Here is a 72,089-nt window from a genome sequence, read left to right as displayed (position 1 = left end):
CTCTCTGCAATCTGATTCACAATTTTATTTAACACTGATGAGTTCTCTTTTGGATATTGCCTCCTCTCTGGGTGTTCATATTACTCTCTTCTGGTTCCTTTCCCCCTTCAACAACCATTCTTTCTCAGTCTCTTTTGCTGATTTCTCATTGATGTCATGCCAATTTGTATGTACTCTAAGGATTCTATATTCACTCTACTCATTTTCTCTTTGTCATCTCATCAACTCTCATGGGTTCAATTTTCACCTCTATGTAGATTACTCAATATGTCAGCAAATTCATATGTTAGCAAATTTGGAAAACTCAATAGTGACCACTGGATTAGAAAAGATCAGTTTCTGTCCCAATCTTAAAGAAAGTCAATACCAAAAAAGTTTGAATTACCAATCAATTGTGCTCATTTCATATACCAATACAGTTATGCGTAGTATCTCCACTTATTTATGGAATGCTTTTTCAGATTATCTCCACAAGAAAACTACAATTTCCTCAAAGCTCTGTTCAAATGTCATCTCCTTCAGGACAGAAACATTTTGTGATCTCTCTACTTACTAGCATGATCTTTTATGCCATGTTGTCAGATGACTTCAACAAGGACAAAATGGAATCAAGGTCAACTAATGCACAATCATCTGTAAGCAAATAGTCATACTTCAGCTCTTCCTCCACTTTAGTCTTGGCTAGTAGGCTTTTCTAGTTAAATAATATACTATCAGTGTCATTCCCATTGTGAGACAGGACAGCTAGCTTAACTAAAACAACAAGGCATCCTCATGGAGAGACATATGCCAATCAAGTCAAACCATCACCACTGTGACCACCACCTCTCCTCATCTGATGCTGATAAGAGATTAGGAATCTGAACCAAGATACTTGGAATTAGTAAGATGACCAGTACTGGTCACAGACATCATATTGGGAAGCATCATTCATGGAAATAAAGCTGGGAAACTGCTTCTGTTGTGTTGCAGTCAGAGCTACTAAAGACCCTCCCCCCTAAAAATAATTAGTGCGGCCAAAATCCCTGGCATAATTGAATCATTCAGTGTTACAAAATTCTGTGATTTTATGAGTGGCAATTACATTATTGGTGATGCATCTTCAAAGATATGATTTGCCACTATTCCCTACAAACTATGGCACTTTAATTTCTGACTTGCAGCTGAAATTCCCATGTGTTGTTTCCTCCATTAGAATATGAATTCCTTGAGAGCAGGGACTATTATACTTTTTTTTTATTTGTATCCCTAGTGATTTTTAAATAAGCAAGTGCTTAATTTTTTTTTATTTCATTCATTCATTTATTGGTTCACTTACAGTGCCTAGCTCATAGTAAGTGCTTACTAAATTCTTGCTGAGTTATAGATTTATTTAGCTCTCTATTTGTACAATTCTATTTTGTTATATCTATTCTATTCCAATTCTATTTTGGTTATCCTTGTGGTTTTTCTAAACCAAACAATACTTTAAAATACCACAATATTTCTTATGCTGTGGTGATTCTTTGATATTGAGAGTATTTTAACAGACTTTAAAAAGGAAAATATTTTGATAATTTCTAATCAAGCATTTATAGTAATATATTATTAAATTTATTATTTTCATTGAAAGCATAAAATGACAACATGATCAAGAAATAACAGTTTTGTGGAATTTCATAGTGGTTGGGCAAAGTCTTTTCATTACAGTTCTTTGGGCAAAATTTTTCAGCCTAGAAATCTTACATATTGAAGAAGAAAGAGAAAAAATGATTATTGCCTTCTTTCATTTTGTGCACATTGAATATTTCCACTGGATAGATATTTTAACACTTCTCCAGAGGACAGACAAGTTACTTAATACAGATTTATCTCTGGGGATTTTTTTTTTTCCTGTAGAGTTTGACATTCAATTCTAATTTTGATTTGCAGGGCAAGTAACTTCACCTCTTATCCATTGATTTTCTCCCTTTCACAAGGTAATGAGAAATGACAGTTGCCTTAGGTAGACACATGAGACTTCATCAATTTGTCTTCATAAACTATTTTAATAAGTGAGTATGAAAAATTCTACCTGGGTTGAATATAGAGAAGACAACTATAATGCGGTTCATAAGCTGCAATTAGAGTCAACATAGTGCAAAGAAAATCATAGATTCTGAAACAGTGGTGTATCCCATGATAGCATGTAAACCTATTTTAAATCAGGGACTCTCATTTAAAAAAAAATCTTTGTTCCCCTAGTGCCAAGTACAGTACTTAGAATATGGCACTCAATTGATTTGCTTATGCAATGAAGCTGAGAATAAGAAGGTAATGCTTATAGCAGTAGTTGCTAGAACATTACGACTAAGATTCCACTGACAGAAGCATAGTTCCAAATCCTGGTTCAGACATTTATTATTTGCTTGCTAATGGGCAAATCACTAATAGGGCCTGGGCAAAACTGAGAAGACTTGGCATATATATAGTGAATATACACTGATTCCTTGACAAATGCAACTGCAGAGATAACTAGTCAATGATCCACAAGTGAGACATAAAGGATGAAAAACTATGTTTGCCAAAAATATTAGTTGGTTGGTTGGTATTAATCACTATTATAAAATATGGCCACCTTTACAAAGTTCAGTTGGAGAAGGAATTCCCTATGAATCTTAAGGCCCTGTTTGCAGGTGATGTGCTTGTTCCTTCAAAACCCAGAGTGCTTTAAGGCCTCCTCTAGAAAGCCCACAAATTTGTGGTTTAGTAAAACACACACACAAATATATACATACATACATATATAAATACATATATATGTGAGAAGAAAAAGAATACTAAGCTAGATAAAGAATACTCATCATGTAGATTATTACAGTTTTCAGAATTATTATGTTCCAGGTGTGGTGCACTCAAGAAACTTACATTCAAACAAGTAGTTTCACTTTTGAAGGGTGAAATTACAGTAAATCAAGAAGCTATATGACTCCTCTACTTTGGCAGGGAAAACTCAGCTGATATTTGAAGTCTTTCCTTACTACAATGTCTTGTCTTAGTACCAGGTTTGTATTGTTTCCCAAATTCTTTATCTAGTTCTGTCTGTTCAGAAAGGTAGTCTTCAGTATACATCGAACACAATGTCACTTGTTCTTTTTTTTTTTTTCCTGCACTGACCTTCAATTGAATGCTCCTAATGTTGCTTTCCCTTTAGTTCCTGGAGTTTTTCAACTGATGATATCTTCTTAATATAATAAACAACCCAACCAACCATCCTTTTTTCTTTTGAATCAGCTATATTCATCCAGAGCCATAGTCCAATTATGGATTTCATGGCACCAAGTATCAGTGATACTGATTGTTTCAAATTTCATAAGATCATGAATCTAGATTTGCAAGGAAATTCAAAAGTCATCTAGCCCAACACCCTCATTTTACAGATGAGGAAACAAAATCTCAGAGGACTAAGCGATTAATTTGTAGTTTGTATTAGGATCTTTAGTGCTTCTTGTATTTTGGGTAAACCCTTAGCATTGATATATACACATGTGATGCCATGGGTTTTACTTTTGGGTGCTTCTTTGGCTTTCATCTCATGTGAACCTCTAGGTGTCTCAACTGCTTTTCTTCTGTTCTCATTGAAGCTACCATCTGTGGTGTCTAATTTAGTTGCTACACATAGCTAGTTTTCTTTGTCCTTCATTTTTTTTTTTTTGGTAGAAAGTCCTTTTGATTAGATTTGCACAAATTTTGGCAAATCTATTCTTATCAGATTTTGATAGTTGTATTCCATCTCTGGGCAGAAATATGTCATCTCTGTAAGTTAAGCCATAGTCTGTAAGTCTAAGAAGCACTCTGAAATATCACATTCATGGCAACTATTCATTTTCCAAATCAATTTAACTTTTGTCCATTCCTTACCTTGAAAGTACGACATCTGAGGAAACACAACCTGCACCCCTCTAGATTTTCAGTTTCTTCAAGATTTTTTAATATTTGGCATTTCTTTTTAGGTTCTTTCTGGTAGAATTATTTGACTTTCTGGAATAATTATATGTTAATCACTAAAAGTGAACAGTCATCTTCTGTTTTGAAAAATCTGGGATTTTATTGTTTCTTGAACATGTGCTACAGAAAGACAAAGGGATTCTCTATTTTCAGTTTGTCAACTGAGCAAAGACTCACCAACTATTATTATTCTAGGCCATCCTATCCCACCCCCCATTTAGTCTATTCTCTCTTTTGACCCTGTCCCTCATCAGAAGTGTTTGCTTCTAATTACCCTCTCCCCCAATCTGCCCTCCCCTCTGTCATCCCCCTGCTCTCTTGTTCCCTTCTCCCCCCCCATTTTCCTGTAGGGTAAGATAGATTTCCATACCCAATTGAGTGTGTATGTTATTCCCTGCTTAAGCCAAATCTAATAAGATTCACTCATTCCCTCTCATCTTCCCCTGTTTCCCCTCCACTGTAAAAGCCTTTTCTTTTCTGTTTTATGTGAGATAATTTACCCCATTCTACCTCTCCCTTTCTCCTCCCAGTATAATTCTCTCTCACCCCTTAATTTTATTCTCCAGATATTACCCCTTCATCTTCAACTCACCCTATGTCCTCGATCTATCTATCTATCTATCTATCTATCTATCTATCTATCTATCTATCTATCTATCTATCTCTCTATTTATCTATCTATAATTTTTACCCTCCAGCTACCCTAATACTGACAAAGGTCTCATGAGTTACAAATATCATCTTTCCATGCAGGAATGTAAACAGTTCAATCTTAAACAGTCTCTTATGATTTCTCTTTCTTGTTTACCTCTTCATGTTTCACTAGAGTCTCGTATTTGAAATTTTTCTATTCAGCTCTTTTCTTTTCATCAAGAATGTTTGAAAATTCCCTATTTCACTGAATGACCATTTTTTCCCCTGTAGAATTATACTCAGTTTTGCTGAGTAGGTGATTCTTGGTTGTAATCCTACCTCCTTTGCCCTCTGGAATATTATATTCCGTGCCCTGCAGTCCCTTAATGTAGAAGCTGCTAAATCTTGTGTTATCCTGATTGTGTGTCCACAATACTTGAATTGTTTCTTTCTGGCTGCTTATAAAATTTTCTCCCTGACCTAGGAACTCTGGAATTTAGCTACAATATTCCTAGGAGTTTTCCTTTGGGGATCTCTTTCAGGAGGTGATCGGTGGATTCTTTCAATTTCTTTTTTTGCCCCCTGGTTCTAAAATATCAGGGCAGTTTTCCTTGATAATTTCTTGAAAGATGATGTCTAGGCTCTTTTTTTGATCATACCTTTCAAATAGTCCAATAATTTTTAAATTATCTCCCCTGGATATATTTTCCAGGTCAGCTGCTTTTCTATTTTTTTCATTGTTTGGGTTTTGTTTTACAGTGTCTTGATTTCTCATACAGGCACAAGCTTCCAATTGCTCCATTTAATTTTTAAGGAAGTATTTTCTTCAGTAATCTTTTGGACTTCCTTTTCCATTTGGCTGATTTTGCTTTTTAGAGCATTCTTTTCTTCATTGGCTTTTTGGACCTCTTTTGCCATTGGGTTAGGCTATTTTTTAAGGTGTTATTTTCTTCTGTATTTTTTGGGTCTCCTTTAGCAAGCTATTGACTTGTTTTTCATGATTTTCTTGCATCACTTTCAGTTTTTATTTTATTTCTCTTACTTGCTTCTCAAAATCCTTTTTGAGCTCTTCCATGGCTTGGGACCAATTCATATTTTTCTTGGAGGCTTTGGATGTAGGAGCTTTGACTTTGTTGTCTTCTTCTGGTTGTATGTTTTGATCTTCTTTGTCACCAAAGTAAAATTCTATGGTCTGACTCTTTTTGCACTGCTTGCTCATGATCTCAACTATTTAATTGAGTTATAAACTCTTTGTTAAGGTAGGGATCTGCTTCCAGTGTGGAGAATGTACTGTCCTAAACTTTGGGGGTTTTGTGCAGCAGTTTTCAGAGATACTTCTAGGGACCTGTAAATTTTCAGTTCTTCCAAGGTGCTATGATCAAGGGTGAGGTGTTTACTCCTATCCTGGTCTGTGCTCTGCTCTCTGAGTGACCAGAAGCACTCTTTTCTGTCTTGTAACTGTGAGGAAGATTTCCTCTCCACTGCTACTACAAGCTCTACCAAGCCAGCACTCCTCCTTGCCCCAGGACCACCACCCAGAACGGTGACCCAGATCCAAACATGGGCAAAGCAAGAGAATCCTGCACCAGCAGAGAGATCCCTGCAATCCCCCTCTGATCAGCCACTTGATTCCCTTTCAGTCTATGGGCTCTGGAAACAGCTACTGCACTGGGACTGCACTCAGGGACTGGGGCTGGGATCCTGTGCTTCTCTCTCATCACAGACACAGAATTTTCCTACTGACCTTCTAAGTTGTCTTTGGCATTCATTGAGAAGTCTGGAAACTGCCACAGCTGCCTGCAATTCAGTCCTCTGAGGCCTGCTCTTATTTTGCTGAGGCCTGCACGACCACGCCAAATTATGCTCCTCTTCCCTGCCTGGTGCAATATACCTTTCCAATCAAACATTCAGACTGTCTTGGGCTGTAAATTTGTTTCACTCTGTCTTTTTGTGGGTTCTGCTGTTTTAGAATTTGTTTAGAGTCATTTTGTATAGGTATTTGGAAGGGTTTGGGGGACAGTTCAAGCAAGTCACTCCTTTTACTCAAAACTGCTTTTCTAGTCAATTCTAGTCATTCAGGGTCAGGATAGGAATTTAATGAATTAATAAAGATCAAATGGTGCTGATATTCATATCTCACCAATCAGTATACTCTATCCTTCTGACTGGAAAGCAGAGCCAAGGGCTCAGCTGAGACAGGAGTGGGGGTGGTAGGAAGTGGAAGTGGGAGGGAATGGGGAGGGAGGTGGGGTAATGGCATGTCCCCACCCAGCTTTTCAGCTTTCTTTTGTGTGTCTTCCCACATTACACTATAAGATCCTTGAGGGCAGGGAGGTGCTTAAGGAAATCATGTTTTTATTTTTATTTGTAATCTCATCACTTAGCATAGTTTCTGGAACATGGTAATGCTTACTAAATATTTATTGACTATTTTATTGATTACTTCAACTAATATTCCCTTCTTCCTCTGACTAGATGACCTTTTTCCTGATAGGTTTTGTGATTTTATTATATCATGTTTTTGGAGGACAAATAGCTTTTTCTTCTTCAGAGCATTAAGCTCCCCAGATCTTCTTCAGAGCATCCAGATCTTTTCAAAAAGATCCTCAAATCTGTTTTTAAATGTATCATTGCCCTCTTTCTTCCTGTTTTCCTCTGTGTAACATTATTCCACTCTCCAACATCACAACAAGAGTTGTCTCCCCTCCACCTTAGGACCTGTTTCTTCCCTTCAATTGAAATATCTCTTCCATCTCCTTAAGGAAAACTTCATTGTTCCTTGCAACCTGGAGATATATTCCTCCTGTCTCTTACCCTTCTCTCTCAAGAATGTGATCAGTTTATAATAGAAACACTTGCCTATGTCATTATATATATATATATATATATATATATACATATATATATATATACATAAATGGTACATGATATAAGTCACTACACACTTTCCTTTATTCTCCTTGCCAGCTAAAATTTTTGGTTTTTATGTTTTTCTTAGCTTTTTTGTATATGTTCACAGCTCAACCCAAGTACTTGGTTAAAACTTTAGTCAATTATTACCCCTTACAAAATAACACAACAATCTCATTAAACTTTGTTTTCTAACTTCCAACAATTCTACAGCTACACCCTACTTTCCTGCCTCCATAGATTTTCCTCTCATTTGTTTCTGAATTTCTTGCAGTCTGGCTTCTTATCCCAAACCTAGACTGAAACTGCTTTCTCCAAAGTCACCAAAGATCTCTTAACTGTTGAATCCAAAGACATTGTCTTATCCTTTTTTGACCTTTTGGTAGCTTATGATACCCTGAACTACTTCATCTTCATGGATATTCTCCCCTCCTTTAGGTTCTGTGGCAATGAGATCTCTCTCTCTCTCTCTCTTTCTACTGTCTGACCTCTTTAGTGTCCTCACCATCACTAAATTTGGGGATCTTCTAAGGCCTTTTTCTGGGACCTCTTTTTTTTCTCTACATAATCTCTCTTGATGAAATTATAAATGTCATTTGTTCAATTATCATCTCTATGAAGATTGCTTCAGAATATCCATATACAACACTTAAATCTCTCCTAAATGCTAGTAATGTATTGCCATCCAATTGAGATATACAGAAAGTTATTCCATAAGCACCTGAAATTCAAGATGTTCAAAATAGATCATTATATTTTTTTTTCCCAAAACCAGTCCACCTCAGAAAAATTCTAATTTTTTGTGGATGACCCTATCATCTTTCCAGTCATCCAGGTTCACAAATTTGGAATTTTCTCTGTCTCCTTCCTCTCCCTCACTGTCATTAGGCAATTAGTTGTGAAGACTTCTTAAGCACTTGTTTTTTCCTTTGTACATCAAGTTCCTTGGATAGTACTTTGCAGGAAGTAAATATTTAATGCTTGTTAAATTTGATTGAATGGCTACTTGTGTTAAGAAATTTGTGTCTTTCCTGGTTTTCATAATCACATATATGCACTTCCTCTAATGAGAATATTCATTCATGCCTCAGAATTTTGGTTCATTTTATTCTCACATCTGATGCTCAAACTTTGATGGGGGAGTTGTTAACTTAAGCTATTCTAATTTTGTCTAAGCTTTATTACTTTTTAAAACTACCATTTAAAAACTAATCTCCTTTTAAAATTATCTGGTTGGAGGAAAAATGGAATTAAATGAAGACTATCTCTTTGATACTTCAAAAATCTGTCATTTCATTGACATATGTTCTCTTTCCATTGGTAAATGTCATAACCCCTCAATGATCTTTGAGAATTGCTATGGATGAACAATTCATCATCTTACAACCAAATTGGTGGTAAGCTTTTCTGACCTTATCTAGGTTGGTCACTAGAGCCTAATTAGAAATGACTCATACTTTTCTGCTTGGTAGAAAATGTTAGCATTTATGTTCTGTTGGCATAACCGCCAAAGATCCAGTATTATGTCTATATCATGGGTATCTATATTTATTATTAGGTAGGACTTTTCAAATATAATACAAATTTATAATATAATCTAAAAAAAGTTGATATTACTTGTAAACATGGCTTGTTCATTTTAGACCAGGCCTATGATATCAATCCCTTGGTGTAAGAAATTCCTGGAGCAGGTAGGTGGCACAGTGGATAGAGCATTGGCCCTGAAATCAGGAGGACCTGAGTTCAAAACTGGACTCAGACACATAACACTCACTAGCTGTGTGACTTTGGGCAAGTCATTTAACCTCAATTGCCACACCAAAAAAAAAATTACTGATAGTGGAACTAGATGTATCAATTCATATGATCACCTGCTCTCCAACTTAAGGGTTTTAGAAACTTTCTTGGGGGAACTGAAAGAAAGGTTCAATAACTTACTCAGGGTCATTCAGCAAGGGTGTATCAGATATGTGACTTCAACACATTTCCCTTACTCTCCATTGCATGTTTTTGTCTCATATAATAATTGTTTTAAAACAATCTACATACTCTTTTTTTCTCCACTCAAGAGTAAAACTAATAAATATGAATTAGCCAATTGTGGAAGAAGATACAACATTTCTATCTCTATAGGTGGTTTGAGAGGTTTTGATAAGTACATATTTATCATTGGGCCACATCATTTCAGTGGGATTCAGAGTTGAGGTTGTAGATGAATTTGGGTAAGTCATGGTTAAGTCACAGAATCATTGCATTTAGATTTGAAACTCTAAAAATGATCTTAAGGATCACTTCATAGATGAACAAACTACATTCCAGAATAATTGTTGCTTCTTTGAAGCTGCATTGCCAGTTGATGACAGAATCAGGACTTAGACCCACCTAAGTGCTCTTTTTGTTATGCCATCCCATGTTTGAAAATATACTGACATTATTAGTTTTCCTCCAAAAGGTTCTTCACATCAAAAAAAATTATTTAAACTTCATTAAAAAGCTTAATATAAGACCCAATAAAGGATTTAAAGTTAAAAGATGGAAGAAAAACTAGCTAGAAAAAAAACTGACAAATTCTGTACAGATTTTTATAACAAACAATTTTCTCTATAAATGAAATTAGGACTGCCACATCTGGACTTTAGGAAAAGAAACAAATGTAGAAATAAAAGCTGGACCATATGAAGTATAAACAGAAGTCATTTATCATACAATGACACAAATATTTTATTTTTAAATGGAAAAGATGCCAAATGATAGGAGAAATAATGTCACAGACATAATTACCTAAAACAGACCATTAAGAAGATATTAATTACTATGAATTCATAGGCCAACTTTCATTTTTCTATGAAACATGAGAATACACACATATCTCTGCCCTACTTGATAAAGGTGGAAAAATGGAACAGGTTTTCTATTATTATATTCTTCAAAAGACCATATATTTATCCAATGTGCAGAGAAAAAAAATATATATATATATCTCACTGTTTGTTAACTATAAAAAATTATTTGGTTGAGTAAAATACCACTTTCAAGGCTCTGCTGCAACGAGGTGTCATATAGATATATATAGATATATATGTATATATTTACTGAGGTATCTATCTATCTATATATACATATATATATATATATATCAGAGGTATATTGCATAATCCTTGAAAGATGCAATGTTAGAGAAAACTTTGCCCAAATATTATCTGATTATCAATATCAAGCAAGTCAGAAACAGGGAGACCTTGCCATAGAGGTATGGTACTGTCAATAGCTCTAATGGTAAAAGTTATTCCCTCTGGGTTAAAATCATTCAAATGTTCCTGTTTAAATCTGACATTAAAGTGATTTAATCAGGTTCCAGATAACATTCTAAATGAGGATGGTAATCACTCAAAAGAGTTCCAAATAACTGTGAATACAAGAAAATAACAGTGATTGGAGACAAACACTTGTCCTGACTATGATACACAGCTGGATCATTAACAGGGATGTGATCCATCAATATTCATCATTATCATCATCATCATCATCATCATCATCATCATCATCATCATTATTTGTATGTAATGGCTACTATGTGCTAGGTACTTTAAAATATTCCCTCATTTGATATTCACAAGAACCCTGCTAGGTAGTTCCTGTTTTTATTTCCATTTAATAGGTGAGGAAACTGAGGCAAACAGAGTTAAGTGACTTGTTCAGGGTCATATAGCTAGTAAATGTTTGAATCTGGATTTGAATTTAGGTTTTCCTGAGTCCAGACCCCATGTTCTATCCATTGTGTCACCTATCTGCCTCCATTAGTGTATCTTGGACAGACACAGCAGATGGACAATGAGCTGAGCATAAAATTACAGAGAAGAAAGTTGGCTAGATTTTACTTGTCAAAAATGTATAGTGCTTACAATGAGCTTCTTCTTGAATTTTTTTCTTTCTTTTTTCTTTTTTCTTTCTTTTTTTTTTCTTAGGCAATTGGGGTTAAGTGACTTGCCTAGGGTCACACAGCTAGTAAGTGTCAAGTATTTGGTCTGAGGCTGGCTTTGAACTCAGGTCCTCCTGACTTCAGGGCTGGTGCTCTATCCACTGTGCCACCTAGCTACCCCCTTGAATTTTTTTAAATGTATTTTTTAAACATTAATATTTTTCCTACCTAAATCATCCATGTTATATTGTTTCTCTAATACTGTTTCTCTCCCGGTGATTCTCAAAACATTCCTTAAGATAGTTTTCTCTACTTTATAAAGTAATGATTTTTTTTTCAAAGTCTATCTTCCGGCAAATATTCTTTCCTTTCTCTCTCCCAACCTCCTAGAAAATGAATCACAGTTTCTGCAAGAACAAATCAAAATACCAATAGATGAAATCCCAATAGTATAACTGGACATAAGGAGTGCATTTGAAGACCTGTAGCTTTCAACTCACATGCTCCCTTTCTAGGGCCTTGGCTCACTTTCTTGCTCTGGTGCCTTATGACCAGTCTGCTTCCTGCCCCTTAGTTCTCAGTCCTCTAGTTTCATGGTACTGTGGAAAGTCACTAGATCAGAGTGGCTTCCATAGTCACCAGTTTGACTCAATAGTCCTTAGTGTCTAGGTGGCAGCAAGCTAGAACAGATAACTTTAAATTCCCAATATTCACTGCTCCCCCATCCTCAAATCTGTTGCTCTCTGACCAGCAACCTCTGCTCACAGCTTGCATCTGTTTGTGTGTATTGGTGGGGCGTGTCCTAGGGATTTTTTCCAAAATTCTTATATTCTTTAATTTTGGCTTTACAGAAGTTTGAGGAAAAGGCTACCTTTTGCTATATGCACATCACACCTACATATAGAACTTTTAGTAAAATTAGAAAAATTTATATACTTTCTCAAAACTGGCAAACAATTTCCCACCCCCATCACCTTCAGTAATCCCAGCACCCACACAAGAATAATGTGACAGTATCACCTTGAATTAGGCAAGATTTTCTTTCCATTTGCAAACTGATGTGACCAGTCTGGCCGTGTGTAGATAGGCATGTTTATCTGAAAATGGATACTAAGCAAATAAACCATAACATATCATGTTGGGTATGTATTAATGGGAAATCTTGAAGGAAAGGACAAATAATTTTGTTTAGCTGAAGAAGTTTAGGTGTTATAAAAGGACATCATGGGGTCACATACAAATTTGCTGCAATAAAAATATTTTAAAATAAAGTTATAAAAGTTGGTTGAGATATAAAAGAATTTGGTAAAAGTTAGTTGGAGCTAACAAAATTAATGTTGCCAATACCTGAACTTAGTAGTTATAGAAATTAGTTTATAAGAATATTCAACACACTTTAAGAAAAAAAACAAGAAAAAATAACATTTAACCTAATAAAAGAATAATAAAAGATAAAACAAAATGAAGTAGCATTTGGAATACTGTATAGCTTATATGTCTTAATCCATAATGAAATATTTTAAAAACTTTTAACAGATTTTTTTTTTTTGCAGTAGGGTGGGGTAAGTGGTGGTAGGAAGAGACAAATCTTTCAGAGAACAAACAATGTAAATATTACATATATCATACAGAACCTTCTTTACTTTGTAGCTGCACCTCTTCATTGCTTTTTAGTAATAGTGGGAGCTTTATCTGTAATGTCTATATCTGTAGCCATATTGTCATATCTATACATACATATATACATAGATATACATAATGTATGTAGTACATACAATACATACTTATATATGTATGTGATGTATGTAGTACATATTACCTTCCCTTCCCAAGCTCCTATAATTGTTTCCTGGAAGCAAGAGTGATGACATTGATTCAGCTTATTTCCTGCTATATAGCAATATGTATCAAATAAAAATTATGTCATGGGATTACAAGCATGCACATTAGTGAAATTATTTTATTTCTTCATGCTAATTTTTGTTCAAAAAACAACAACCTTAACTTCTTGCTCTAGAAAGGCATAATAGATGGTGTCTCATTTTTTTTTACTTGATTCTTGCCTATGTCCTTCCATAGTGGATTTTTTCCCAGTGATTTGGAGACTGTTTTGATTGGTCTTTTAACATTCTGTGGTTGATAGTACAGTCCTTGGACTATCTATCTGTGATCTCTTATTCTCTATATCAATTAATCTCCTTTAATAATAATATATTTCTTTTTCTTGCATATATACCACCATTGATAATGTGCTACAGCTCACAAAGTACCTCCAGCCATTGAGAAGGTAAGCAATATGATACCCATTATACATGTAAAGCCATGAAAACCATATTTCCAAAGTAGCCATGTTGGAAAAAAAAGAAATACTAAAGTGAGAAAAATATGCTTCAATCTGTACTCAGAGTTCATCAGTTCACTTTCTGGAGGTGAATAGCTTTTTTCATCATGAGTCTTTTGGAATTGTCATGGACCATTTTTTATTTATCAGTTTAACAAAATCTTTCATGGTTGATCATCATCATTGTTGTTTAGTTGTTTTAGTTGTGTCCAATTCTTTCTGTTACCATTTGGGTTTTCTTGGTAAAGACACAAAGTGGTTTACCATTTGTTTCTATAGTTCATTTTACTGATGAGGAAACTGAGGCAAACAGGGTTAAGTGACTTCTCAGGGTCCCACAGCTAGTATGTGTCTGAGGCCAGATTTGAACTGAGGAAGATGAGTCTTCCTGAAACTAGGCCCTGCACTCTACCCACTGTACCACTTAACTGTCCTTAATCATTATTACAATATTGCTGTTAGTATGTACAACGTAGAACATCACATCCTATAAGGGAACCTGATTCCATTTAGATTCTTCTCAGGATAGTTTCTGTAAAAGTAATGCATGGTCAGAATATATCTTCTTGCTTTTATGCCTTACTTGATATTTATAATCATGGCATTTTTGAACCAAGTTAATATAGAGGTTATATCTGTCAAGGAATCTTGTATGATCTGAATAAATGCATGAGAGAAACTTTGTCGGAGGAGACTCTATAGCCGTATTTTGCTCCTTAAGTCAAAAACATTTTGTAATCAATAAACCATGTATAAATAGACATAGAGTGAAATGAGCAGAACCAGAGCAATCTATAATATAATATAAATATTCTAAAAAAAAGTTCTGAAAAAACTTAGGAACTGTGATCAACTAAATAACCATGATTCCAAAGTACTGATAAAGAATGCTAATGACAGAGACCTAAGGACATGATGACAGAGAGATGATGAACTAATACGCAGAATAGGAATGAATATTGGGGCATGGTCAACATGAAAATCTGTTTTGCTTGACTGTTTATATGATATATGAGTTCTTTGCTTTTTTCTCCCCTCTCCTTTCCTTCCTTCCTTCTTTCCTCTCTCCCTTCTTTCTTTTTCCCTCTATCCCTTCTTTTCTTTCTCCCTTTGTCTCTTCTTTTTTTACTCTTTTTCTTTCTTCTTTCCAGTGGTTGGAAGTAGTTGGGAAGGATAAAAAATGCTTTAAAAGTGAAAAAAAATTAAAAGCATATTTAAAAATAGTAAACATGGAAGGATTGCACATTCTTTACACCTTTAAATCATTTTTGTGACTGTGAAGATATACTCTATGGTTAATTCAATTAACCACACTACTTCCCTCCTGCATTTTCCAGTGAACTAAGTTTTTAGTTCACATTTGCAGAGGAGCCCATGACAAATCCATACAATATGGATCACTTTCATTAGAATAATAATTCTGGTACCAAATGTTGACCAGGAAAGAAGTCAAAGAAAACAACCAATCAGTTTTCAAGTTTTATTCCTTTAACTCATTTCTTTTTTAATATGATACATTCTGGTAAATAACATCCTAATGTATATTTGGGCCATATCCTAAAGAACTAATGATATCTGCCTTTTATTTAGTATGTTAATATGTAACCATCTAAAATTCTTCTCTAATGGTACTTGCTATTGGAGAATTAAGACATAAGTTCACCATCATCACACCAAGGTAGAAAAGACTTCAAGTATGGGTACAGTAGCAGCCTGTGTACCTAGAACAAATCTAGTCAGAACTTCATCATGAGAAGGCAGACCACAAAGGGATACGTTTTTGTTTTTTTAAGCCAAGTAATTCATGAAAACTATCTCTTAAGGAGGAGAGGAATTGTAATAGGCATGAAAGGAGGAAATGCTTACATGAATATAGTTATGAATTCTTCATGTATTGAAGAAATTTTGTATGCAAAGTAGCTTCCATTTTTCTACTAAAATATTCTCTGCATTAACTATGAGATTATTTTCAAATGGTACATTTGGAGAAATTTAGTTCCTTAGATCTACAACCTAATTATTATCAAATGTTTTGCATTTTATTCGCTTTCTCTCTTTTCTTTTCCTTTCCAACCTCCATCCTTCCCTCCATTGTTCCCTTTCTTCTCTCAATTCCTATTTCTTAATTGAATTACAAAGAAATACTTTTATTTAAATCATATGGCCTTGTTCTATCTTTAGTTATCATGCTATTGTTGTATACCATGTTTCCTTTGCTTAATTTTCACCCTATCCTTCATATAAAATATTGGAACTATATGAAGATATTGATAAGAAAATAATACAGCTGACCATATCTACTCTCATAAAAATTGCTGAGAAAACAAAGCAATAAGTAGTTGATAACCAAAGATGAAAGAAGTATACCAGGAAATTTGAAACAATGAATTCAATAAGAATATAACTATTAAGCCACTAATGGATTGTCACAAATAAATGTTCCTGTACTAATGAATTATCCTTATCCAGCAAATGGAAATATCTAAGTACTTTACAATTCTAGATTTGCTTATTGGTTTATAATGAAACAACTATATTAATACTGTAATGCATTATTCATACTGTTATCCTGATAATAAGGTTTCTCTCTCCTTCTATCTCCCTTTTTAAAATTTCATTACAATAGAGGTAGGTATAGAAGAGTAGACTATGGTCTTTTTCTAAAAGCAACACATAAATAACAAAAGAACTGGGAGTATAACAACATTAAATATGATTGTATTAATTAATCTTCATTCTTGCAATGGGTTCATAGTTAATAATACTTCTTTATTCTGCTATATGTTTGTTCCCTTTAGAGAATAATAGTGAAATTTTTCATCTGTCCTCAATGGATATTAATAGATATTTTATCCAGAGTAGCTTGGGTCACACAACTCATACATGTCTGAAACCAAATCTGAATTCAGGTCTTCCTGATTTAGGCCCAGTTTGCTCATTACTGTAATACTAACTGCTTCAGTTGCCTGAGAATGAAATATAACAGACTACTGCAAATATATATATATATATATGTTTGAATAAAATGGGGTGAAAATGAAAAAAAAACATTATTAAGTGCCTGCTCTATTCAAGACCTGGGCATACAAAAACAAAAATATAATAGTTCCTCCCCTTAATGGATATTTTATTTTAATATGTCAGTACTGGTATGCACCACTAGGGGCTGGCTTTTGAGTAGGCAAAGTAGTCTGATGCTAATTTTATATAATGCACATTAGTGAGAAAAGCATTGAAGTAGGGGTCAGAAAAAATGGATTCTTTCCCTAGCTCTGATGCTAACTAGTTATGTGACCTTAATCATTTAACCTCTCTGAGTCTCAGTGTCCTCATCTGTAAAATGAGAAAGTTGGGCTAGATATTATCTACAATCCTTCTTATATCTATGAATCTATAATCACCTGAGTATTATTACTAATGTCATCATTTTCTTAGCTATTTCTTTAAATTACAATATTAGAAGAGTTTTCTGGTCTTTAAATATTATTTAATGAAATGTAAGTACTAATAGATGATTATGGACAATTAGGTGGCACAGTGGATAGAGTGCTGAATATGAAGGAAGACTCATCTCCCTGAGTTATTTAACCCTGTTTATCTCAGAAATTCATCTGTAAAATTAGTTGGAGAAGAAAATGGCAAACCACTGTAGTATCTTTGCCAAGAAAACCCAAATGGTGTCACAAAGAGTCAAACATGACTGAAACAACTCAACAGCAACAATGACAATGGATGAGTTTATGCCTCAGGTTATTATGAACCAACACCATAACAGAATCATATAAGAAATTGTGGGAGAAGGGAGGAGGAAAGGAATAAGCATTTATATAGTGCCTACTATGTGCTAGATACTGTGCTAAGTATTTTTTTTAATGTTCTTTAATTTGATTCTTGTAACAACCTTGAGTGGTATGTACTATTACTATCTCCACTGTACAGTTGAGGAAATTGAGGCAAACAGAGGTTAAATCTCTTGCCAAAATAGCTTGGGTCACACAGCTCATGCATGGCTGAAGCCAAATCTGAATTCAGGTCTTCCTGACTTTAGGCCCAGCTTGTTCCTTACTGTAAATCCAACTGCTTCAGTTGCCTGAGAATAAAATATGACAGACTACTGCAAAAAAAAACAAACAAACAAACAAACAAAAATTATAAAGAGAATAGAATGGGGTGAAAATGAAATAATAATAAAAAAACAGCATTATTAAGTGTCTGATCTATTCAAGACCTGGGCATACAAAAATAAAAATAAAATAATTCCTGCCCTTAAAGAGTTTAGATAAGAATAAGCTTTGTTTACTTAACAACTATGCCCAGGGTCAACCTTATTCATTAACTCTATGGTTTCTTACCAACAAAATGGAATTAGATTCATGTATACCTGTACTAGCTCATTTGTTGAGGGAAAAAAAAAAGCATGTAATAACTGAAATTATCCTTAATAACTACTTAGAAAGGATTTCACATCCCTCTCCCCCCAAAAAATGTTAATTATTTTTCATTAACCTATTTCTGGAATATCTAAAGGACTCAACAGAAAGATATAGATATATACATATATATGGATCATATGTTCATATATAGTATGTACATATATACATATATATGTCTGTATGTATCATGTTTGTTCAGGGAACAGCAAAGAAGCCTGGATTACAGTGTAAATTGGGGAGATGGTTGTTGTAAAGCATAAGAAGACTTGAAAGGGAGGAGGAAGCAGCTTATGAATGTTTTGTATACCAAACAGAATTCTGTATTTAATCCTGAAAATGAAAATGAGCCATTGTAGTTTATTGGATGTCTGAATTTGGGGGAGAGGGGATGCCAACATGTTGGAAAGCCCTGTAATGTCTTGGAGGAGATACTTTGAGAAGGTGCTATAACCTGATTTTACAAAGTGAAATTTTGTGGAAGTCTATTTTGCCATCATATTTCAGGCGTACTTTTCTATCCCAAGTAGTAGTTCATGAGGATAGGCCATTCATAAAGCAGGATTAACAATGGGGCATTATACTCTAGACTGAAATGCCTTGGACCTTAGAGAATATAAGCTTTAAAGGTTGGGTTTTCTGTGCTCTCAAGTTCAAGCTGTCTGTAGTTTTGGAAAGTGCTTACTAATGCCAAGATAGTTCAGTATTCAGATCACAGTATGTCATTGGGAATTATTAATCCCACCTGTAAAATAAAGTTTGGCTTGCAAAGCATTCTTTTCTGCCTACATAGAGGTTGCAAATGATGTACATATTATGCTGGGCATTGCTTTATAAAGGCATCATTTACTGATGATGATGCCAGGAATAGGGAATATTTAATACTGCTACAAAGATTATGTGGCGCTGCTCACATTTAAATAAATATAAAAAAATGTGTTGTAATTTAGGTATAATTTACAGTGCTATGTGTCCTTTTCAGCACCATTAACCATCTTATAACAGGTAAAATCACACTGAAGAGTTTTCATAAGGTGGCCCTTAGAAAAGATCAAATTATGATTGATGTCTGTAATCTCTTCACCCCAAATGACATTTATCATGTGTCATTTCATGGCATAAATATTTTAATTTTAGCAAGCAAAAATTGGGTTATGCTTTTACCCATGTATAGAAGGTTCATATAGATTCCTCTACTTCAAGCAGTCAATGAAGGGTTACACTCATTTCTACAACTATTTGAGTCCATATTCAGAGCCCAAATTTAAAAAAAAAAGATTAATCTACCCCTCCAGAATTACCATATGATTTTTCTTTTCTGATCTGATGTACAAAACATTAAAGATATCCAAAGCAGGCTCTGACCAAATAGGACAAAAACCTCCTTTGGGGTCTTATCCAAAGTTTAAAAATTTTCTTTCCTGCATTTACAAAACACAGCAAAACACTCAGCAAGACTCAGTAGGCTAAAATAAGAATTAGGATTTAGGAGATGAAATTTTGTTAAAGTACTTGAGTTTCAACTTAAATGTTTATGTAGTTTCTTTTTCCACATTTTTTGAATAACAACATAACTTCCTTGAGAACAGGGACTATATAACCTTATGCATCTTCATTTCTGCCTATTAAACACATTGTTATTTGGGATGAGGTTCCTACATGGGTATGGAGCATAAATTTAGCTGATCCCCAAGGAATGAACTGCTACCTTATTCTTCCTCCAGAATAAGCGCTTTGAAGCTATAAGACATCCTGGCCCTTATGGATTTAAAGAAAGTGAATACTTATTCTGTGGTCAGTCATTACAGGACCTAGAGGATAGATGTCTCCTATCAACTGGTCATTCCCTATTCTATGACAAGCATATTCTCAGGTCTCACTCCCTTATACCATGTCTTGAGGTGAAAATCCTCTTCCTCTTCATCCTCTTGTCCTTAGGCATCTCATTCTTACTCCAACCCAGTTCTTATTATTCACTTCTTCCTTTTTCCATTGTAACATCTGGAATCCTTACTCTATTGTCAAGACCTTCTTCATTCTAGATATTTTCACTACTTACCCTTTCCATCCTGCAATAATTCCATCTAGCATTCTGGATCTCCAATAGTAGGTGCCCCTTCTTTTATGGCCTTGGCATATTGGATCCAGAGGAGTAGGCACACTCCTTGCACACATTTTTCAATTGTCCCTTTGACACTATTACCCAGCAATTTCACTTCCTTTATATTTCATGACATTCAACTTTTACCCAACTAATCCATCCATTTATTGTAGTAATCTACTATTTAGATATCTCTCTTCTATTTAGGATTTTACTACCTTGCTCAGTCTCCCTCTCTATCTTAATATCTGCCTGCATACCTGAAGACTTAAACATGCATTCTGAAGTCCACTCAAACACTCTGACCTCTCAGTTTATCAACTTCATAAACTCCGATGACTCCTTTTCTCTCTGTCTCACCTATACTTATATCCTTCATTTTGCCTTCACTCATAACTCTTCTACCTCCACAATCCAAAACAATGAATTTCCTTTCTCTGACCACAGCCCCCTATCTTAATTTTTCCTATCTCACCCCTCTCAAACCTATTCTTGGTCCTCCCCCATGACCTCTATTTCCTTAACCCTTTTCTCTTCTTCCAGTCTATCACCTCTGTTCTCCCTCTATTTACAATCTTGAACCAATCATTGACACATGCAAAATGAGTTGGTCTTAAATTCTTTCCCCACCTTGGTATGGTCAGCAGTCATTCCTTAACAAACTCCAATTTTGCACAACTTTTATCATTTATCTTTCTCTTCAAATTCACATGCTACTGAATTCCTTGGATTAAGTCTTACAACCATGCCATTTGGGCTCACTACATATTTATGTTATCTAATGTCAATTGGATTTTCATTGCTGCATTGAAATAATTTTATTCTTTCTGTATTAACTCTCATGCTCACTACAGTAACTCTTCCAAATCTTCTCCTCTATCCTCACATTTCTTATAATTCCTTCATTCCCTTCCCTCTCAGCAGAACTTGCTTCCTGCTTGACTGAGAATATAGAATTCATGTATCAGAATTTTCCTTTTCTCCCTAAGTGACTTGTATAAGGTCACACTAGTAAGAGACAGAACTAGAAATTGAACCCAAATCCTCTGAAACATTTCAGCAACTGTTTACTAGGTTCAATGATCATCTCCATGAAGATAGTTCAAATATCAAAATATCATCTCTTTCCTGAATATCAATTCACTATTAAAAACTGTCCTTTAGGCAGGGATATACTGGTAAATGTTTAACAACTGGCTTTCTGTGGGGAAAGTACATGCACAACACATTTTAAAGTTATTTAACTGTCATTTTTATTTTCAGCTATCAATCTTGTAAGTCTAGACAATCACCAAAACAAGAAGTCAAGTCCTGATTTCCAAGACTAAGACTTAAAATTTAACTATCAGATCTCATGAGCTAAAATGACCTATTTCTAGCATATAACTGCCTATAGATATTCCAAATTCAACTGCTCAAAATAGAATTCATTATGTCATCTTTAAACTCACATTTACTCCAAATTGTGTCATTTCTGTTGGTGGTACCACCACCCTTCCTTTCACTTATTTTTGCCGTCTTAGTGTCACCCTTAATGTTTCTTCCTTGATCTCCATATCTAGTCAACTACCAAATATTGTTTATACTACCTCTACAACATCTATGTCATTTGGTTCCTTCTGTATTTTCACACAGCTTCTATCATAGGTTAGTCATTTATCACTTTTCACCAGGACTATTGAAATAGAATCCAGCTTGGTCTCCCTGTCTCTAATCTTTTAACTCTCCAACTCATTCTCTATTCAGTTATGAAACCTATGTTTCTAAAACACATATCAAACAATGTCAACTATCTCTTCTCAAAAAAATGTTGATTTTTCCTTTCTCCCCCATGTTAAAATATAGAATTTTAATTCTGGCATTTAAAGTTTGCAGCAATCTGGCCCCCACCTGTCTTTGCATGTCTACCTGTTTGTTTTAAAACTGGTTTTGTCATTTCATCATCACCTTCTGGTGAGAAAACTTCATCCAGTGATACATCTTAGCACCCACACTACCATATAGAGTCTTAGAGGATTTCCTGGAGGTACTGAAAGTGTATGTTATTTGCTTAGTGTCACATGGCAAGTACCTATGTATTTCTGACTCTGAGGCTAGCTCTCTGTCCTTTACAATGTTATTTAATTCCTCTCCAATCACTTTATATTCCAATCAAACTGGTTTGCCAGTTGTTCTCTTATACCAATAGCCTTAGGCTCAGTGTCTATGCATCTATATTGTCCTATGTCTGGAATGTATTCCCTTCTCACTTCTATGCTACAGAATCCATAGGCTCCTTCAGAACACAGGATAAATGCCACTTCTTCCAGAGCCCTTTTCTCACCCATAGGCATTGCCCCTCAGTTATTAGTAGCCTCTCCTTCTTAAAATGTCTTTGTATTGGTCTATTTTTTTCCTTTGTATTTTCTTATATGCACACATGGCTCTCTGAGCTATATAGACAATAAGTCCATCAATAATGATGATTCATTATAATAATTTCATGGTTATTTATGAATCCTTATGTGTAGCTTTATGAATTACACATAACAGGTGCTAAATAAAACATTTGTTGATAGACTTACTTTTTCCTACTCACAGCCTTTGGTAAACCACTCAAGAAATAACTTTATTGGGGGCAAGTCATGTAAAAGTGTGCTTGGTCTACATTTCTTGATTCATAATTTTTTAGACTTCATCTCTACTTTACCTTATAGAAAGTATTGAGAAGTGATTGTACAGGACTTAGTAAGAAAAACTTGGCCAATCATCATAAAATAACTTCATATATATACATATATATGTATGTATGTATGTATGTATATGTATATGTATAGCCACATATTGTGTCTAAACTGACTCAATTTTCCTAATGCAGTAATGGCCAGGATAAACTATGATTCCTCCTAAGTCACTTAACCCATATATTCATCAGTACTTACTTAAACAACAACAGTTCACATTTTTGGAACAGTTTCTGGTTTACAAAGAGGTTCCCTTCCTACCTCCCCAGCAATCCTATAAGGTAGACAGTACAAGTATTAATAGGTGCATTAGTGACTTGCACATGGATCCATATTTATAAAGCTATAGATTCAAGACTTTCCCAGGCCTTCAAACTCATAGACCAGTACTCAATTCTGTAGTTCCACCACTGTTATTCTGATGAGAAATTGATTTTTATTCTAGAATGTACTCATGTCCAGAATATTTAGGTTCATTTGAGGATAAATGTATGCATTGTGCTCCCTTTAAAGGACCTGGCAAAGTCAAAAGTTAAATGTGCAGAAGATTATATAAAGAAGATTAATAAGGTAGGTCATTGCAAGTCTCCTTATGCATGTGCTAAAAATTGTTCCATTGTATTTGGAATACTTGGACTTTATTTTAAATTTGAAAAAAATGGTCTTCAAAGGTACCATCTGACCATAGTTAAATTACCTTAGAGACATGGGTATTGTACCATGGACAGCTATCAGTAAGCTATTATGTGTTTAGGAAAAAAAAGAAGGATTTCAAAAATGAAATTAACTGCTTGGAAAGAATCATTCCACAACAGATTCTTATAAAAGTCAGAGGTGCATTTTAATGAATTTCCCTTGAGCAGGCAGTGCTGGATTGTAAAATACAGTAAAATCTTTCCTAAAGCCCTTTACTCCTCTGAGGAATCTATTTATAGATATGAGAGATTTTACTGATATTTCCTACAAGCTAAATTGAATAACAAATTGAATGCTTGTCATCAAATTGCAGAGTGCAACAGCAATAGTGTTGAACTTAGAGAATGGTGAGTTCAGAGATTCAAATAGAAAGTAATCCAAAATAATTAAGAGGTTAGGGGTTTATTCTCTAGAACAGTGGCATTTGAAGCAGGGGCAGAATACCCCTGGGCTTCTTAAACTTTTTCCACTCATGACCCCTTTTTGGTTTTGGCAGTTTTCACTGGCATTGTGTGGCCTGAGGGCATGTGCAGTGCAAAGTGCGCATGCTTTGTGTTCCAAACCAAGGCTGCAGATGTATGAATTTGCATGAAGCAACACAGTCAAGTGCTGCCAGACACACCTTGGATTCATTACGCATTTGATTTTTAATTAGTTTTTGGTTATTGTGCATTTAGAAACCTTTTACTCTTGCCAAGTTTTTTGTGACTCTTTATGGGGTCATGACCCACAGTTAAGATCCACTGGTCTATATCATGACCTGAAAGGGTAACTAATAAAAGTGTGTGGGAAGATCTATCTCACCCCACTCTCTTCTTGAAAGACAATCATGAATTTATCTCAAATATGACAACACTAGTCTCGTCACACAATATTCCCCCTTTCTGACTACTCTTCATCTGACACGTGACATCTTCCTGATTGCAACAAAAGAGACTGATGGGAAAGAATCTGTGCTCTAGAGGGTGTAGGGGAGGGAGAAATGATTGTGCAGTAAATTTTTCTTCTGCCCTTTTACATTTTCAATCTGACATAGTGAACCACAGAAGATGATCAGATATAGATGAGTTGCAATCTTCATCATAGATACTACATTGTCTTTTCCCCAAACCCACACCCCTTCCAAATTTTCCTATTTTTGTCTAGGGCACAAACATCCTTCCATTTACCAGGTTCTCAAACTCCTTCCACTTGACACTCACTCAACTCAAACTTCTCTCTTCAAAGTTATTCAATCACATTCTTCTTGACCTCCCCACAACATTTGATTGATATGGTTGACCATTCGCTCCTCCTGGATACTTATTGACTCCTCTCTAAGTGGCAGAAAATTATGTGTCACTCATGTATGCATTCTTAAAAAAATCTTAGGAACAATTTTCTAACCTCTTTATAAATCTTCTAAATTAAGAGTTTCAGTGGGGTTTGAATATATTTGTCAAAAATAGAAAAATTCATATATTCTGATTAGTTTGCAAATGCAGACAGATATCAGTAAAAATGGAAATTTACTAGACAAATTTCAATAAAAACATTGCATAAATATTTGGTGGATGGAACTGAAAGACATGCACAATGATTTAGTAAGTGCAGCTCATGATGTAATTCTTTGATTTACATGCTCATACTTTTTGTGAAGCATCTTTCATTGAAACCAACTATAGAAATAAAGTGAACTTTGAATCAGACCCTGCAATCACTGTACAAAAAGTTTTAAACCAGGATTTTCAAATATAATGACATAAATTCAATTACATTGCTAATATTAAACATAAAATAATTAATATTTTAAAGAGAGTAAATGAGATTTTGCTGTTAATATTAAATATTATTTTGACATGTACTTAAAATATAATTTCATCTTTTAACATTTCTATTCCTTTGTAAGTTATATTGTATACATAACTGTTAGTCAAGAGCACATGTATATAATTTATAGATAAATAAAATTTTCATATATTGGGGGTACACACTCAATTTTTCTTTTTACCAATAGGGCATACAATAAAAAAATTTTTAGACAAGTTCCCTGAAAAATGGGTTATTCAGGTCAAAACGTATCATTTTTTTTACCCCACCTTCTCAACTTCAACATTTCCTATTGTTTAAAAGATAGGTCACATGTTACATTTCTGCATTCAATTCAAAATGACACCTATCCAGAGTGTTGGGGAAATCTGCCCCTCCATGCTGGAAGTTCTTACTTTGTGCCCAGGGGAAGAAAGGCAGGATGTATCAACTTCTTGCACTGACTTAATGATAATTTAATTCTATAAAAGGTAAAGGAACCAACCAAGTTAAACTCCATTCTACATCTGGTAATTTCTGTTCTAGAATCAACCTAGTGAGATCAAATATTTAATGTGGAAAAGATTATACACACATAAAGATAAAGCAATCAGTCAACATTTATTAAGGTCCTACTATGTTCCAGGCAGTGTGCTAAACTCTGGGGATACAAAAGGAAGCAAAAGACTATGCCCTCATGGAGCTTACAGTCTAATGGGAATAGAAACATCCAAAAAATGCACACAAAATGAGCTATAAAGCAGATAAATAGGAAATAATTAGCAAAGGGAAGTCACTGGATTTAAGAGGGGCTGGAGAATATTTCCTGGAGAAGGTGGAATTTTAGTTGAAACTTAAAAGAAGCTAGGTAGATCAGTAGGTGGAGCAGAAGTATTAGAGTATTCCAGGCAAAGAAGGCAGCCATAGAAAATTCCTGAATCCTAGAGACTGAGTGTCTTGTTCCACCAGCTGAGAGGAGTATCTTGATTGTGAAAGAGCCAGGAGGCCGGTGGCACTGAATTGAAAAAAGTTCCTGTTGGATATTATGGTATAAGAAAATTGTAAAGGTAGAAGAAGGTCAGGTTATTAATGGCTTTGAATGACAAGCAGAACATTTTGTGTTTCCTCCTGGGGGCAACAGGAAGCCACTGGGTGGGGGTGTGCATGTAACACAATTGGACCCATGCTTTAGAAAAAACAGTTAAGTGTCTGAGTTGAGGATATATTGGAGTGAGGAGAGACTTGAGGCAGGCAGATCTATCAGTAGGTTATTGCACTTTGAGGATAGTGGTGCCCTGTATAGCACAGGGAATGTAGGAAGGTGGAAGGTTTAGGGGGAAAGATAATGAGTTCCATTTGGGACAAAATAGTTTAAGATGCCTACTGGACATCATTTGAGATTTTACAAAGTCAATTGGAAATGTGGGATTGCAGGTAAGCAGAGTGTTTGGGGCAAGATATCTCAATTTGATAATTATAAGCATAGAGTTATTAGTTAAATTCAAGGGGATTGATGAGATCACCAAGTGGAGTATAACAGAGGGAGAAGAGAAAAAGGCCAAGGACAGAAACCTGAGGGACACCTATGGTCATGAGGATATTATCTGGAAGAAGATATAGCAGAGGGAACAGAGAAGGAAGAGTCAGATATGTAGAATGAGAACCAGGAAAGAATAATGTCCAAAAACCTGGAGAGAAGAGATTATCAAGGAGGAGAGAATGATCAACAATGTCAAAGGCTATAGAGAGATCAAGGAGATTGAGGACTGATAAAAAGCCATTGGATTGGGCAATCAGGAAATCATTAGTAACTTTGGGGAAAGGAGTTTTGGCAGAATGATGAGAATGAAGAAATATTGTAAGGAGTTAAGAAAAAAGTGAGAAGAAAGAAAGTGGGGGTACCTAACGTAGAGGGCCTCTTCTAGGGGTTTAGCTACAAGGGGCAAAAGAACTCTATGATGATAGTTGGCAGGGATGGAAGGATCAGTTGAGGATTTTTTTCGTGATAAGGAGACAGAGGTATGTTTGTAGGCAATAGTAAATAAGCCAATCATTAGGGAACAAAGAGTAGGGATGACAAAGGGTGCAATCTGTTGGAGGAGATAGGATGAAATGGGATCACTTGAACAGGTAGAGGGGTTAGCAGAAAGACCACTTCATCATGAAGGATAGGAGTTAAGAAGGAGAAAGTGGTAGAAGACATCTGAATGAAAGGAGATGAAGAAGAAGAAGAGGGGAGAAGAGGGAGCTCAGCAAATGGTCTCATTTATTTTCCCTGTAAAATATACGCCAATTTTCATACATATGGAAAAACTCATTTCTGAAGTTGAAATTATTAAACCCTGAAGAGACATTCATCTTAGTTTCTGATAGAGGAGAATAAATATGATGTGTATTCTTTTGAGTTTGTTTTTTCATTTGTTTTTTTTTTTTTTAGGTAATTGGGGTTAAGTGACTTGCCCAGGGTCACACAGCTAGTGAGTGTCAAGTGTTTGGTCTGAGGCTGGATTTGAACTCAGGTCCTCCCTGACTTCAGGGCTGGTGCTCAATCCACTGCACTACCTAGCTGCCCCTATGATGTGTATTCTTAATTTAGGAAAGTAAGTTTTAAAGGCTGCAGAGGAAAGAGAAGAAATATTTCATGGATGGTTCGGGGAAGTCATCCCAGGATACATGGGAGATGTTCACAGAGGAAGTTTTGAAGGCACAATCAGAAACAATTCTTATCTAGAAGAAAAATGGAATTTGTCCAAAGAGATCTGTGTGGATATAAAGAGAAAATAAGAAGAAGAAAAAAAGGAGGAAGAAGAAAAAAAGGAGGAGGAGAAGGAAAAGGAGAAAAAGAAATAGGAGAAGGAGGAGGAAAACATCATCCAAACTCTAGAGGCTTTTATTTGACCCTATAATTCCAGGATATGTACCTCCATTTCACCTTTTTACTTACAAACAACTTCATTGTGTACTTATACTGGCTAGGAAGTGAAGGAACTGACTGTAGAACTAGAGTATTTCACCTGCATCAAACAAATAAGCTGAGATTCCATGATTCCATGATTTAAAGGTCTGAGACTCAATTCAAGACTTACCAGGGCTGGTCCTTAGTAGAAGTGCATTATCTGTCCACCCCTTTTCTTAAAGAATGAGGCTTTGGTTCTTGGAGAACTGTCTGAGGTGACTGAGGGCTTCTTCCAGACTTAGGAACTCTGTAAGAATTCCAGAAATCAGAGAAGTCTTGATTCTAACACTTCCAGATGGCAAAGTGCAGTAGGGAGTCAATACTAAATTGAAAATGGGGTAAAGGGCAATGAGGTATTTGTTGTTCTCTGAGTCATCCATCATCATAAATATTCTATAAGAACAGAGGAAGATGGTCACCTATGCTTATGACAAAGCAGGAAAAACAATGTGAAATAACATTTTCAACACTTGTCTCTATCACAATAATTCAGTTTAAGATTAATGAGTATGATAATGTAAACTTTATGTGATGTTTATGAGGAACAATTAATTTTAATTGTCAACCCCCCTGGTTTCAAATAAAAAGTGTTGCATACACTGTGTAAATGACACAGAAATATTTCATTACAGATTCTACACTTTACTGTTTTAATGGGATATTTCACACTAGGGATATGTAAAATAAGCATCCTTACAAAGGCCTGGAATTTCATATTTTGGGCTCTACATTAATGCAAATTATCTTTCTTAAAAGATAATTTCTGCTTTTTTTTTAAGTCTGCCCTTGATTCTTGTGTTTGCACTGGTAGCATTTGATGTTTTTTTGTATGATTCAGTTTTAAAAAGCCCACAACTCACATATGTTTGAGAGGTAATATGTTCTACCTTTCTAGAAGGTTTGAAGTAAAATCTGAAAGAACATTTGCTTAGAAAGTTATAAAAGGGATTCTTGCTCAGGTAGCACTTTAAAATAAAAGATACTTGTGATGATAAACCAGGAATACTAGTTTGATTCATATGTTTAAAAATTAAAGGATCATGAATTATTGGAATTTGAAGTGAATTCAATCATCTTTGAGCCTGAATAATACATATTTAGAAATACATTCTACAATGTACCGAGCAAGTGGCCATGCAACCTTTGGAAGGAAACTTCTAGTAAAGAGGAGTCCAATATCTTTCAAGACAACCTTTTCATTTGGATGGCTTTGATTAGGAAGGTCTTAATACCTACCTCCTGCTCCCAACAAAAAGTCTAAACATGTATCTTTATAACAACTTTTTAAATCCTGGAAGATAGCTATCTTTCCCACCCTCCTCCCACTCCCACTCCCACTGTTATATGGTCCTTCATCTTAACAGTCTGTTTTAGCTTTTCTGTAATTATGTCCTTCATAACCATAGAACTTAACATTATATTCCAGATGTGATCTTACTATGGCAAAATATAAGGGGATTACCATCAGTCTTGGACATTCTGCCTCTCTTAAAGGAGCCAATAACAACCTGCTTTTCTGTGGTTGTTGTTTCCATATCATGCTATTGGTTCATATTGAACTTGCAATCAGATCTGAAAGTGAGATTATTTTTTTTTGCAGTAAATTTTTTTGGATGTTGAATATAGCTTAAACATTATCTTCTTTGTAAAGTAGATTTCCCTATGTCATCTTTGTTTGAATGTTTCAAAGTTTTAAGTGTTTCAGTGAGGCTTTATAATAGAGTGCAAATGTCCTTAGACCTGGTGTCAGGAGACAAAGTTCACAACTTGGCTCCAATAGCATGATTTGTGTGACCCTGGAAAAGTCATTTAATCTAACCAAGGTTCAGTTATCCCATGTGCAGAATGGAAATAAACATATGTCTATCAGTTAATCCATAGGTATTTAAAAGATAAGTGATTTGAAAAATTCGAAGCAATACAGAAATATGAGGCACAAAACCTGAACAATGGATAGCCTGCTTTTTGTCCTCTAAAGAATGTTTGGTAAACACCTAGAATAATAAATAGATAAAACTTAGAAATGATCTAATCCAATAATTTAATTTTATAGAGGAGGAAATTGAAGTAGACAGTGATTCAGTGTTTTGCCTAAATTCTTACAACTAATTAGCCAAACATTTAATAAAAAGTCTTGTTCTCCTAGTCCAGTGTTCTTTATTCAATACAACACATTTCGTCTGGTATTCAGAGTCCTGGATTCATTGAAACACTCACCCAAATGCTTAGAACATGGGGTCATTAAGAACATGCTACTGTTAAGGCAAAGAGAAATAGGGAACATGTATCTCCTCTTCCTACTTAAATGAGTGGCTCCATCTTAGAAACTGGCCTCCATTACATCCAAATTGAGGGAGTTATAGACATCTCTTTTATTTTTGGGCTTAAATTCCAGTGTATCTCAGTCCTTGGTTCTAAGCTAGTAAAGTTCTAAGTTAAACAGCAACAAACTCTACAAAAAGAGTAAACACAGATATGTTTTATGAAATGTTTTGCATGACTACACTATATACTGTATTGAATTGCTTGTCTTCTCAATGAGGGTGGGTGAGGAAGGGAGAGAATTTGGAACTCAAAGTTTTAAAAACAAATGTTAAAAATTGTTTTTACATGCAGCTGGGAAATAAGATATACAGACAACGGGGTATAGAAATCTATCCTGCCCTACAGGAAAATAGAAGGGGAAGGGGAAAAGAGAAGGCAGAGTGGGGAGGGTGATAGAAGGGAAGGCAGATTGGGGGAAGGGGTATTCAGAATGCATGCTGTCTTGAGGTGGGGGAGGGGAGAGATGAGGAGAAAATTTGGAACTCAAAATCTTGTGGAAGTGAATGTTGAAAACTAAAAATAAATTAATTAATTTAAAAAAGGAGTAAATACAGATAGACAAACCTGCACAGTTAATATCAATAGAGACTGATTTTTCAAGCTCCTTTCAAAATAATTTATTTCTTAAAGGTAACTCTTATAGCTGTGTGTCTATGTTTCTATTTCCTGAATAAAAGCTTCCCCTGACTGTCTTCAAGAGTGCAAGCTGTGGTCATTTACCATATCAGTTTTTGATGTGTTGGCTGGGAATTCAAAACATGAGTCAGGGCAGGAAAGATTCACAGACTACTTTCATCAAAGTCCTGAGAACCCATGGAAGACAAGGAGATTCTTGTAAAACTCTATTAGGGTATTCAAGACCTGAATTCCTTCATTTTCCAAAAGTGCTCAGAGAATATTTCTTTCTTCCCTCATTTTTCCTGATACTTCTTTGTGACTGATTTTTATGATAGCTGGTTCCTTGTTAGAACCTAATGCATATTACCTTCTCATTCACAAAGCCAACAACCTAGTTTAAAGCTAACAGCCTAGAGAATCTGAATACATCATTCTCTGATTATGAAGAGGAAGAGTTCACTGAAGCAAGTTCTAGATCTTGCTAATGGAAATCCAATAATTTATATATTTATAAATTATAATTTTATCTCTTTAGACTTGTAAGTTTCTGGAAGAGTGAAACTATTAGACTAGGTTGAGCACTCTAAGTAATACTCTGAGGCAAGCACCTTTGGTTTTAACTTTCACTGGGGCTGTCCTCAATGCCATGGATCTAAAGTAGATTAAAATCAATGTAATTCTATTTTTAATAATTGTTATACATGAGCTTCTAGATATAAAACCAAATCCATGTTCAGGAGTCATATATGCTACCATATATGACTCAATAAAAAGATATTAGAGAAAGATTGTCTCTTTCCCCAGATTGTGCGCATGGCTTCATTTCTAAATCTCCATCAGAAATTAAGCTAGACTGGTAACCATTATGCACTCCCAACCTAATTCCTCAGCTCCACATAAACCCTACATCCCTTTCCTAGCATCACCAGCCACATAACCTTTTTCTCTGATATCCTCACTCAATCCAAAGAATTCCTCTCCTATTTGTAGTGAAAGCTGAGTGAACTAGGAGTTGACTATGAGTTCAAATCCTTCCTCAGATACTTGTTAGCTGTAACCAGGACAAATCACTTCTTTCAGCCTCAGTTTCCTTATCTGTAAAATGTGAATAACTACTCATGGGGTTGTCATAAAGCTCAAATGAGATAAAATTTGTAAAACACATTTCAAACATTTGAGCACTATTTAAGTGCTAGCTTCCCACTTCATTATCATTTTTTTGTCCCAGTTTTCCCCTTTATTTTATCTCCTATCCCAGCCTCAGAGCTGTCATCAAGGGTTTTTTTCTTCTCTTTTTCCCTCATCCTGTACCAAGTCTTAAAGACTATTATTTTCATCTCAAGTATCTTCTAACCCAGGGGTGTCAACTTCAGGTAGAAAGAGGACCACTAAATTGTTCACAAAGATTCTAATAGGCTTCATATTGACTAAGAAAACCACATATTAATATTATATAAGTTCTATTTTATTTTTTAATGATTGATATTTCTAAGTTACACTTAATCTGATTGGGCCAACACTTAGGAAGATTAAGGGCAATGTGTTTTGCACTTATGCTCCAACCTATCCCTTGAATCTTCCTTCATGTCAGGTCCCACTTTTAGAAAGTGATTTCATGACTACCCACATCCCTCAAACTTTTATAATTATGAACTTTTATAATTTCATTCCATGCTTCCCTAAAGTTAGGGAAGATCCAATAATATTTCAAGAAGAGTTAAACTGTTATGGACTATTACAGCATAACTTTGACTAATATTACTTACTTAATGATATCTGTTATACTCAGAAGAATCAACCAATATTTATTTATTGGAATTGATAAAAACTTTGCTTTTTGTATGATCCAAGAAAAAAATGACATAAAACAAATACTTGCATACAAAATTAGGGCAAATTTTGAACATTATTTGGAAAGATAGACAATCTCTTCAATGTCATACAGATATAGAACATCCTATCAAGCAGATACTTCATAATTTAGTTACAGACTTTGTAGATGGAATGAACCTTAAAATAGCACAGAAACTCTGGAATACAATAATAGGCTAGAAATCTAAAATCTTACCAATGTCCTACTGACCCACTTCTTGTTGCTACACAACAGACTAAGGATTCTGCTGGGGCAAAACTGATGGCTCAATAAATTCACAACACCAGACCCTACAATATAGGAATGGACCCCATGATCAAGGGAATAGAAATAAGCCCTAAGGGCACACCTGAGCTATAAATTTACCAGCCTACTTTTATAGTAACTGGTATTATTGTTTTGATATGAAGGACCCTACCTCCCCATATACTTATTTCCCATCCACCATAATCCCTACTGTCCATCTTGCCTATCCACTAACTCCCACTTCCAAATCCAATCCAGTATTTAAAAGAAATGGGATAATTTAGAGAAGTTCTCTCTACTTTTTTCTTTGATCACTCACCCCATCAGTTAAAAAAGCAAGCAAAAATACTTGAATACATACCTTACATATGAGTATGTATATATGTATATGTATATGTATATATATACACATGCATGCACATGCATGATTTATTAATTACATGCATACAAAGTTGTAGTAAATATATAATTCACATTATAAAACATTACATGCATACATTAAAAAGATGAGATGAAATAAATAGCTGTTAAAATGTTTTTAGTTTATTTATTAATGGTACAAAAATCTTTTTGCTTTTGAAAATGTGATCAAATATATCCTGATTTCTTATATATGTACTGCAGGGCTGGGCAGACTTATAGATAATAATTTTCAATAACTATTTATCCATATGATTTGGTCAGTGTAGCTAATGAAGCAGATTAATTTCTCTTTTAAAATATTTTTAATCGGGAGAAAGATACATAATACTATAATCAAATAATAGATCATGATACGAAAAATAATATTTTCAGCAGGAATGCTGTTTCTCTGCGTATAGATAGTTATTATATAAATTGAAAAAAAAGAGGCAGAAGTAAATTTTCTCTGATTTCAATTAAACAGAAAATTTTCAGTATAAATCTGTTTCTCTTGAAATTGCTAATGGTACTACTTAATGGATGAAATTGATTTCCTACTAAATTTTGGATATTTTGATTTTGTTTTTATATAAGTGTGACTAACCACAAGAAGTGCAGTTTGCTTTGAAGACAGAGTGTAGAAAAGTTTAAAAGTTAGATTAGGGTTATGTTATGAAGGGCTTTAAATGCCAAACCTTTCAGTTTTTATTTGATCATGGAGTTAATAGGTAGTCATTGAGTTTATTAATCAGAGTGCATAGTACCATAGTTAGACCTACGAATGACTTTGGCAGACCTACAGAAGAAGAACTGGAATGAGGAGTGGTGAAACAGAAAAGCCATTTTGGGGGCCACTGCAATAGTCCAGTTGAGAAATTATGTGGGCCTACCCTAAACTAGGGTGGCAGCTGTGCGAGTGTAGATAAGGGCCCCATATGTGAGCAATATTGTGGATGTAGAAATAACATAATCTGGCAACTTATGTGTGATAAGTAAGACTTGAGGATGACACAAGGTTTTGAACCTAGGTAATTAGAAGTACTGTGGTATCCTGGAAAGAAATTAGGGAGTTTATTTGGAAAGAGGGTGGATTTATCAAAAAATGTAATATTTGTAATGTGGTTTGCAACCCATTCATGTCTGCTCATATTCTGCTTCTCAACTCTCTCTTGCTCAAAATGAAAAGGGACAGTCATGATTCTAACTTACTACTCACTGCTCATGGATTGAAGATCTCCTGCCATAGTCACAGAGTGATCTCAGGGAAAAGGATTGTGAGTACTGCTAGAGGTGAATTCTACCAAAGGTATTTTGCAGATGCTATGATGGGTACCAGTGTCAAGGAGGTTATAACTGCCTTGAGGAATAAATCAGTGCAGCCTCAGGGGGAAGGTTGATACCTCATGCAGCTGCTTTAAAGGTTAGGTATAGATATGTTGGAAAAAGTCCCCACAATTGGATATTACAGGGAGGGTAGGATGGCACATATCTTCCCATCCTTTTATTGATTGACCACATAGGGTCATGATAAGGCCCTCTAGTGGGTCATACCTCCTATTTTGGAGGACATTAACCTGGAAAATCATGACATCATTTTTCTTCATTTATCATAAAGTGGTCCAGATCTAATTTAAATTGTTCCAGTGCTGGAAAAAAAAAGCCACTTGTATAACTAATACTCTGACTTCCCCATCCACCCTTTGTTCTCTCTCTCTCTCTCTCTCTCTCTTTCTTTTTTTTCAGATATCCTCTCAGAGACTGTCAGTGTTGTGAGAATAAGAGGGCAAACTATTTTCCATCTTTTTTCTATCTCTACTTACATATATCTATATATCTATATCTATATCTATATCTATCTACCTATCTATATATATTTCATGACTAATAAATCTGCTTTACTATTTAGACCCATGTACCCCAGGTAACTTACTGGAAAGGAATTTGTTGTATAAATTGGAATGTATAACAATCTTTGGCCTTGATGGTGTCTGCCTGGATATCACAGAATCACAAGATTACGCATTTTGACTCTTTCGAAAACATCTCTAGTACTGGACCCCTTTCATTGCAGTGGAAACTATTAGCCACCATGACCCCTCACCCCTCAATATTGGACCACTTGTGTGAGAATAAAAAGAAAAGGAAAAGATGAGAAAAGGAGGGATAGAAGGGGAGGAGAGGGAGAAACCAATTTGCATTCTGGTCTCAGATTAGTTGCAATTGTTGTCATGTTGCTTAAAAAGGCAGCCAACCAGGGCAGAGACAAGGTGGTGGAGTAAAAGCAGTGACTTGCTTGAGCTATCCTCCAAATCCCTACAAATACCTGTAAAAATGACTCTAAACAAATTCTACAGCAACAGAACCCACAAAAACACAGGGTGAAACAAATTTTCAGCCCAAGACTACCTGGATGGTTGATGGGAAAGGTCTGTTGTGCTGGTCTGGGAAAAGAGTGTAGTTCAGCATGGGCCACACAGGCAGACTGGGCCACAGCAAACCTCAAACTCAGGGGACTGAATCACTGGGAGCTGTGGTGGTTTCCAGCCTTCTCAACCCACAAACACCAAATTCAACTTAGAAGGTCAATAAGAAAGATCTGTCAGAGCTGGGTGAGAGAGGAGTGTGGTCTGGCCCCAGCCTCAGGGCAGAGGTGGTAACACCTGCTTCTGGAACTCTCAGCCCACAGGAGATGGAGGGATCCAGTGGCTGATCAGAGGAGGATTTCATGGATCTCTCTGTTGGCTCTGAGGCAGGATTCTGTTGCCTTGCCCATGCCTGGATCTGGGTCATAGTCCTGGGTGGTGGTCATGGGGTGAGGAGGAGCACCAGTGTAGAGGAGCTTGTGGCAGCCATGGAGAGGTAATCCTCCTCACAGTTCCAAGGCAGAAAAGAGTGCTTGTGGTTATTCATAGACCAGAGCACAGGCCAGGAAAGATGTAAACACCTATCCTTTGATCATACCACTGTTGGAAGAATTGAAAATTTAAAGGTCTTTAGAAGTATCTCTGAAAATAGCTGCACAAATCCCCCAAAGCTTGGGACTCCACACTGGAAGCAGAGCCCTACTTTAAGAAAGAGTTAAAACGTCAAGCAATTGGCTGGGAACATGAGGAAACAGCAGAAAAAAACCTCAGACTATAGAATCTTACTTTGGTGAGAAAGAAGATCAAAACATACAACCAGAAGAAGACAACAGTCAAAGTTCCTACATCCAAAGCCTCCAAGAAAAATATCAATTAGTCTCAGGACATGGAAAATCTCAAAAAAGGATTTTGAAGAGCAAGTAATAGGGACAGTTAGGTGGCACAGTGGATAGAGCACCAGCCCTGAAGTCAGGAGGACCTGAGTTCAAATCCAGCCTCAGACCAAACACTTGACACTTACTAGCTGTGTGACCCTGGGTAAGTCACTTTACCCCAATTACCATTAAAAAAAGCAAGTAATAGAAGTAAAGGAAAAATTGGGAAGAGAAATGAGAGTAATGCAAGAACATCATGAAAAACGAGTCAATAGCTTGCTAAAGGAGACCCAAAACAATGCTGAAAAAATAACACCTTTAAAAATAGACTAACCCAAATGGCAAAAGAGGTTCAAAAAGCCAATGAGAAGAGTGCCTTAAAAATCAGAATTGGACAAATAAAAAAGGAGGTCCAAAGGATTACTGAAGAAAATATTTTTTAAAAAATATTAGAATAGAGCAAATGGAAGCTAATCACTCTATGAAAAATCAAGAAATTATAAAACAAAACCAAAAGAATGAAAAAAATAGAAAACAATGTGAAATATCTCATTGGAAAAACAACTGACCTGGAAAATAGATCCAAGAGAGATAATTTAAAAAGTATTGGACTACCTGAAAGCCATGATCAAAAGAAGAGCCTAGACATCATCTTTCAAGAAATTATGAAGGAAAACTGCCCTGATATTTTAGAACCAGAGGGTAAAATAGAAATTGAAAGAATCCACTGATCACCTCCTGAAAGAAATCCAAAAGGAAAATTCCCAGGAATATTATAACCAAATTCCAGAGTTCCCAGTTCAAGGAGAAAATATTGCAAGCAGCCAGAAAGAAACAATTCAAGTACTGTGGAAGCACAATCAAGATGACAGAAAACTTAGCAACTTCTATGTTAAGGATCATGGGGTTTGGAGTATGATATTCTGGAGGTCAAAGGAGCTAGGATTACAACCAAGAATTACCTACCCAGCAAAATGGAGTATAATCCTTTGGGGAGAAAAATGGACATTCAATGATATAGAGGACTTTTAAGCATTCTTGAGGAAAAAAACCAGAGCTGAATAGAAAATTTCACTTTCAAATACAAAATTCAAGAGAAGCATGAAAAGATAAACAGAAAAGAGAAATCACAAGGGACTTATTAAAGTTGAACTATTTTCATTCCTACATGGAATGATGATATTTGGAACTCATGAGACCTTTCTCAGTATTAGACTAGTTGGAGGAAATATATATATATATATATACACTTACACACACACAGAGGATACAGGATGAGTTGAATATGAAGGGATGATATCTAAAAATAAAATTAAGGAGTGAGAGATCATTGTACTGGGAGAAGGAGAAAGGGAGAGGTAGAATAAGGTAAATTATCTCACATAAAAGAGACAAGAAAAAGCTTTCACAGTGGAGAGGAAGAGGAGGGAAGTAAGAGGGAATGAGTGAATCTTACTCTCATTGCATTTGGCTTAAGGAGAGAATAACATACATACTCAATTGAGTATAGAAATCTATCTTTCCCTACAGGAAAATAGAGGGGAAGGGGATAAGAGAGGGGAGGATGAAAGAAGGGAGGGCAGTTTGGGGGAGGGAGTAATCAGAAGCAAACACTTTTGAAGAGGGACAGGGTCAAAGGAGAGAACAGAATAAACAGGGGGTGAGATAGGATGGAGAGAAATACAGTTAAGTCTTTCACAACATGACTATTATGGAAGCGTTTTGCATGACTACACATTTATAACCTATATCAAATTGCTTGCCTTCTCAATGAGGGTGGGTGGTTAGGGAAGAAGAGAGAAAATTTAGAACTCAAAGTTTTAAAAACAAATGTTAAAAATTGTTTTTTTACATGTAACTTGGAGATAAGATATACAGGCAATGGGGTATAGAAATCTATCCTGCCCTACAGGAAAATAGAAGGGGAAGGGGATAAGAGAAAGGATGGGTGTGATAGAAGGGAGGAAAGATTGGGGGAAGGCTGTCTTGGGATAAGGGGAGAGAAGAGATGGGGAGAAAATTTGGAACTCAAAATCTTGTGGAAGTGAATGTTGAAAACCAAAAATAAATTAATTAATTAATAATTTTTTTTTAATGGGAATAATAGCAATACCTACCTCCTAGGGTTCTAGTGAAGATCAACTAAGATACCAAATATAAAGACCTTTGAAAACCTTATAAATAATGCTAACTAAGAAAAAAAAAGGAAGCAACCTTGATTGGCAGACATTTTTAAAAGGTGAATCCTAACACTATGATAGGAACTGTGTGTCATGAAGTCATTATTCTTGTTCTTAAAGATAAAACCTGGCATATTTTTACTTCTATTATCACTAAATATGAAAATGTTTTATTTTCATAAGCCAATATCATCCTGACATACTCCTACTTCCTGTTATCTATAGCCTCTCATAATGAATTGTGTGGCTGTATTTCAGTTACTGAATATCTATTTATTCTTAGGCTGTACTTAGAGGGTGTTGCTCCTCAGAATCCCACTGTCTTCCTCTTCATGGAAAAATTCTGTCTAGCAAGAGACAATCAAGTACAGAATGTTCTTTTTGCCCATGACACTCAGTATTATTGCTTCCTTATACTCACATTGCCTAAGTGACTAAACTTATTATTGCACTCTTTGGCAACTCTATCATTGCTAAAGAACAGATTAGTCATGTTTGTTGTTTCTAAATATACTTTTTTTTGTGTACATGACTTTGTTCTAATGTGGAAACAGACAGTATCCCTCACTTCATTAAAACACAAGATCAGGAAAATTGTGATAATATATTGCTACATATCATTTTATGGATCCCTGTCTTATTTATTTTGATGTGTGAAATTCATGTAATGCTTTATAATAGGAAAATGATCAGCAGACCATTCTATTGGATTAGTTGCCCTTTCTGGCCCCAAGGTTCCTAATTCTCTTTCTCATTTGCTAATCAATAAGAGTCACAACTGTCTAGTCATTTGAACCTGATACAATTCCAAGATCCATTACAAAAAAAAATGGAAAGGATATTGGCTTCATTGAGGCTGTTTTGTGTACAATGATTCTCTAGAAAGCTCTCTTGGTAAAGCTGTTTGATGGTGACTAGATAGCTAATTACTTTCAATCATATTACCTATTTGGGGACTCACAAGAGCAAAGGGAGCATAGTTATCATTAACAATTGTGGATGCACAAACACAAATATACCCTTACCAATTTTCTCTTTCCTGGTGGTACATTAGCATGCACCTTGCATTAGAATATATTCTTTAAGGAAAGGGACTTTGTTTCCCCCTTTCTTTCTTTCTCTTTTAGAAGGAACAAGATATTTTTTTTTTCATCTCCATCTAGTATGAACCACAGTGCTCTTCACATAGGAACAATGATAGGGACTGGGCCTGTGATTTCACTGCCCCAGTTTCCCCCTTTCTTTATATCTCCAGCACTTAGCACAGTGACTAGAAAGTAGTAAACCTTTAATAAATGCTTGTTATTTACTATTTCATGAGATTCACCTCTACCTTACAGACCTACCTTTATGACTGAATATTCATAGTACAGGATGAACTCACTTTTCTTTTTCTGTAGGTTACTTCATTGTGAAGACACCAGCATAGACTTTGTCTCTCTTTTTTTTATTTCTTCAATGACTTTTAGACGTGGTGAAACTCACAAGAGATAATAATCTTTTTTCTCCCCTATTCAGTATGTAAACACCGCCTAGGCCTTTTGAGTGTTTTAAACTTAAAAAAAATCTTTCATAAATTTCTTTTGTTTGTTGCCTTTGAATTTCTAAGACTCTGCTGAACTCTCATTTTCTTAAAAGAAATCCCAGCAGTCATCACTTAGGCTAATAGTCCATTTTTCCCCTGTAAAACAAATATTGCTTTGTTATTATTGTTTAATGTTTTCTTTTAACTTTCATTTAAAATTAACAGCAAGATTTTTCATTGATGGTGAGCAATACTGTAAAATTCTAATGGGTTTCTTGGTACATAATTTATCTTCCTGAGCTTGCAATTTCTTTTTGACCTGGGAGGTTTGGAGCTTGGAACCCGTATTTCTTAGCGAATTAAACTTGAGGTTTTTGACCAGTGATAGCCATGAATCCTTCCCATTTGAACTTTATGCTCTAATTTCTATGACTCTAGGAAACTTTCTTTTATGATTTCCTGAAATTTGGCATATAGGTACTTCATTGCATTTTTTTCTGGGCACCCAATCATTCCTAAATTCCTTTTGAAGCCCTATATTCAGAGACTTTTTTTTTGATTATTAAAAAGAACAAACCTCAAGCCCCACTCCACATTTTGTTGTGTTTTGATTTTGTTCTAATATTTTGGTTATATCATTGAACTTTTCAATTTTATCTTTTCCATTTTTCATAGGCTATCCAGTGTTTTGTTGAGGCTTTCCAACTTCTTTTCTAATTCACTAATTCTCCTTTGGAGTATTTCATGAATAGCACTGATGATTTTACTCCTATCTCATCCTTCAATTCTTTGGACTTCCAATAATTCTCATGTTCTTGTTACTAGTGTTTTACTTTTACATATCACTAAACTTTTTTTCTTCTTCTAGACATTTCTCCTGGTATTCTCTTAACCCAAAACTTTAAATGATTATATTAGATGTTTATCTTAAGTAAACTTATCTGCTTATTCATATCTTCAGTTTCTCTGCTACCTTTTCTGTTGTTTATTTTCTTTCTCTCCTTTTATTAGTTTTTTAAATTACTTATTATATTTCTAAGCAGAGAGAGTGAAATACAATCTCAAAGTTGTCTTACTGGAAATCCATTGCAGAAACTCTTAAGCATAGTTTTTTGGAACTCAATTATTCCTTTTTATTCCTTTTCTCTTTTTTCTAGTTCTAACAAAAATGCTAATTTTGTTCCACTTTTCATTTTCATTATAATGCCTTTTCTCTGGAGTATGGAATCATTCTGTGCCATTTTTTCCTTCATTACCATCTTTGACACAAGAATAAGATTGTACAGTTTAATAGCCAATATATTTTGAGAAATATCACCCTTAATTGACCTTTTCAGTATTCTGTATGCTTATTGGTTAGATATCCTGCTTTTTCTTCCCTTACTCTGAACCAGTGAGGGAAAGAGTAGATTACCAATCAAATTACAAAATACTTAAAAGGTCAGAGTAGTACCTATTGCTATATTTTATAAAATATATGAAGTATTTAAATTTCTGATATCTCATTTTCATGATTCAGGTGATAAAGAGACAAGATAGGCCAACATCAATCTCATCTTATGAATTACTCATTTTAATTAGATTAGAAAATAGTACAAAATGATAGCACCATCCATGCTATTTTAAGAGGTACATTATGGTTTTAGGAAACATATATCACTGTGGCTTCATTTCCTTAGTAAAGCATTTTATGAATTCCAGTTTAGCTCCAAATGAGGTTTGTCAATCACTTGGCTAGTTTTGTGAACCTCTTATGTGGACATTCAACCATTTGCTATTTTTAAGGCTCTCTTTATACTTCAAAGATAATGAACTGGAAAAGGATTATCTGCATTTAAAATCACTGGAAATAATTTCTGATATGTTCCTACCTAATAGGAAAGTATTATTTCTTGCTATATAAAATTGGCCTTTTTTATTTTTATTCTCTTCTTTTCTTTTTCTTTCTCTTTTTCCATACAAATTTGCTTTTGAGAAACAAGTTCCTTTGGAAGGCAAACTTGAAAATCTGCAGATACTAATCACTTGATCATGACCAAATTGTATGATGCCCCATTAATGTTTTGCATTCTTTCAAATTCTCTTTTATGACATGTAACCACCTGAGTAGTGTATTTATCTCATCTAATTCTATTGAAATCCAGCAAAGGGTCAGGCCTGTAAAGAAGTGATACAGGATTAATGTGTCAGTAATTGCTCATAACCAGCTGGCCTGAGAAATAGTTGGATTGACATAGGATTAGCAGATGAGCCTCTAGCTAAAGAATCTTTCAACTGAAAAGATTAAAGCTGAACTGATTCCTCAAAAACCTTTCATTATGCCAGACTGAGAATAAACTAGGAGAATATAGATTTTCTCTGTGCATTCACATATATCTTTCTACTCAGACTAACATCATTTTGATGAGTTCAAGTCCATTGGGTCTTTTCTAGTGGAGAAGGTTTAGACTAGTGGTGCTTATCTGTGTCTTAACACAAGCACATCTGCTTCTCCTTCATTCCACTGTGAAGAGGAATTCTTTTATGCCACTGAACACAAACTGTCATTTAAAATGATTCCTTGTCCTTGTATGGCAAAAGGATTTTTGATATTTTCCCCAAGCTCTTATTTTACATCAGAACATGAATGTATCTTCTGCAGATAAGAGTAGAACCCATGGAATATGTAACATAGCTTTCCACTATAGCATAGAACTCCTTAGCCAGTGAAAACTGGAGCCCTGCTTTCTGGAACCTATACTACTAAGTCAGCATTAGAGAGAAAAGTGCCTAATGAAATACATGTAATCTTTATCAAGAAGTCATACTGATATATATGTAACCTGGGATTTCCCAAAGTTGAAACTATTATGGTAAATAGTAACATAAGATAATAGAGTCACTCTTCTAAGGGATCTTAAAGGTCATTTAGTCCAACTCCTTCATTTTGTAAGCCAAAGAGGCTGAGTGACTTTTCTAAAGTGTCACAGAAAAGAAGCAGTAGAGCTGGGGATAAACATGGGTCCTTTGACTCTAATGCCAGTGCTCTTTGCACTGACCCATGCTATCTCCATATTGATATTTGTCTTATGCATCATCATATATATGTTCACTGTATCTAAGGATGAAAAAATCACATTTAGTGTAGGTGGTTCCAGGTGAATTGTCCTTAATGATTTTCTACTCCGATTCCAAGGTGATAATGTGTTTAGTAAAAATGAATGACCTGTCTCATTAATTAATAAATTGGGTATGGGACCCCACCCCAGTTGTAAATGAGAGAAATACCTTCCTTCTTTAAGCATTTAAAAATATTTCTATATAAGATAGCCTTGTCTCACTGGCTTAAGCAACATCAGTGTTATTGCTTTCAAATTGTTAATAACACAACAAACAACAATAAAGATATATGTGCTTGGTCAACCAGGAATATTTACACAATATGTTAGCTATGAGAAGATTTCAACCAATCACTTCTATCACTTTCTATTTCTGATTCCTCCAAAAACACAGAAAATACAATTCTCCCTGGGTGATAATTTTAATTATTTTTTTTAAATATCCTGAAGACATAGTTTCTGTACCACATCTTCAAAACATCATATGATTTTAACTTGACAAAAATAAAATGAGTCCTTCCAAAATGTCTCTTCAGTCTTCTTGAAAATGACAGCTAGTGTCTCAGGAAAGAACTTCTCTTACTCTTTTCTGTTTGTTACAAATCTTTCCCCAATCCCTGACAATTTAATCTTTTCAAATGACAATTAAATTAATCTAATTCTCCAATATTCTATTCCTTCTCTTAGAGACATGGTAAGAATATCCATAGTATCTGTGGTATCATTTATTGAATTTTTTTTTGCAAACCCATATCTTTATATGTGAGTATATTGATATTATAGATTTGGGGAGCCATAGATGCAAAACATACATTCTTTAAAAAAAATACATGATTTCAATGACCACACAATGGTATGGTCTTAGGGTTTAGAACACTCTTTTAGAGAAGAATAAGCCATTTTATTTTTGAGGTTTGAAATTGCTTAAACCAGTTAAGGTGTTTCAGCAAAATGTACCAATTCACTCATAAGTTCTATAGTGGTGAAAAGAGATTTCTCACTAAAAGACTTTATTTTTAGGTGATCAAAAATGATATGATTGTCTACTCTTTGGGCTTTCATCCTTTTTTGGGCATGACTAGAATATTTCACATATCATTCCTGGTAGCAATTACCAATAAGTAACCATACGTAACAGCCAGCAAAGTTACTACTAATTGAGCTTATCCCAAATCACTCAATCTCAGTGGTCTTTAACTGGTATACCATTTAGAAAAGAAAAGGGGGAGGGGTGCTAAAAGCTGACTCTGTGATTTGTTTGATAGAGAGAACCCTGAGAACTTATTGAGGAGGTAGACATGCAATGTGGCATATACTAGGATGAAAGTAGAGCTGGAACCAAAACATGACTAATGAGGTAGAATCAGTGAGAAACACACTCTCCAGGAAATTGTGTTTCTGCCCTGTTGTTTAATTCAATTATATACAATACAGACTATGGTCACACCCATTCATCCAACAAATATTTTCTGAGTACTTTATATGTGAATGACATTGTGCTTGGATCTATGGTCAATAAATAATGTTCTCTCTTCCCTAAGGAATAAGAAATGTATAGCTTTGTGGAAATGAGTGGTTTGATCACAATTGTGCCAAAATCAGATTAAGAAGGTTTAATGTGTCAGCATTATAAATGAAGAATTAGAGTAGGGGAATCTAGAAGATTAGTTAGGAGACTATTGTAATAATATATATTGGTGTGAAAAACCTGAACTGGGATGGTGGTTTTGGAAATAGAAAAGAGACTATAGTAATAACTGAAAAATGTATAGTGCTTTAAAGTTTGTAAAGATATTGTATATATATATATATATGTATGTGTATATATATATACATATATACAAACACATATACACACACACATACATACATACATACACACACACACATATATATATATATATATATATATATACACATATACACATTCACACACACACACATAAGTTCCTATTTACTATGCCATGATTATGGAGAAGAAAGGGAAGGGAGATATTAAAAAAGTACAATCCTCAAATTTTGGTGACTATTTTTTTGCATGAAACTGAGGAGAGAGGACATGATGATGACCCCAAGGTTTACCCTTAATGATTGGGAGGAGATATTAAGAAAGATAAAGAAACCAGAAGAAGGAGTTGTCTTGCATGGCAATATGATGAGTTCAATTTGAGGGGGGTGATGTGAAATATGGGGATTTAAAAATAAAAGTCACATGGTATACTTGTCTCCTAGAAACCTGACCCATATTCTTTTGGATGTTTCCTTGTGGAATTCATTTCTTAAGTTTTCTAATTCATTTTTATACCAAATAAATTGATCATAAGTTGCAAAAGCTAAATACAAATCTGTCAGTTACATATTTGTAGTGTCATCATCTCAAAGTAGAAGCTGTTTAGCTTATTTGTTTCTATCAAGATGATTTACCTGGGACAACAAATCTTATCCCAAAAGAAATTTTGAGCACAGCTTAACCATGATTTTATCCAATAATTTCTATTAAATATCAGTGATCACTGCATTGAAAATTAATCCCTTACTCATGGTTTAAATTATGGTACATTTCATTACTATATAGATCAAATGACATGAAAATATAAAGGTAGTTTGCTCTAAATTATGCTTAATAAACTGACACATATGTTTTGATAAAAAGAAAGAGGTGGAAAACATGCCAAATCATTGATTTAGAATTACCAGTTAAAATGGGAATAAAAGGTTAGGTGAATTTTTCAGTATTTAATGTATTTAATTTGGAGGTATTGATAATGCCATTTTACACATCCCTCTTGTTTTCAAAGCAGACTTGTGATTTCATCAGTAAATTCTCAATGAGGAAACTCCTTTTACCAATACAAATCATCATCCATTCTGCACCTTATATTTTTAGGGACTTTTGGGGGGAAACATGTGAAGTCCTGCTGGTAGGACTTCCTAAGCACTGCACTAAGCTTATCTTTTGCCATGACTCCTAGGGTTCCATGATGCTTCAGACCTCTTAGTGGATCCCTTGGAGGGGGTGTGCTGTGTTATACTGGCTCTATCTCCTGTTATGGCTCCAGATTGGCCTGCTTGGGCTCAACAGAGACCTTATCTCCAGCTGTGGCTTTGAGATAAGGTGCCAGAACACTGACTTTAGGTCTCTTGAAAGGCCCCAGGAAAGTACTTACTGTCTGGCCTGCAAAAAAATGGGCTTTTGTCCCCAGCCTGCAGTGCTGGTTCATTCTTCCCTTGCTATGTTCCCACTCAGAACAACCAAATGATTTTCATAGCATTCCTGTGCAATCTGGGATTGGGTGGATATTCTTTCTGGGTCATTTTTAGAACTTTATTTGAGAAGACCTGCTAGACTTGTTGAATATTTGCCAATCAAGAGAGCATGGAGAAGAGGGTAACCACACTTCTCCCCAGATCACACCTTCTTGGAAGCATCAAAAATTTGCAGACTCCCAGAACAAGTTCTGAAAACAGTAGCATGAAAAAGCCTGAAATTTGCAATAGTATCTACCCATCTTCAAGTGAGTAAAGCCCACCTAACTTTAACTACGTTCAAAGTCAAAAAATATGCTGGAAAAATGGGCAAACAACAAAAAAAGAACTTGACCATAAGAAGCCACACAAACTCAGAAGAAGACATTAACAAAATCACTAGAAACAAAGCCTCAAAGAAAAATACTAATTGCCCTTAAGCCCAACAACAATTCTGAGAAGAGTTAAAGGGGAAATGAGAGTGGTAGAGGAAAAAATAGGAAAAGAAATGTGAGTTATGCAAGAAAATTATAAAAGGAGAATTAATAATTTGGCAAAAGAAGAACATAAAATGCTGGAGAAAATAATATCTTAAAAAACAGAATGGGCATAATGATAAAAGAGGCACAAAAACCTACTGATGAAAAGATCTCCTTAAAATGTAGAATTGGAGGCAGATAGGTGGCACAGTGGATAGAGTACTAGTCATGGAGTCAGGAGGACCTGAGTTCAAATCTGACCTTAGACACTTGACAGTTACTAGTTGTGTGGCCCTGGGCAAGTCACTTAACCTCATTGCCTAGCCAAAAAAAAATACATTTATAAAAGTAGAATAGGCTAAATGAAAAAAGAGGCACAAAAGTTCACTGAAGAAAATAATTCTTTAAAAATTAAAAATGGGAAAATGGAAACTAAAAACTCCATGAGACATCACAAAACAATAAAACAAAGCCAAAGAATGGAAAAAAAAGAAAATGTAAAATATCTCATCAGAAAAAGAACTGATTTGGAAAATGGATTGAAGAGAAATAATTTAAGAATTATTGGACTGCATGAAAGCCATGATCAAAAAAAAAAAAGGACCCTATGCATCACATTTCAAGAAATTATCCTGAAGAAGTGTTCCATATCTTAGATCCAGAGGATAAAAAGGAAAATGGGGGGGAAAATGCACCAAACACCTCCTCAGAGGTTCCAAACTGAAAATTCCCAGGAATATTATAGCCAAATTCCAGAACTCCCAGGCCAAAGAGAAAATATCATAAGTAGCCAAAAAGGTGCAATTCAAATATTATAGAGCTATAATCAGTCTCACACAAAATTTAGTGACTTCCATATCAACAGAGTGGAGTGCTTATAATATGATATTCCAGAAAGCAAAGGAGCTAGAATTACAACCAAGAATATCCTATCCAGCAAAACTGAGAATAATCCTTCATTGGGGAAAAATGTATTTTTAAAGAAATAGAAGATTGTCAAGCATTCCTAATGAAAAGACCAGAGCTGAATAGAAAATATGACATTCAAACACAACTCAAGAAAAGCATAAAAAGGTAAACATGTAAGAGTAATCATAAGAGAATCAATAAAGTTAAACTATTTACATGCGTATGGGAAAGTGATAAATGTAACTCCTAAAAAAAAAACTTTATCATTATTAGGGCAATTAGAAGGAGGATACATAGACAGAGGCATGAGAGTGAGTTGATTGTGTTGGAATGATCTCAAAAAAAGAGGGAATGAGAAAGAGGATTGCACTAGAAGGGTGAAGGGAGAGGTAGAGTGGGGAAATTTTTCTTACATGAAGGAGACTAGCAAAGAAGAACTCTTATAGCAGAGGGGGAAATGAAGGGTTGGTGGGCAATGTTTTAACCTTACTCTCATAGGAATTGATTCAAAGAAGGTAGAACATATAGATACTCAGTTGGATATAGAAATCTATTTTATTCAATAGGGAAATAAGAGAGGAAGGGGATAAAAAAGTTTTGGGAGCAGGGAGATATGATAAAAAGGGGGTGGATTAAGGGAGGCACTGGTCAGAAACTAAACAGAGTTTTGAGGGGGGAACAGATAAAAAGAGAGAAAAGATGAACAGAAGAAAATGAGATGGAGGGAAATACACTCAGGAATAACAACTGTGAATGTGAATTTAATGAGCTCACTCATAAAACAGAAGTAGATAGAAGAATGGATTAAAAATCAGAATCCAACAGTACACTATTTACAAGAAATATATCTGAAACAAAAAGACACACATAGAGTTAAAAATAGGGATAGAGCAGAATTATGTTTCAGCTGAAAGGGGGAAAAAGCAGGGTTAGCAATCACAATCTCAGACAAATCAAAAGCAAATATAGACCTAATTAAAAGAGACAATCAAACAAACTACATTTTACTAAATAGCACCATAGACAGTGGAGAAATATAAAAAAAATTACAGCAAATTTCTCTGATAAAGGCTTCATTTCTCAAATATATAGGGAACTGAGCCAAATTTATAAAAAATAGGAGCCATTCCCCAATTGACAAATGGTCAAAAGATATGGGCAGTCAGTTTTTAGAAGAAATCAAAGCTATTTATAGTTATGAAAAAGCTTCTAAATCACTAATGATTAGAGAAATGCAAATTAAAAGAACTCTGGCGTACCACTTCATACCTCTCTGAAATGACAAATACTAGAAGGGATGAAGAAAAATGTGTTATTCAGCCATTTTCAATGATGGCCAACTCTTCATGACTCAATTTGGCATTTTCTTGGCAAAGATACTGGAGTGGTTTGCAATTTTCTTTTCCACTTCATTTTAAAGATGAGGAAAGTCATGCAATCAGGGTTAAGTGACTGACCCAGGATCACATGGTTGGTAAGTATCTGAGTCCAGATTTGAACTTGAAAGGATGAATCTTCCTGACTCCAGTCCTTGACTTTATCCACTGCACCTACCAACATGGCCTTGAGGAAAACATAGGTACACTAATAAACTATTGGTGGAATTATGAACTGGTCCAATTATTCTGAAGAACAATTTGGAACTATGCCCAAAAGGTTATAAAACTATGTATACCATTTGATCCAGCAATATCACTGCTAGGTCTGTAGCCCAAAGAGATCAAAGAGAAAAGAAAATGACTTACATGTACAAAAATATAACAACTCTTTTTTTCTTGGTGGCAAAGAACTGGAAATTGAAAGGATGCTCATCAATTGGGGAATGGCTGAACAACTTGTGGCATATGATTGTGATGGAGTACTATTGTGCTATAAGAAATAATAAGGGGTGGGTAGTTTCAGAAAAAGAAAAAAATGGCAAGACCTATATAAACTGATGCAAAGTGAAGAGAGAAGAACTAGGAGGCCATTGTGCATAGTAACAGAAATTTTGCAATGACAATGTGAAAGACTTGACTACTCTGGTCAATGCAATAATCTCAGACAATTCCAAATGATTCATGATAAAAAAAACAAAAAAACTACTATCCACCTCCAGAGAGAGAACTGAGGAACTCTGACAGCAAATTGACATATATTTTTCACTTTTTTTTTTGCTTTTTTTTGTGATATGGCTTATAGTGAAATGTTCTGCATGATTTCACATGTATAATTAATTGATATCATTTTGCTTGCCTTCTCAGTAGGTGGGGGAAGTGTGGGAGGAGGGAGAGAATTCAGAACTCAAAATTAAAAAATAACAGAATGTTAGAAATATATATATATTATATATATGTAGATATATATAAAAAACCATGCATACACACTTATATATGTATATATGTGTGGTTATGTGTATGTATATATGTATTTACATAAATATAAATATATATGTGTATATATATGTATATGAAAAGAATTTTACTTGAGTGTTTAGAGAAGAGTTGGGATCCTCTAAGCTCTTTTATATCACCATCTTAACTGGAAGTTTCTCCCACTTTTATTCTTTTGGGTTCCTCTAAAATGAGATGAGAGTGTCTGTATTCAGAGTTATGGGAGGGAGCACAAGGTGGGGGGGGGAATTCTCATTAGTGACATGGCATCTCTCCCCCCTACACACACACATACATTCATAAATACTTTACTCATCATCTGCCACTAATTACATTTATACTCACCACTTGGCAAATTAGCTTCTTCTCCCAATGCTCTCCTTTTTCGTGTTTCTTATGTGATCAGGTGTTTCAGAACTCTGGTAATTATACACATTTTCTTTAAAGGTTTGTCATCACTGTTTCATTGATGAGACCCAGGCCCATACAATATATTTGATCAATGTCCTGGTGGGGGATCTCTGCCACTACATGACCCTAGAACTCACTTCACACACACACACAAACACACACACACACATACACACACACACACACACACACACACACACCCCTCAAGGCTTGGCCACTATGAATAGAATCATTTAAGAGTCCTCTCTTAGAAGACTTCTCTACCTCATACTAACTCCCTAATATTCACTTCTCACCCCAAAGATACTCAGTAAGTGGCCCACTGTCTGTTCTCTCAATATACCTGAACTTTCTATTATATTCATCAATTACCTTTCCACAATTCATCAAAAACATATCAATTATATTTGGTGGGGAGGGGCAAAGCAATGATAAACATCTGTAGCCTATAGGTAATTAACAATTATGAACAACTGAGTCAATGGATTTTCTTCCCCTAAATCCTCAGTCCTAACTAATAGCTCTTTATTTCTTTTCAGTAGAAATTCCCAGCTCCTTCCTTCTTTAATTTATTCCATGCCATGGAATGAATCTATTAGAAGGAATATAAAAAATGTTTTAAGACTCAGTGCTTTAAAAGTATAAATTGCAAAATAGGTGAAGAAGTTCAATGGTAGAGTGTGTTTACTCATTTCGATTTCTCTAAACTCATTATGTCTGTATCCCATCAGTAAAAAAAAAAAAGAGATTGTGTATTCATCTCCAAAATATTTATATTTATCTAATTATAAATCATATGTGTGCAGTTGAATTTGTATAATATAACCAGTATATAACAAAGACAAGGTAAAATGAAAAAGGACAATAAAAGATAAAAGAAATAATATTTTGGATGATTTATTTTTTTTTCTTTTTAAGGGAAAAAATATTTTCACAAAAGACTGTTATATATATGTGAAAACAATGTGAATACACTTCATTATTTTTTTATTTTGTTTAACATTTTTGATACTGATTCATAGGTTTCATTCTAAGTTTAGTTTATTTTGATATTTGTTTTTAATGACTGTCATACCTAAAAAAGATATTTCACAAAGATACAAAGATCCAGATGGAAGAAGTGCATAGTTATCTCCAATTACTAAATTATGTTTTTCATTTTTCAATTCTATACATCAACTATGTAAAGGATTTTATTGAAATTCAGCTAGTAAATTTTCATTTTTCCTGGTACCAATCAGTTGTTCTTGCAAATTAATCAGAAGGTGTTGCATTTTATATATTTTTCACAAATTTGACGCCCATTGAAAATATTTTTTGAAATATTTTTAAGCAGATTAGAAAATTATATTCACAGGGTTTATTTAAAAACATTGCAGATATAAGATTTTTTAATCACATCACTCCCTTGGATTATTTTACATGACAAAATCACATAATGATTGAGGCATTGGAAATATTTCCAAGCATTTTCAAAATAATCTCTTCATAAAAATATTATAGCAAAACCAGGCATAGACCAACATCTAATACCGTATACTTGGATAAGGTCAAAATGGATACATGATTTAGATATAAAGGTTAATACTGTAAGCAAATTAGGAGAGCAAGGAATAGTTTACCTCTCAGATCTATGGAGAATGGAAGAATTTATGGCCAAACAAGAAACAGAAAACATTATGAAATGCAAAATGGATAATTTTGATTTCATTAAATTATAAAAATTTGCATAAACAAAGCCAATGCAACCAAGATTTGAAGGGAAGCAGAAATCTAGGAAATAATTTTTACAACTAGTGTCTTTGATAATGACTTAATTTCTAAAATATACAGAGAGTCAAATTTATAAGAATATAAGTTATTCCCCAATTGATAAATGGTCAAAGGCTATCAACAGGTCATTTTAAGATGATGAAATGCTCTAAATCACTATTTTTTGGAGAAATGCAAATAAAAACAATTCTGAGGTACCACACCACACCTGTGAGATTGGCTAACATGATGAAACAGGAAAGTGATAAATGTTGGAAATGTGGGAAAATTGGAATGCTGATGCATTGTTTGTGGAGTTGTGAACTGATCCAACCATTAAGGAAGGCAATTTGGAACTATGCCCAAAGGGCTATAAAACTGTGCACACCCTTTGATCTAGCAATACCAGCACTAGGTCTGTATCCCAAGGAGATCATAAAAAAGGGAAAAGGACCCACATGCACAAAAAATATTTATAGCAGTTCTTTTTTGTGGTGGCAAAGAATTAGAAATTGAGGGGATGCCATCAATTGGGGAATGGCTGGACAAGTTGTGATATATGAATGGAATGAAATACTATTGTGCTATAAGAAATGATGAGCAGGGGGACTTCAGAAAAACCTGGAAAGACTTGTATGGACTGATGCTGAGTGAAGTGAGCAGAATCAGGAGAACACTGTACACAGTAACAGCAACATTGTATGATGACCAACTTTGATAGACATGGCTCTTCTCAGCAATATAAAGATCTAAGATAATCCCAAAAGACTCATGATGGAAAATGCTATCCACATCCAGAGAAACAAGTACATAGTCTGAATGCAGATCAAAAAATTCTATTTTCTCTTTTTTTGTTGTTTGTTTTTTTCTTTCTTTTGGTTTTTCCCTTTTGTTCTGATTCCTCTCTCTCAACATGACTAATGTGGAAATAAAATCCTCTCTCAATAACACTAGTTTCTTTAAAATGTAGTTACCTTCTCACTTATTATTAAGATATTACTTTTACATTGAAGTTACTGAATATTTTTTATTTTAATTTCTCTGAAAACATCTGCTAGGTAGCATAGTGCTTACAGCCACTTGTAATCACAATTTCATAATTTATCTTAAAATTCTGCATCTTAAAAACACTTTACCATGCTAAAAAGAATAATTTTTTTTATTTAAATGCCTTGTTTTTATTTCCATTTTTTAAATGGCACCCTGCAACATTTGTGTACTTTCCTAACCTATTTGCTGCAATGATTTATCCATGCAGGATGAAATGGAATTTTGTGGTACTATCTCTTTAACCTGACCCCAGGAAAGCTTTTTTTCCCCCTCATTTCATTCAAAGCAACTGCTCCATCAGTAGATACACACATATTTTTTCATATAAAATACTGTTTTCATTAAATAAATCATATGCTATTGAGGATATATATTCTCCAGTGCATCCTCTTCATGTGTTTCATTATTGAATCAGAATCTAGCAAATACCATAAGCTGAGATATGTTAGAATATTGTGCTGCATATTGCTTTCTGATACTTATTTCTTCAAAGCTCTAGCAATATTTTCTTTATATCTTATAGTAATGTTTGGGCAAAGGAACGTATTTATTTCCATGTTGTTTTACTCACTTTTACTCCAGCAAAGCAACATATATTTCCCCAATGGAAAGTGATTGTTTTGTCCTTCACTATGAAGTGAAATCTCAAAATCTCAAAAAACTCAAAAGAAGCTTATAAACCTGCATTAGTAAATTTAGTGAATTTTTTTAAGTCTTCAGCTAAGTATCACCTGACTAAACAACTTCATTCTATTATTATCCAATATCATAAAATTCAGTTCAGTAGCACTGATAGGGGACATAAATCAATATTCCAAGTGATATTCATTATTTCAATTTTTTGGCATTATCACATCTAATTAGGTAATCATCATTTTTGTCCTGTAGTATGGCTGACAAAGAGATTACACTAAGAATAAAGGTGCCAACTCTGCTGCTTTCATCTTGCTTGCACTCACATTTTTAGTATTACATTCAAGCCACAGTTTCTTTGCAAGAAACATTTTAAAGTCACTTGTCCATTTTGTGAAGGCTAGTTTTGTCAAAAATATAAATCATCTATAATTCTACTTATCCAGGTAGACACAAACTGCAATATATCATGATAGGCTGAAAGTAAACAAGTGAATAAGGTCATTACCACCCTGTCTGGCATTGTGGAACTCCCATTCTTCCCTCAAAATAACTTAAGTACTGCTCATGACAGTTGAACATTTTATATATGAACCAAGGAAGGGTGCCAATGTTTGTACATGTAGTAGATATTTTAAAAAAATAACTATCACTGCTGAGCTTAATGGGTGTGGTGATCCAATGAATCCTTTTTATTTCCACTATGGGACCACTTTCAGCTCTGGACCCATGTAAGTGCAGATTGGGTTCACCTAAAAGGATTAGACTCATTTTCTTGCACTATTTTGACTTTTTATATCTCCCCACCCTGGAGCTCCAAGGAACATTACTTAAAGCTTAGCTCTTGGCTGATGTCTAGAATGACCCCAAAAGGAGCGATAAAAAGGTACTAAATGTAAATAATGTAAATCAAGTATGGGACAGCTATTTATTTCCTCCACACAGAATAAATATTAATGTAAAAAGTTCTCACATGTAAGAATGTTTTAAAATTACCACCAATAACATAAATATAACTACTGTTATACTCTCCTGAGAGGGTAAGACTTAAACATCTTAACATAATGTTGTTTGTGGTAATGTTAAATAGGTATTTTACAATTCACTTCAGATATGCACTGAACAAACAATTCTCTCATTGACTTCTAGTAAGCTAAGCCATGGTTAGGCTCATCCACTGGCATGTGATCATCTCCTCAAAGAAATAATATTTAGTATGCTGAGAGGGCTTATTTGCTGATTGAGGACTCAGGAATTCCAGATCTCCTGAATTCAAAGTTTTCCTTCCAAGGCTGGAAATTGTTCTGGGATCATAACAGCATAAATATAGAGCTAGAAGGGGATTTAGAAGTTGTTCAGTCCTACCCCATCATTTTACAACGAGTAAATGGAGGCAGAGAGGGCATCAAATGACTTGCCCAGGGTTGCAAAGCAAGTAATTGTTTGAGGTGGGATTCATACTCACTTTTTTTCTGACTCCAAGTTCAGACCAAATCTAGCACTCTCACTCCATTCATTAAACCATACTCTCAACATGAATACTGAGTTATTTATTCTCATTCAAAGAAACACAAACCAGGAGAAGCAGCTAGTGCTCTAGTTTCTAATCTAATCTCAAGATGATCCAGGCAGGAAAGGAGAATTATGTGTTTGCACTGTGTTTGCACTACCATGTGGTTAGTGTGAGAGCAGGGCACAAGCCTCCCCCTCCCCCATTCCTCCAGGGAAACTCTCAGATATTTCTAGGTGGTTTAGTGGATAAAGAACTGAGTCATGAAGGACCAAGTTAAAATCTCACCTCAAGTACTTACTAGTTGTGCCTCTGGACACATCATTTAGCCTCTATCTGTCTCAGTTTCCTCGTCTTTAAAACCAGGATAATAATAGCACCTACTTCCCAGGGTTCTTGTGAGACTCAAATGAGGTCATATTTATAAAGAATTATGTAAACCTTAAAGAGCTATAAGAATACTAGCTATGATGATGATGATGACAATGATGATAACAACAATGGTGATGATGGTGATACAGTCTGCAGACGGGAAGAGAAAAGGGCTCTGAGCACAATGTCATTCACTCTTTTTTAAGGCTTTTTTAAGGCTTAATGAGTAGGTCTCTCTTGGTTTAATGGCCGATTCTATTTGATCAAGCTTTAAGGCAGAATCTCTTCTCCCTTATATCTTTCCAATCTTCAGAAGTCACTAAGGGACCAAGATATGAGCCAGGGTTTACTGCATTATGTTAAGACAACAAATCCTTCCTTAATAGGCAAGTACATATTTCATTGGAAGTTTCCAGGGCAATTCTGTGTACACCCATGGGATACAACTCTTATTACTTTAGTAAAGCTTTATTTCTTGCTTTTAGATAAAAACTAAATAGAAATTTTAATATTTTATACCCCCAAACCCAGGGGATCAACTTATACAACCCACTTTGGATACCATTGCCTTAAATTAGTAAATCACAGTTGCTGTCAAAAAAATAAAAAAGCACATCAATTTACCTATATATGCAATGGAGACAGATGAATTTTCAGTACATTTTGTTAGAACTTCACTGAGGTATTCCATTGTTGATACAGTAACACCTCCATGCTTCATGTGAGGAATAGTCCTTGCTACACATAGCTTCTAGTATCAAAAATGTCCCTTCTAGGTAAGGAGATCAAGCCTAGACCTGTGACTTCATTGGTATATGGAACTGCCGGATGGAGAAACTCCCTATACCAATGTAAGTCAGAACCTTTTCTGTAACTTGCAGTCTTAGAGACTGCTTAGGGCACTAAGAGGTTAAGTGCTTTGTTCAATGTTACACAGTCAACATATCTATGAGGTAGGACTTGAACCCATGTCTTCCCAACTTCAAAGCCAGCTGTCTATCTGCTATACTATTTTACATTAAGATATTGATTTTCTAAACCTTTCATATTTGTTAGATTTGGTTAAAGGAATGTAAATAAAAAGTACAAGTGGCCTAAAAAAGATTCTTGCACAGAAACTGTGGATTTTAATCCAAATGATTGGAGTAAAAATAAATATAGGTAGACAAAAGTGGATGAAAGGTAATGAGGAATACTCTGTCCAGCACTCCTAGACCTTGAAGGGCATAAAAGATAGGGTATATATAGAACCACTGGAAAGTCAGACATCAAAATTAGCTTACCTTTAGTTTTTAAAAATGATGGGTGATGGAAGAGCCAGCAAACATTCTCTTCTTCTCAGAAAGAAAACCAGCAGGATCACAAATTCCGTACCTCAAATCATATGCATAATTACTACCCCAAAGCCCAGATTGTTTTCACTTGTTATGTACTAGTTAAGTGGGAAGACCAAGTGTGATATTTGTTCCAGATTCCACTCAACTTCCTCTCTTTTCCCCCATGAGTAAACTGGAGGAAAGGATCTCATTAATAATATCAGTAGCAACTATTGTGTTCTCTAGGGAGGCTTGCTAAATGTATTTACATATAAAAATGACAGTTCTTTCTCCCTCTAGATTTTATGGAAATGTACAGAGATGATTCCTACAGATAAGGAGCTGTGGGAGTAATATAGTAAACAATTTCCTCACTCTATAGTCAATGTTGACAAGTAAATGCTAATGTTATACCAGTTTAATAATATGTTTAGTCAATGTGCACTTAATTATTATATTTAAAGGTGCTGTCCCTTTGTGTTATAAACTATGGAAAACCTTACTCTTACTTCTCTCTAAGCCCACAACCTCATTTTTAAAAAGAAAATAACAAAACAAAACACAAAATAAAGAGAATCACATAATTTATTAGGAAAGTCAACACCAGCACTTGAAAAGAAAGTGACTGCTTTCCTTCAAGAGTGGTGTTCATTACTTGCCTCCTGTTCAGGGAATGACATGAAGCCAATAAAGCACTTGGTGCAATTTTTCAATCACTCTTTACCAAGTATTCAGTTTCTGCCTGTTAAAAGAACTGGACGTGATCCATTGCCAAAAGGCTGTCAGAGTATATGTGTTATTTGGAAATATATTAGATGTGAAAAATATCCTTATTTTTCTAATTCACACTTGCTCTTTTTCAATTTTCTGGCTTTCACTTTGGATGTCTAAACTATTCAAGACAGTTTCTAGTCTTGTGTTTATATTTCCACATCAGAAGTGAGGATTAACCCAGAAAACAGTAGAAATCCTATGAGTTTTAAGAGAATTCTTTTAAAGGATTTAAATGCAAACAAAGATCTCAAAGCAAATTATTTGGCATATAATTTAGGTCAATGTTTTCATATCTTAACCTGGAGCAGGAGCTCTCTAACTTTCATTAGGGAGAAATGGTAAGACTAAAATCTCTCCTCAGAATCCTAATAGGTCTCAATGTAGGTGTTAATGTTGTTTCTTTTGTGACTTTCTACCATAATACGTAGCTTAATATATTCACCATGGAAAGAAATGCTGGCCATGTAAGGTTTTATTTACTCTGTGTGTGTGTGTGTATGTGTGTGTGTGTGTGTGTGTGTGTGTGTTTCAGTGACACTATCAGACTCAATCTCTGTTGTACAGGATTAGGAAATGAAATATATGACTGAATTTTGTAGCAAGAAAAGGACTATATTTCTAGTAATTACTTTATTCCCAGCAAATTATTTTTCGTCTTTTATTCTATACTCTCTTTTGGTCATTTTATGAATATATTCCTAGAAAGGGGGATACATCATTGGTTTATGTACTCAAGTTATTTTTATAAGCTAAATTTATAAGTTTATAAGTAAGTTTATGTGTACTGCACGCTCCACCATAACCATGTCCCCCTCTACCATATCTTAGTTTAAAAAAAATCACCAGTAAACTCATCATCACGGAGATTGCAACAGCTGTGGTCCCTCACAGTTTATCAGTACCCTCACTTGCTTCTGCCCCTTTGATTAGAGAGTTGGGGAGTAGAGCAGAAATCTCTTCCCAAAGCCTCCATCTAAAGAGAGTTCATAATCCCCCACCTGTAACTTTTCATTTTCTACAAGCTGCACTTGATTCCATCATCCTTATACCCCTGTGCAGGGAGTCTACTCCCCCAATTTATTCAGCCTCCTCAAGTGTGTTGTTTTCCCCTATTAGATTGGAAACCCTTTGAGGGCAGGACTGTTTTTATCTTATTTGCATCCCCAGTGTTTTGTAGATTTCCTAATACATAGTAAGCCCTTATTAAATGTGTATTGTATTATAGTGTTGTATGTAGTTCATTTACCCCTTTTTTAATTAGATGGAGTTATCAATTATACAGTACATTAAAATCAGAATTAAAAACTTCTATGAGATGCTATTAACAGCTCTATGTAATTACATTTTTAAAAAGTCCTCCATCTCACATTTAAATGACTAATCCATTCTAGATGAACTCATGGAGGCTTAAATGATCTTGTTTGGCTGAAGCAAGAATGAGTTCTTAACCTACCTATAAAATAATACAATGACATCAGTGCTAGTCTTGTCTTCAGAAGATATGGGTTCGAGTTTAGCTCTTCAGAGCTGTATAACCTTCAGTGAATCACTTAGCTACCTTAGACTATGCTTTCTCATTTAGTAAATGAATGAATGAATGAATGAATAATGGCTTGTTAATCTCCTACCATGTACCAAGCATGCCATTAAGCAATGGGAATAAAAATACAAAAAGCAAAACTAGTTCTTGTCCTCAAGGACTTAGCATTCTAACAGGTGTAGACAACCTATAAAGGGGAATGGGGGCAAGGGAAGAACAATTTGGATTGGGAGATTAGAGAGATGGTGAGCGAAGTACATTAATGTACACTTGACAAAGTAAATTTGATTATAGTTAAAGTACTGGAAAATAAAAGAGGACATGCAAAAGATGGTACAGCACCTTGTGAGGAGACAGCCAGGGAATGAAGTAGAAATTAGCTGCACCTTGTCCTACATATGCTGTAGGACAATGAGGAAGTCATCAATCAGGTCTGGGTACCCACGGAGGGATTTCTGGGAGTAAAAGTGTTAAGTCTGTAAGGTACAGTTTTTGTTCCTGGGATCAGGGTTGCTAGTGAAAAGATGGCTGGGAAGTTAAGTGAATCAATGTTGCTGCTTAGCTTAGAAATAGTGGGAAACTGAAATATCCAGCATTTAGAACAATGGGGCCTCAGGATTGGAGTTCTTCAAATGAAAAAGGTTGGTTTGAAGAAGGAGGCAGCCAAGTGGAGCAGTAGATAGCAAGCAGAGTCAGGAAGACCTGAGTTGAATAACTGTATGACCCTTTGGTCAAGTCACTCAATTTGTTTGCCTCAGTTTCATCATCTGCAAAATGGGGATAATAACAGCACCTACCTCCCATGATTGTTATAAGATTTAAATGAGATATTTATAAAACACTTTAGAAACCTTAAAGTGATATATATCCATGTAACAATAACAACAACAACAATAATAATTGTTATTATTATCATGTCTTTGTAAAACTTCGGACGACTTATGTGCTAGTTATTTTTAGTTTTTTTTCTTCTATAAGAGGACAATAATAATAAGAGATAATCACTCATTTTATGAATATTGTAGGGGCCTCTGAGGATCCAGCTTTATCTGGTATTGAAACTTGGTCCTAATCAATTGATGATCAGGTCATAAAACAGGTTCATTTTAAAATGTTTGATAACATAGTTAAGCTTATTTTTTGGGGGGAAGGTTACATTGTACAGTGCTCACCACATATAGGTCTTTGATTCTCTTCTTGCAGAAAAGTTTAATGATATTTAGACACAGAACTTCTGAGTAATTTCTTTCATTTCCCATAATATTCAAAAGGGCACTATGTTTTGATCCATAACATCAGAGTTCAATTCTGACTCTGCCATTTCATCCATGGGCAAGGCTCTGGGTCTTAATTTCCTCAAGAGTAAAATACAGAAGACCTCTCAGGTGCCTCCTAGATCTAAATCTTATGATTCTAATATTTTTTAATCTCAAATCATTTTATTACAACACTTGTACTCTTATCCTTCTCTGGGTCTATTTAATGAACTCACAAGTTGTCAAGAGACAACATAATTTTGTGTAGAGCAGATTTGAAATATAGCAAGGAAGGACTGGGTTCAAGGTCTAATTCAAACACTTAGTAGTTATGTCACCATGGGCAAGTTATTTTAACCTCTACTAGTATCAGTTTTCTCATCTGCAAAATGGAGAGAATAACACTTGTACTACAGAATTCACAAGATTGTTATATAAATAAAACACACTTGAGATCATATATGTAGAATACCATAAAAATAACCATTATTAAAATAACTTACTTCAGAAGTTCTTATCAATTCTTTCATCAGGTTTATATATTTCTACATCTTCTATAATGGTGCATCACAGTGCTTCCCTATTCTATGGAAAATGCATTTATTTTGTATATATCAGACATTTATTTACTCCAGCATATGTTATTTTTCCTTAAAAGAATACAAGCCCTCTGAGGGCAGAAACTATTTCACTTTTGCCTTTGAATCCTCTATACCTAGCATACTGTCTGCCACAATTGCAGGTACCTAATAAATACATGTTTAACTAATTAATTAATTATTATCTTCATAGTGAGCTTTTTGCTCATACTCATCCTGAGCTTTGCAGGAATAATGACCAAATTTCCTATGAAATGAAATTTCTTATTTTTATATGCTTGGTGAAATAATCTCCGCCTACATTATCTCTCTCTCTATCTTAACTTTTCACTGAATTTTCTTTGTATTATTTGTATTTTCTGTTTTCATTTCTAGTAAGAATCTTGATTTTTATAACATTTAATTTCCTTCTATAGTACAAATTCATTGGTCATTGGACAAAATTTTCAGACTCAAAATACTAACATTTAAATAGTGCTTAAAGATAGTCTAACATCTAAGGGATTTTCTGCCACTATAGACATTGTCATTGTCTACACACATACACACACACACACACACCATACACACACACACACACACACACACACACACACACATTTTTTAATAGGAGTTTTACAGTTTAGTATCCCAGAACTCTGTGTTTGGCTCTATACAGTTGACTTTTTATTTTAAATTCATAACTTAGATAAACATAGAGGAGGCATGACTTTCAGATAATGCAAAGCTGACAATGATAATTAGCTAATGTGCTGTATGAGAGAGGATTGAAAGAGATCTTGGCAGATACAGCATTGGGTTGAGACCAATGAGGTGAAATTTAATAAAGATAAATGTAAAGTCCTGCACTGAGAGCATGAAAAAAAATGAAAGCCACATATGTAAGATTAGAGAAGTATGGATAGACAATAATTGTTCTAAAAAAACCCATCTGGGATGTGTTACTGAACTGCAGGCTCAAGACAAGTCAGAAGTATACAGTAGTACTCAAAAAAAGCTATTACAATTTTGGGCTGCATTGAGAGGGGCATAGCTTCCAAAAATGAGGAGTTAATGATCACACCTTACTCTGCTCTCATCAAATCTCCTCTGAGTATTGTGTTCAATTCTAGGTATAATGGTTTAAGAAGAAATATTGATAAAATGTAGAATGTCTAGATGAGGACAGCCAGAATGGTGAAGGGTCTTAAATTCATGACATTTGAGGATCAGTTGAGTGAACTGAACATATTTAGCTCTCAGAAAAGAAGATTTACAGAGTACATGCATTTGAAGGGATGTCAAGTGCAGAAGGGATTAGATTTGTTATATTTGGCTCCAGAGTATAGAATTAGGACAATGGATGGAAGTTACAAAAAGGCTTGATGTTGATTTAAAAGATTTTAAGAGTGGAAAGGCTTTCCTGCCTTGAACAGTAAAGGCTTTCACCTCCTTATAGGCCTTTAGGTAGAAGTTGGACAATCATTTATCAGATATATTACAGGGGGTATTCATTTTGACTAGAAAAACAGCTGGGTGGCGTAGTGGATAGAGTACCAGGTCTGTAGCAAGGAAGACTTGTCTTTATGAATTTAATCTGGCCTCAGATACCTATTAGCTGCATGACCCTGGACAAGTCACTTAACCATATTTGCCTCATTTTCCTCATCTACAAAATGAGCTGGAGAAAAAAAAAATGGCAAACTGCTCCAGTTTCTTTGTCAAGAAAACCCTAAATGGAGTGATGAAGAATCAGACACAACTGAAAGAAGTGAACAACAACAAATAATAATATGGACTGGATACAAGATCAGGGGTTATATTCTTTTGTGTGTGTGTGTGTGTGTGTGTGTGTGTGTGCCAAGGATGCCTTTGACATAGTGGAGTTTATAAATTCATCCTCTGAATAATGTTTTCAATGCACAAAATGAAACACACAGAATTGTAAAGGAAACTAACTACTGAAAAAAAAGTTCAACAAGTTTAGTGTTCCTGAACTAGAAGGTTGCTGAGTTCTCTTCCAAATTTCAAGTTCTGGGATTCTGTGAAAAAAGATTCTCATCATCCATTTAGTGACATCTTACTCTACTTAGCTATACCAGTTCTTGTGGGGTACACCTTCAAGTCTTTCCTGTTTAGTAAAACCTTCCAGAATACACACAGCATTGAAGGGAAAAGGGAATAAACATCTATTAGTTTTCTACTATATTCCAGGCACTGTGCTAAGTGTTTTTCAAATATTATCTCATTTGATCATCTCAACAAATCTGTGAAGTAGGTGCTTTTATCATACTCATTTAGCATCAAGGAAAGTGCATCAGACATAGGTGAAGTGACTTCTCAGGGTCATGGATTTGAAATCAGGTTTTCCTAATTCTAGACCTAGCACTCTGTTCACTGTGCCACCTAGTTGTTAATTGAGTTAGTACCCTATCATAATGGAGGAGGAGTTTTGCAAAGGACTTATTCTATCACTGTTAACCAATATTTTGATAATAATTTTTTCCTTTATTATAATGTGCTGGATATGCATACTGTTTCTCCTTCCTTTGCTTCCACTTGCATACAAAAGATCTCAAAACATAGAAGTTTCCCTCTGGGTCTAAGAGGTGATATTAGTACTTCTAATATCATTTGATTGTACCTTATGTTTCATAAAATACTATGTATTATTCATTTAATTATTATTTTATATAATTCTTATTATACAAACCTTTTGTGCAATAAGTATTGCAGGTATTATACCTCTCCTTTTATAGATGAGGAAACTGAAATTCAGAGGCAAAGTAACTTGCCTAAGGTCATAGAGTTAGTAAATGACAAAGCCTGAAAGCCCAAGACTTATGTGTTCAAATTTATTATACTTAAAACATTATACCTACTATGCCATCTTAAGAGCTCATGCTTATATAATGTTTGTTTTTTTTTTCCTCCTTAATTCCATTGGGATGCTAGCCCTTTGCAAAACTTTAAGAACAAGATAAATATGAAGAATTATTAAAAGTACATCACTATAGACAGTTAAATCTTTTAAGAGTTTACAGAATGGGACAAGAGAGCAGGGGGATAATAGAGGGGAGGGAAGATTGGGGGAGGGGGTAATCAAAAGCAAACACTTCTAAGGAGGGACAGGATCAAAAGAGAGAATAAAATAAATGGGGGGTGGCATAGGAGTAAGGGAAATATACTTAGTTTTTCACAACATGACTACTATGGAAGAGTTTTGCATGACTACACATGAATAACCTGTATCGAGTTACTTGCCTTCTCAATGAGGGTAGGTAGGGAGAGAAGGAGAAAATTTGGAACCCACAGTTTTAAGGATAAATGTTTAAAAAAACGTTTTCACATGCAACTGGGAAGTAAGATATACAGGAAATGGGGTATAGAAATCTATCCTTCCCTACAGGAAAATTGAAAGGAAAAGGGATAAGAAAAGGGGGGGAGGAGATAGAAGGGAGGGCAGATTAGCGAAAGGGGTATTCAGAATGCATGCCATCTTGGGGTCAGGGGAGGGACGAGATGCAGAGAAAATTTGGAGCTCAAAGTCTTGTGGACAAGAATGTTGAAAACTAAAAAGAAATAAATTAATAAAAAAAAAGAGAAAGAAAACCTCAAATGGGTTCACAAAGAGTTGAACATGACTGAAATGAGAACAACATTTAGGAAGGGTGTATGGTGGTAATAGTAGTAGGATTGGAGAAGGATTCTACTGAAACATAGCCAAAAATGAATCCCAGAGGTGACATCTCTCCATAGGGAATGTTCTGCCTCAAGCCACCTTAATCAAGAAATCAATCAATTGATTAATAAGAATTCATGGAGGATCTAATATATGCTTGGTCCTGTGCTAGGCTCCCAGAAGGATGTAAAAGAAGTTTGCAACATGGTTCTTGATTTCCAGAAGCTTACAATTGCCTAGTGAGGCAATTGAAACCAAAATTAATGAAATTAATGTAAAATGTTACAGGACAGTAATGATAGTTCACATCACAGCAGCTCTGTGAGGTGGTTAGTGAATTGCAATCCCCTTTTCATAAATGAGGAAAGTGAGATTCTGAGAATTGAAAGGAGGCTAAGGTCACATAGTAAGTGCTGGAGGCAACATTCAAACCCAAGTCTCCTTACTCCAAAAAGAGTGCATTTTCCATTATACCACACTATCTCTTAGTAAGGAAGCCCCCAATTTATGAACAGTAGGCATTTTAGAAGTTAATTTGTAAGTTGGTCATTTGAAATTCAGTACCCATTTCCTTCTTCATCAATCCCGCTCCCTCCACCCCCTCAAAAAAAATCCTACAATATTATATGTCAAGTTTCTAGATTAGCTCACAGATGCCCATTTAAATCATAATCCAATCTAATAAACATTTACTAAGCACCTACCATGTGCTGGGTACTGTGCTATGCACTGTCATGTACCTTAGCTGGAGAGTTACTCTTAGTCTGACTCCTGGGAGCAGGACTCCATACAGTTGTATGTGTGCATGTATGTAAGTATGTATGTATGTATGTAGGTATGTATGTAGCAAGCAAAGGAAGTAGAGAATTTCTTTTCTCTTTCTTGGGCTGACTCTAGACAACATTTTCTAAATAGGTGGCTTGTTTGGACATCCTCATATTGTACCTCTTTTTGCTTTTCAAGCACCATCCACCAGGCAGTCAGCCTTTCAGGGGCTTCATATTGCCTGAAGTCCCTCATTATAGCACTGGGCTTAATCAGGTCTTTGTTGTCATTCAAACATTCTCAGTATTGTCTGACTCTTCATGACCCCATTTGGGGTTTTCTTGGCAAAGATACTGGAGTGGTTTGCAGTTTTCTTCTCCATCTCGTTAAAAAAAAAAAAAGAGAAGTTTATAGGATGAAGAGGTAAATGTGAGTTGGTACTGCCATGGAAGATTTCCAGGACAATGGTGAAAGTCATAGCCCAAGAACCCAGTGATGATCAGTTTGCTTAGTCTAAAAGCTAGTATTCTAAAGAATATCTGAGTTTGTGAATTACTCTTGATTTCTTGCAAGAATTCAGAGGTCCCAAACTTTCCATGGAATTTCTGTCATCCCCTAGTTCAAGTACTCAGAAAACTAAACTCCCTGGGCTACAGGATAACATTGGTAATCCTAGGATTTCTGAGAATTGTGACAAGTTTTCCTAGCTCCTTTGCAGGATTGACTGATAGAACTCCCTCTTGCCACATTACAGAGAAGAGGCTAACACTCCCAGATGACATGTAGGCATGACAGACTTTTGGCAATGGCTGCTGAAATAACTTATTACCTGATTCAAGTACCTATTGTTTCCCACACTGTTCTATTTCATTAAATGGCTTTTCTTTGAATTAATAGTTACCAGGTTGTTTTTTTTTAAAAAAAAGCCTCAGTAAAGGACCATAAGATACACATGTGCCACGAAGCAGGTTATAGCTTACAACATGGGAGGACTGAACATTTTATTTTATGAAAATTTGTTTAGAAGCATTATGTAGGATAGAGATCCTGGAATCCAGGTAAGTGGATCTTTTCTTTTTCTTTTTTTTTTTTTTAATAGTGGTCCATATGTCAAGCAATAAGGACCAGAATTAGAATGAGAATAGAAAGAAAGAGAAAGATGTAAGAAACATTTTAAGAAAGAATTGACAGTGTCTAAGTAAATAGTGTGTGTCCAAATATTTTTTGAAATGTGAAGTCAATGTGGAGAAGCAAACGTGAAGGTCAGAGTTAGTGCTGTACTGTCAAAGGTAAAAGACAAATACCTCATTCTCTTATTAAGCATTAAACCAATTTGGAGGGATTTAATGCCAATGTGGATTTGTTTGTGTATTTTCTGAAAAATATCTTTTGTGTTAACAACAAAATGCATCAATACATTTTTTTAAATAATGTTAATTGAATGGACTGGATTTGGTGACAGATTCAATATATGGTGTGAAGGAGAGTTAATCAAAGATTATTACAAGGTTTCAAACCTGGGTAGCTAAGAAGAGAAACTGACTTAGGTGAGAGAAACAAGAATTAATTTGGTTTTGGACATGTTAAGTTTGAGGTGACAGCTGGACATCCAAGTGGAAAATCCATTTTCCCTGCAGTTTTGTAGTATTGCTTTGGTTCAGTGTCAAGAAGGAAGCTCATGGGATTCAAAAGCCTTGATGGGCAGTGAAGGCATTGAGGAGGGCAAGAAAGAGGGAAAAAAGTGATAAGAAAGTGAAATGGGGCTTCACATGGATTCAGACACAGAGAAATAGAGAAATATCTTGTTTATCATCCTGGTAGAATACATTTCTTAAAAAATGAATAGTATAATTTTAATGATTATATGTATGATTAAAAATCTTTATTGTTACCTTTTGATTTTGAATAACTCCAACATAATAGGAACCATCCATGTGATCCTTTCTTGTTAAAACCACAACAACACATTTAAACAAAGCCAACTGAAACTGTGACAATATTTGACAGGATATGCTGCTTTCCACATCTGTAGTATTCAAGATAGTTGGAGTAGGGTTTTAGTTTCAGTCATTTTCATATATTTCCTACTGGTAGTGTGAGATTTATTTTAAATTCTTTGGAGGCAGTCTGTAAGTTTGTATGTTTATAAGTTTAAGCTCTTCTGCTTTAAGGACTGGAGAAACACAAGTTTGTGGGCAACAGCAATGCATCATTTTTTCCAGTGTATAACATCTTTGCCCATTTGATGAAGGCTCAGAATTGTTTTGGTTTTCATTTATCTTATTATTGGGGATTTGGAGCATTTTTCCATATTGATATTGATCATTTACATTTATTTTCCAGGAAACTTCATGGGGTAGGGTGTGACTACTTGAATGTGTTCTGGTTGAATTAGCTTAATGGAAGATAATTAAGGAAAATTCCTCTTATGCTGAACTAGGGTGATACATAGGTTGAAACTTTGCTAAATTACATGCATAACTTGAGGCTAATGGATGGTGTCTGTGACTGAGGACTATTAAAGAGTCCTGGCCATTGAGCAAGGAAGAGTGGTCACTGAATATACTTGAAGAAGAGTAATTTTGCTTTCCCTCCCTCTCTCCCAAAATGAGAAGAAACTCTCATTTGACCATAGAGCTTTTGGCTCAGGCAGCCCCTCCTCTGGACTTCTATATGAAGAGGGGAGTGAATAAGTGATTCTGTCTCTCTCTGTCTCTCTCTGTTTTTGTCTCTGTCTGTCTCTGTCTCTCTGTCTGTGTTTGTCTCTCTGTCTCTGTCTCTGTCTCTCTGTCTCTCTCTCTGTCTCTGTCTCTGTCTCTCTGTCTCTCTCTGTCTGTCTCTGTCTCTGTCTCTGTCTCTGTCTCTCTCTCTCTCTCTCTCTCTCTCTGCCACTAGCAATGGGAACCATTGCTACATGTACAGTAATAGGAAGATGTACTTGTTTAGACAAGCCTGAGATTAGACCTCAACTTATTGCATACTTGATACTTCATCTGTTTTGTTTTTCTTTCCCTAACTGCAGATTATCAAGCAATGATCCTAGATTTGAGTATTAACCAATAAACTCAAGAAGTCTATAGTCCCTGGGCCCAGGTGGAAGCTGCCCAACAGGATGTTATCTTCATGACAACAATAAACAACAGCAACATGATGATGATGATGATGATGATGATGATGATGATGATGAGCATCATGATGATGTTGGTGTTAACAGCAAGCTAGCATTTATATAGTATTCTAAGTCTGGCAAATGTTTTACACATATTATCTTATTTAAAGAATAAATGTATTAATCTATTCTATATTTGTTTATTTATTTGTTTGCTATTTTTGTTTGTTTTAAGGAGAAGATGCAGAACAGGATAACCTATACTACAGATGACAGGACAATGAAACCCCAAACCACACGCTGGGTTGTCAGGAGATCTGTTCTTGTGACTTGTTCAGTTAGGAGATGTCAAGGGTGAAAGTTAACTATTCAGCTTTTCAACAAGTCTCCAGTGTGTGATGGGTTACTGTATCATGTTGGACTTGTCAATATTCAATTTCGAGTCTTTTGTGTTTTAAGGATTTCAATAGCTGTCCTATACATGATCTACTTTATACATTGACCTCCAGGACTCTGTTAATCCCCTTTGGACTAACTTCAAATGTGAGCCAGATCTAAGATTTATTTAAAAGATTTTATCTAAAGATAGAGGGTGGGTCCTAGAGGGGCAAAATGGACCAAATTTTTTTTTTTCACAAAAATCTTATCCTCTCTTTAAGAGGCCAGACCCTTCCAGGACATAGATCTGATCCATATGAGCCCAGAATTGGGGTACATTGGTAGGAAGAGAGCTACCCTTGTGCCATGGATCTTGGACTTCCATCCCCATTTTCGCCTTGTGTTAATAGTTTAGAGTTTTGCCAGAGTACTGATAACCAGGTAAAAGCAAAATGACGAGAATGACTTGGAAATATAATCTGACAAGTTTGTAGGAGCAGGAAGAATAGTAATTAAAGAGGATTTTGTTTTAAATTTTGTTTAAAATTCAAAAACTGCCTTTGGAATCTAATTTTCACTACATTTAGAGAATACATTGAAAAGCTGGCTAGAGAAACATTATAATACATAGCTTCCTTCCTCTTGGGAATGGGGATCTTATCCTCATCTTAGAATAAGAGCCCCTGAGGGAAAAGGGAAGGTAATGTGAAAAGTCCCTAAGAAGCTCTCATCCTAACCATATACAATTTTTATTCCATATGTTTAGGATTTTCATATTTTTGATATAATTTGGGGGGGGGTTTGCCTCATTTTCATGGATCTATTCAATTCTCTGTTTCTGTATATAGAGAATATAAGTCAATAGCAGAAGCCAGCAGTGTTCATTTGGTCAGGATTATTTTTTTTCCTTTCACCTCCCCCTTAGTTATCATTTGTAGAGAATTATAGTGATTTCACAGAACAGTTGCATATCCCTTAGTCACATCGTGTTTAGGAAACAAAGAAATATAGTATAGAAGGCAAAAAGATTTCCTCCACTGGGAGTTAGAAGATATATTCAAGTCCCAGTTCTATTGCTTCTTAACTGTGTGACCTTGGGCAAGTCATTTCCTCTTGTGGGGCCCCAATGACCTCTGTTGAGGTTTCTTCCAACTCTGAATACTAATATAGTAATAAAATAAGCTTTTAAACTTACCAAACCATGAACAGAATCTCAGACTCTCAAATTTGGAAGAAACAACAGGGACCATCTAGTCCAACCCATATATCTGGTCAAGAATTCCCCCTATATCATACCTGGCAAGTTGTCATCTCAGCTACCCCTCAAAAAACTTAAGTGAGTAGGGACCCGCTATAGCATGAGGCAACCCGTTTTCCTTTTGGTTAACTCTATTAATAAGTTTTTCTTTACATCCAACATGAATCAGTCTTTCTGCATCTTTAGCCTGTTCCCTCTAGTTCTGTCATGAACCAAGCAGAAGAATGGTAATTCCTTCTTCATGATAGCCCTTCAAATACTTGAAGCAAGCTATTATATTTCTCCTAATCAAAACATCCTCATTTCCTTTAAATTATTATTGTTCTGGTATTGTCTCCAATATTCTCATCATACTGGTCACAATCTTCAGGATGCTTCTCAACTTATTAATGCCCTGTTTAATATTTTGTGGCCAAATCTAACATAATTCCCCAGCTGTAATATGAACATAGCAAGATATGATGGGACTCTTACCTCCCTTGTCTGCATACTCTGACATTCTGAATGCAACCTAAAACCATATTTGCTTTTTGTTACTTACTGTGTCTCACTTTTTGACACATCTTGAGCATGCAGTACAATTATTCACTCAGGCTTCTTTTCAAAAACAAAAACAAAAACAAAACAAAACAAAACAAAAAAAAAAAGAAACCCTCTTGGCTGATTATACCCGTCTATTTTATACTCTATGAGAGTTTTTGTTTTTATTTTATAAGTATCCCTGCTTAATG

Source organism: Vombatus ursinus, unplaced genomic scaffold (assembly GCF_900497805.2).
Source record: "Vombatus ursinus unplaced genomic scaffold, bare-nosed wombat genome assembly UNPS02014807.1, whole genome shotgun sequence".
In the NCBI taxonomy this organism is placed as follows: Eukaryota; Metazoa; Chordata; class Mammalia; order Diprotodontia; family Vombatidae; genus Vombatus; species Vombatus ursinus.
Note: the sequence above shows the minus strand (reverse complement) of the source record.